At 37.7% G+C, this 72089-nt stretch overlaps 2 protein-coding genes across 2 annotated transcripts; both read left to right on the top strand.

The window, feature by feature from the left end:
• The first annotated feature begins 33134 nt into the window (after positions 1 to 33134).
• Positions 33135 to 33398, top strand: KRTAP7-1 (keratin associated protein 7-1). The gene is given in 1 exon segment (XM_019922366.2): positions 33135 to 33398. A coding segment is annotated over 1 exon segment (264 nt).
• A 14928-nt stretch (positions 33399 to 48326) lies between these two features.
• KRTAP8-1 (keratin associated protein 8-1) lies at positions 48327 to 48590 on the top strand. The gene has a single exon (XM_004330429.2). The coding sequence runs from the start codon at positions 48327 to 48329 to the stop codon at positions 48588 to 48590; it is 264 nt and encodes an 87-aa protein (XP_004330477.2).
• The last annotated feature ends 23499 nt before the right edge of the window (positions 48591 to 72089 follow it).

Genomic DNA, 72089 nt, shown 5'->3' with positions numbered 1-72089 from the left:
GGTGGGTATGAGCACGTGGCAATTGGATCTTCAGGCGTAAGCTGTGCTATTTCAGTATGGCTTTTTCTGTAGGCAGAGGGAGAGGCTTAATTACACTCATTGACATTTATGTGATGACTCTTTCATGACCAAGTTCTGTGTATTTCTACTGATCATTTGCTATATCTAGAAAGAAATCGTTAGAAATGATTTTTCTAACAAATCATTGGTAGGTTTTGGATACTGTGGATAATATAACGTATTAGGTTGACAATGGCTTGGCAATGATACACATCCAAGAAACAAACTAATAAAGTCATATCAACAAAGAGTAGTCCCTTGATAAATGTCAAAGGTGCATGAATTTAATAACTTACTGCTACTCAGTGACTTTGAAAATATATGTTTTATATGACTTGGTTAAAGTGGTTTAATTTCTCTCCAAGTTAAGGTACATTTCTTAATGAACCAGGAAATATTAAGATTAAGAAGAGAGGATTTTTCAAACAATTAGTATGCATGTGGAGAGGGAAGGTTCTGGGAGTGAAGCCACACTTTTTAATGAGGGAAAGGATATAGATGTCCTTAAGCAGAAGGGGACATCAAACTCCAGGAATTTATTTTTCCCTTCATATCTTATCTTTCTCTCCTGACACAGAGAGCCACAGTTCTTTCTCTGGGATTTTGCTCTTGGTGTCCTTAGGGACCCATGAGTCATAAGGAGTGGGCCTTAGAGGTGTACTGCAAAAGAAAACGTGGGCACAGTGTCTTCCATTGGTTTTGAGTTTGAAAGCTCAAATTCCGAGGTCCATGGTTCTGGTTCTGGAGGTTAGGGGTCAGAGACCATGGCTGCCATTGTGTCTACTGGCCATGGCACTTCTGAATTCAATGGCTGTTGAAGAGTTTGCAAGTAGATCCTGAATCTTCACACTCTTCTTTGCCTATACCTTGGAATTCAGATTTCTGCAATATTGTCGTTTATCTTTGTACTTCAGTGAGAAGAATCCAGATGATATTCACCCAGGGTGTAGTTTGTGTAATATTAAAGATAAAATTATTTCCCCAAATATTTTTTAAAAATCAGCATTTTTCTCTTTTCTGCTTTCTTAGTTTCTGTGCATATTTTTATGTTTCTTGTTAAAAGAAATGACTCCAGTTCACTTGACATGGTTGGCACATCTTGTCATTTATTTGGGTTATTTCATTTAATTCACATGATGACTGCCTCTTGCACAAAGAAAAAACGTTTTGTTTTTCCTTGAAGCAAGCTCAAAATAGTTATTCTGCTGAGGGCATGTTGACTTAACATGTTAGAACAGAATTATACAGAGCTCTAGTTCCATGAATTATCAAAAATAAATAACTCTTCTCCCTCAAAAAAATCAATAAATTTGAAAAATACTGGATGAATGAAAGTAAAGCTGGTTTCTTTCCTGTAGATTTTATCTGAGCTTTTAATATTCTAATGTAACTTGGAATGCATCCCAAACACTTTTCCCCCTAGGATATCTTGAAGGACCAGAGTCCCATTAAACACACTCTCTAAAGCAACGGTCTCCAACCTCTTTGGCGCCAGGGACCGCTTTCCTGGAAGACAATTTTCCCACGGACCGGGGGGGGGTGGGGGTGGGGGTGGGGGTGGGGGTGGGTATGGTCCAGGCCGTAATGTGAGCGATGGGGAGATGTGGGAGCCGCAGATGAAGCTTCGCTCACTTGCCCTCCTGCTGTGCAGCCCGGTTGCTAACAGGACCGGCACTGCTCTGTGGCCTGGGGGTTAGGGACCCCTGCTCTAAAGCCATGCATTAAGGTATAGAGACCCAATTGAACATGGATAATTTTTATTAAATTGTGGTTTTCTATGTTAGCTATCTAATTTTTGGAAGTTTCGAGATGTATTCATTTTCAGTATTTTAAATAGTTAAATAGCATAAGAAAGAAAGCTTTTCAGATTTCAAGTTTCAGTCTTAGCCAACCCTCTTTCTCACTCGCCAGAGTGATAACAGTTTCTTATAGCCTCTTTCAATGTATGTGGTACGTGTCATCAAGGTATTTTATCTGAGCTCATACAAGTACGATAGGTTTAGGTAACTGACACAAATTCATGGTTGCATGTGTGCGTGTGTATCTAATCAATTTGAATTCTAGAATCTTTTAATTAGATTTCATATAGGCTAAATCCTACCTGATGCAAAGATGAGATTAGGAGTTGCTAGTCCTTTGGGGGAAAAAAGGTATACCAAATTGCCTAGAAAGTTATGCTAAATGGATAAGCGGGAAGAAGCATAATATATTTCAGTAGACTTGAATGCAATTCATGTTTATATAAATCCCAAATGGGAAAGGATTTAAGACAATATGACAAAATTTGGGCAGTCATGATATACACTGTGTGAAATATGTAGGCTCTATCTCACTATTTCCCTTATGTACCCTTGTGTATCTGAATCGACACCGTCTTTGAGGCAGGAGATAGATGGGCTCCAGGCTAGGCATTTACAACTGATCTCCTGTTTACACCTCCCGGGGTGAGAAGAAGATGAGCTCCAGGCCAGACATTCATTACCAGCTCACTATTTACATTTCCTGAGGTGAGAGACAAACGGGCTCCAGGACTACATATTTATGACGCACTCCTGTCTATATTTTGAGATCTGCACCTTGATATAAGAAGCAGTAACAGGAATAATGTAGATAACTGGACATTGGGCACTATTATGGCAGGGACAGAGAGGGGCTAAACCTGTTAAAGAGGTCATACATTTCCCATCCTTGGAGCAAGGGAGACACTGTACATGCACAAAAGCCTTCATGGGGTCAAAAAGGCAGGGGATGCCAGACCATAGCCAGTCCTGCTATCTTCCTCCCAGAGGCCTTTACGATGAAATCCATCTTGACTGAGGGACGCGTGTGCACCCAGGGGAGGGTCCAGAGGTAAATTAGCCATGGGGGTCAAAACAATACTATTGGCCAAGAAGACAGACATCCGGAAAACTGCCCCCTTAAAAAGAATTTAATCTTCCCAAAGGTGCGATTCTCGTGATTCTCTCACTGAGTTCGCCAGTGCGTCTTTCTTCATGTACTCTGCTTTTCTAATAAACACTTTCTTCTATACCTTCCGTTACCTTGTCAGATTCTTCCTTTCAAAGTAGACAAAGGACTGGGGAGTTGGACTTCAGCTGCTGGCCCCGTGGTCTAGTGAGTAAGATCCTGGTTTCCATCCAGGCAACCTGGGTTTGATTCCTAGTCAGGCAGCTGAGATCTTTCTTCCAGCTACTGCTCACTGCTGCTTGCTGCAAGCTGCTGCCTACTGCTGCCTGCATCCGAAATCATCTTGACCTTGGCCCTTATTATCATATGTCTGACTGTTATAATAGCTGGCTAATGGGTTTTGCTAACTATAACCTCTTATCCAAATTAGTATTCTGACTGCACTATTGTGATCTCATAATCAAACTTCATTAGTTCCTAATCATTTATTAAAATCATCAAGGTGTAATGGGTAGGGCATTGGATTTGGAGTGAACAAAGTCATGTTTTTGAGAACCACTCATGATCTCTGCAACCTTGAGCAGGTCACTTAATATCTAGAGGTGAAACTATTTCCACCTATAAAATTCATATAATAATGGCCTTGCTGCCTGATTCATAAATTTGCTGTGGGTTTTAAAAAATATGTAAAGGGTCTTTGTAAACTTTGAAACAAAACATACATGGAAAGTACTATTTTCGCTCCGCCAAGTCTATATTTCTTAGGCTGGCAATCAATGACTTACTAGGCCAGAAATACCTTCCAGTGTATTGACCACTTGCTTGTGTGAATAAGATACTTCATTTAAAATAGAAAGTTATCTATGAAGGCCTTGGGCTTTTATACCTAAACATCTTTTTTAAGTTCCTTTTCTGGCTGAAATTGTGCTGTCCTTCAAAGAGGCATTGAGCTATTATTTCTTCATGAGGTCTTCTGTATTAGTTTCTTAGGGCTGCTGTAACAAATGACGCTACACTGGGTGGCTTACAGCAACAGGAATTTGTCTCACAGCTGTGGGGTCAGAAGTCTGCAATCAAGGTGTTAGCAGCAGTGTTCCCACTCCCTGCTCTAGGGAAGAATCTTTCCTTGTCTCTTTCAGGTGACCCCTGGTGTTCCTTAGCTTGTGGCAGCATCTCTCTGGTCTCTACCTCCGTCTTCACATGGCTTTCTCCTGTGTTTCTGTGTCTTCTTTTCGGTTTCTGATAAGGATATTTGTCACTGGATTTAGGGCCCGCCCTAAATCCAGGAGGATCTCATCTCAACATCCTTAATTACTTTTGCAAAAACCACAGTTATGTGTCCTGGGCGTCAGGACTTGGACATACATTTGGGGGCTACTATTCAACCCACTGCACCTTCCTAGGCTATTCCAATCTGATTTGTTTGGCTAATATTACATCTAAGGTTATACCTCATATGCAATCTTAGAAGAGCTGAGAACACTGGCAATGGTAAAAAGTACGTTTTACTTAGAAAAGCACATTAAAATGTATAAGAGGAAGTTTTTAATAAAGGTAATTGTGGAACCTGTTTGTACAGAGAGTAGAAAAAACTGAAGATGAAAACAGTATCTCTAGTCTTCCACAACAGTTGCCATTGTGGGTGATGTGCAAGTTCTCCTTCATGTTTCTGGGGGCTGGCTGTTTTCACCAAGGGGACTATCACACTGGCCAAAACTCTGTTGTCAGCTCTTTCTGGTCAATTTCCTTTTCCTGCAGGTGTGTGATATTGTGTGTTCTGCAAGAAAAAGAGAAAAAAAGAAATCTCTCTGCCTCATATGTGATGAATTTAATTTTATAAAAGAAAATTAACCTTTTTATTTCTTTTGAAATCCAAGTTGCCAGGCACAGTTAGTTTTTGATTGTAGTGATTGCTACTTAGGAAAGGGAAGGCATGCCCCTTTCTAGATTTTTAATTTGACTACAGAGTCATAATTTGATATGGTTTATGGTATAAAGTGTGGTTTTTAAAAAATATTCTTTTAATTGAAATATAGTTGATTTACAATATCGTGTAAGTTTCAGGTGTACAGCGCAGTGTGTGTGTGTATATATATATATATATATATATATATTTCTTTTTCAGGTTTTTTTCCCTTATAGGTTATCACATAATATTGAGTATAGTTCCCTATACTATACAGTAAGTCCTTGTTGGTTATCTATTTTATACATGGTAGTGTGTACATATTAATCCCAGACTCCTCCATTTATCCCTCCCCCCACTCCCCTTTCCCCTTTGGTAACCATAAGTTTGTTTTCTGTGTCTGTGAGTCTTTCTGTTTTGCAAATAAGTTCATTTCTGTCTTTTTTTTCTTTTAAATTCCACATGTAAGTGATTTCTGGTAAAGCATTTTTTTTCCCCTTGAATGTTAAACAGTTATCTCAGCACGGCTATTTGACTAATATTCTCCTTTACTAACTGATTCATGATTTCATATTTGTAATATATTAAATTCTTAAATACATGAGAATATATTTGTGTTTTGAGGCTCATAATCTTCAATAATATAATAAGTAATCTTTTCTATGTCTTCCCTTGATCTTTAACTAACACTAAAATATGATAATCAGCATTCTAAAAATCATTAACTTTTTTTTTTTGCGTTACGCGGGCCTCTCACTGCTGTGGACTCTCCCGTTGCGGAGCACAGGCTCCGCACGCGCAGGCTCAGCGGCCATGGCTCACGGGCCCAGCCGTTCCACGGCATGTGGGATCTTCCCGGACCAGGGCACGAACCTGTGTCCCCTGCATTGGCAGGCGGACTCTCAACCACTGCGCCACCAGGGAAGCCCAATTAACATTTTTAATGTAATTAAAACATGCAAATTAAATAGTACAGGGTGACTTTTAACATAAAGTGAAAATTCTATTCTTGACTCCTCCTCAGTCTTGTTCTCCAAAAGAAGACACCTTACTTTATTTTAGATTGTTTCTTTAGTAAATACTTACTGCTATATCGTTAATTAGTATAGTATGCTGCTATACAATTGATGAAGATTTAACTCTCTTACAAAATCCAATCCCTGGTAACTCCCCATCAACATGTTCTTTCTATTTTGTTATCTATTATTTGGCTAATCAATAATCATTTTCATGTTATTAAGACTATACAGTTATTTTGTAGAGCCAAGTAGCACACCATGATTATATTGGCTTTCGTAAATAACTTGATGTTTTTCCTGTACTTTCTAATGATATCATTTTTTTCTTGCACTACTTGCCATTACTCTATCTTGTTTTTAGTGTCACTTTTTCCTAGAAATTTTGGAGATGCATGGGTTTTTTTTTGTTTCCTTCCAGAGATCTTATTTTCTGTCTTCTATATTTCTACTCAAACTAAACTGTTGATTGGCTGTCATTCTAGGTTTCCACTTCTCTATTATTCTGGGTTGGATCTATAGTTTGACTGCCCCCATGTCTCCCACTCTTTGGTTAAATCTTTTGTTTTGTTGGAGCACATTCTCAAGGCAATCTACGAGAGTGCATGGAGGATACATTTCTGAATCATTGGATGTACCTGAAAATGTCTTATTATATTTCATGGTTGAATTATAGTTAGACTAGGTATCAAATACTAGGTTGAAAATAATTTTTCTATCACAGTATAGAGAGTTTTATTTTTCTGTCTTTAGCTCCCTGTGTTTCAGACACAATATCTTTTGTCAGGCTGGTTCTTTTTCCATTGTACTTACAAAGTACAAAGTTATTAAAAAATTTTTTCCTCTGGATGCATTTAGCCTTAGCATTGTGAAATTCCACAGTGATGTATGTAGAGTTCCCATTTTAAAGCATGGCCCCCAATTCTTTGACATCATTCTTATATAGAGATAGGGTCCATGTCCCCTCCTCTTGAATCTGGAGAGCCTTGTGACTGCCTCAATGATTAAAGCCTGCAGGAAGTAACACTAAGTGACTTCTGAGGCTTGGTTATGAAAGACCTTGTTCTTTCACCCTGGGGCTCTTGGAATTCGTGCTTCCCAGAAAGTCTGTCTTGGGATTTCTTCTCTCAGAAACCAGCTGCCTTGTTGTAAAAAGCCAAGACCATGTGGAGAAGTCATATGTAGGTGATCTATTGATAGCCTGAGCTGAGATCAATCTTTAAGTCATCGCAACGCAAGTGCCAGACACATGACTGGAGAAATCTTCAGATGATCCCACTCTCCAGCTGTTTGGATCATTCGCATCTATTCAAGTCTTCCCAGCTGAGGCTCCAGACATTGTGTAGCAGTCAAGCCATCCTTCCTCTACGCTCGGTCTCAATTCTTGACCCACAAAACCATGAGCATAATAAAGTGCCACTGACTTTTAGGTGGTTTGTTACACAGCAGTATATAACTGAAACACTAGGTATGGATCTTTATTCATCATCTGAAAGCTTCTCCATTCACGTGTCTGGTACTTTGGATGTTTTCAGAATATTTCCAATTAAGTGTTCAGCCTTCTTAACATTCTACAAGGCAGAGCAGCCTTTCCTTTGACTTTATTCTCCTCATGAACTTAACATTGCTCCACTCTTCTCTATCAGCTATGCCATCTTCCAGAAATTTGTTGAAACACTTTGTCCTTTGATGGCCCCTAAGAACTTATTCTGCATTATTGAATATCCATTATTGCAATCCATTATTGTGAATCAATGGCTGTTTTATTCCTTTACTAACATTTTAATGGACTCTCAGAAGAGAAAGGACATAAATTAATGTGGTACATAGAGTATCCTGGATCTTTTAAAGACTGCATAACAGACAGTACCATGTTGGTAATAATGGCAGACTTCTAGCTGGTTATCAATATCCATTCTCCATGTTTTCAATATCAATAGAGTTTCAGCTGGCATGTAGTTACTCAGCTGAAGCCTACATTTTCCAGCATCCCCTGCAGCTAAGTGTGGCCATGTGACTAAGTACTGACCAATGGGATACAAGTAGAAGTGATGAACCCTCTAGCTCTAATTCTTAAAAGCATTGGGTGTGTTTTCCTCTGGCAAGTTTCTTGTTTTCTGAGATGTGGCAAAAGTTAGGAGCAGCTGATTTAAACCTCCATGTGGAATCTATCTTTTTAGGATGGAAGAACTGTCTGCCAACTTTGCCTACCTTTGTACTATTATAAGGGAGAAGAATAAACTTCTGCTTTTTGAAGTCATACTTATTTGGACTCGTAGCAGCTGAAAAAATAACTTGCATCATATAAGTGTAAAACTCACCAACACACTGTCTTGTGACCAGAATTTAGTGGCAAATTTTAAGATAATTATTATAATAACATTTATACATTTATTTAGAACTTACCATGAGTCAGCAGTGCTCTAAGAGTTTAATGGATTAACCAACTTACTCCTCACAACAACCCTACCCTATGAAGTAACACTATAATTGTTCCTACCGTGCAGATTTAAAAATCGCAAAGCTGGTTAAAGAACTTTCTCAAACCCACATAGCTAGTGTGGGACAGTTAGGTTCAACAGAGGCAATCTGTCAAATCACACTGATACAGTGTTTATTCTTTGTGCAATTCTTTGTTGTATCTGGATTTCATAGATTGGAAATATATGCAATCAGGAGCCATTTACCATATGTTTCAGTCACATGTCAATTTGAAGCCATTAGTGATAAGGGTAGATTTAAGTGCAGGGAGATATACGCCAACCATATTAAATAAGTGCTAACAGAAGTTAATGAATATGAACTTACTTGATCTACCAAAATTACTCCAGTGGGGAATGAATTGCAAGTTTATACTATCCATTGACTTTTTAAATGCCAATTTTATTGAAATATAACAAAAAAGCAAAAAATATACAGAAGAATGGCAACAAAGTCAATTTTTCACAAAGTGAACACATCCATTTAATCTGTACCCAAACCAAGAAGCAGAACATGACCAGCCCCCAAAGGATCCGCTTGTCTCATTTCAGTCACTACACATGGCTGTTTGATGGGACATTCCCAATTTACTCAGTCAGTAGTTGGAATTCTATCATGTTGTGCATTTGTATAAACCCTTCCTGGGTATGTTTGTTACTTGTCTGTCTGTCTGTCTATCTATCTATCTATCTATCTATCTATCTATCTATCATCTATCTACCTTTTGCCTCTTTAAACAGATAAATGTTCCAAATAAACAGATGTGGATACTGAGAAAGAGTGGTCTCAGGTAAAGTTTCATTTTTTAGTGCCTGAGAGAAGAGCTCTGGCAGTCTCCTGGCTCAACAAACCTCATCTCCTGCTCCTGACACAATGAGCCAAACCTCGTAATTTGGGAATTTCCATTCTAGCTTTTAGAATACAGTCCTTTCTTTGATCTTCCATCTTGGGATTTTTTTATGATGATGCTTATGGGCCTGGCCATGTCAACTTGGCAGGTTTTTGATTGTTCTATATTGTTGGGTTTGGCAGATTTAGTTCCAGTGAGAGTGGCCTTGGATCAGTGAATTATGGTTCCAAAGAAAAAAAGGATTGGTGGCAGTGCTATGTCAAGGGGATCTGGTTCTGGCTGAGGTTGCGACGGTTACTAAAAATTGAAAATTCAGCTGCATTGGGGTGGGCAGTGTCTACCAAGCCACACTTTGGATTCCATGGAATACAAATATATACAGATTTATACTATCATTTTATGTTTTTCAAGCTTCAATAGTCATTTCTTAGCTAATGACAAACTGCTGTCTTCTTTTCTCCAATGCAACAGATACCATCTGTAGCTGTCAGAATTCCAGATTTTATTTATTCATCACCGAGTGCTCCGTATGTTGATTAATGAGTTCACTTTTCTAGAAGGAGATTCTGAACACATCACCTTCTTTATTTCTCCTCTACTCCTTAAATAAATATACTGACTTCATCAAACTCAAAAAGATAATCATATATCTCTATTCAGTTAGCTTCCTGTAGCAGATTTTGTGTTTTCCATGTAGGAATCTGAGATATGTGATGAGCAGCTACTGATTAGAACTTTGGAAGAAGGCTTGCTTTCTTTGTTTTTTTCCGCCAGCTTGAGTTATAATTGACATATAACCTTGTGCAAGTTTAAGGTGTATAGCATTGATTTGACACCTTTAGAAATTTTGAAATGATTAGCACCCTGGTATTAGCCACCAGGGAGAAGGACTTTCTAATTGTGACCATGGCCTCTTGCTCAGGTTCTCTATGGCATTTCAGACATTTCAGAAGGTATGTGCCGTGGGGCTGAATAGGCATGGGATGGGGTTGCAGATATGGTCCTGCCCAAAACTGTCATGGTAAAGAATAGAAATAACTGGGATTTCTACTGGAGGCCTGGGAAAGTCAAAAGGGGCCATGACATCTTTCCTTGGGTGCCCAGTTATTAGTCAAACCTAAGTTTTCATACCAGAATGCTGAGGTTGACGTTTCCTCAAAAGACACCTAAAATTTCAACCAACAACTTAGTTGACTCACATATCCAGATTATTGGGGGTTTTGTTGTAGAAAGTTTCTATTCTGTTCCTGCCAAAAATTTAACTACAAATTTCATGGCATTTGGGTGTAAGAGGTCAGCTAACCACTTATTCCTTTAGGTTTGGGGTCACTGAGCCCTTTCGGCAGTGTCTGTGACATTAGGAACTTCAAGTCCATTTATTTTAAATGGAGCTAGTTTTGAAACCAACATTGTATTCAGTGTTTATCACGTATTAAATTTTTTTTTCTCATGTTTAGGTCTTCAGCCCTTCCTTTTGGTTTCAAGACTTGATTGGATATGACTAATTTGTTTAGAGTCAAATTCTCCCTGAATATTTTTTGTATTCTTCCTTTTGGCCAAATCACAGCTGATAGATTATAAGGTGCCATTGATTGCATTCCACATATCTTTTCAGGCTTTGTCTCTATGATTCCAAAACTAAAGTCCACTTAAAGAGAGGCTGCCAGGAGCTCAATTCTGTGTTATACTGTTATCAATTAACTGGGCTTCAAGATGCTGCCATCACCCTACTGTGTCATATGGTTCTTGCTTTCAAACTGCGTTTTAGGAGCCTTATTATATGCATGTGTATTTTTTGGAATTAATTTATTAACTCACACCATTTTAGAATAGGTGTTGTGTATTTATATGTGTATGTTTATATCTTAGATGTGTATGTGTGTATATGTATATGTGTGTGCCTGAAAAATGCTTTTCTTTCTCTTCTTCAGTGCAGTATTTTCTTTTCATTTATTGCAGTAAAAATAATTTCATTTTGTGGTGATATTTCAGCCTATTTTCTAAGAACAGTTATGTTTCATCCACCTATTTATAGTAAATTCACAATAAACTAAATATATATATGGAGGAGAGAAAGATAAAAGGATTTAAAATAAGAAAAGTTAAGTTTTTTGGCCAGGGGTTATCAACAGGCAGACAGTAGGCCCAATGTGGCTAATATGTATATTTTTTGGCCTGCATATTTGTTTTAAATTTTGATTTTTGAAAGCATTTGGATACAGCATGTTTCTTCCGTTTGCTTCAGTTCCCCCAAGCCTTGATTCTCATTCATCTACCATGATTCAGATATTTACATTTTTGCATAACTGTTATAGGTATTTGAGTTTACCATTCCTACTTTAAACTTTTTAATACAATAAGCAAACACTTCTATTTTTAAAATATTAAAGCCAGGACTTCAGAATTCAGTGTATTTTATTTTATCTCATCTTTATTCTGTTGTGGTCCATTCATCTCCAGGCAGAAATAGGGATCCACTATTACTATTTTATTTTTTTTTTCATTTTTTCTAACTTCTGCATTTCGAGAAGACTTCTTAAGGTTATCCTTCATATTACATACTTTTTAATACAGTTAATTCTGCTCTTTATTCAATGTGATAAAGATATAAATTCTACTACTCCGATTTTGGGATAATATTTTATTATTTTTAGGGAACTTTCACCACAACTTACTTCTCAATAAAGCTCCCCATTCATCTCATTTTGTCATTTTTATCTTATTTTCACCTTTATTTCCTAGTTAATTTAATTTTGTTGAGGTCACAACATATACATTCTTTAAAATGTTCTCTTTCCTACAATCAATTATTTGAAAAATGCTTTGTTTTCTCGAGTGCAGTATTTTCTTTCCATTTATTGCAGAATTCTTTCATAGGCAGTAAAAAAAAAATTCATTTGGTGGTGATATTTCAGCCCAGTTTCTAAGACCAGCTGTGTTTCATCCACCTATTTATAGTAAATTTGCAATAAACTTTTTGCCCTAAATTTAGGCAACAGCTACCACATATAACTTTTCAAAATTCAAATTTTATTTATATAAAGAACAAATTTCACTATATGTTGAATAAGGATTTGTTTTTCTTTTTAATTTAGCATGTGTCTATTTCCTCTTTCCTGCTTTCTTGAGTTTTGTGAATGTTTCTGTTCCCAAATAAACATGCTTACTGCAACAATGCCACCCTGGGTTTGAATATAATGTGTTGTATTTCTATCATTTGGGTAAAACTTGTGCAGGTTTAGGAAGCAAATGATTAATCATATCTCTTTCCCTCACTATAGCATTTAGAGCCAATTTCAAGAAATAAACATAGATTGCCTACAGATGGAGATTCAAACAAAAATAACAGCTTGGTTACTTATAAATCGATTTAGAAAATGCAGCCTGCATCTGGACTCTAATATTTCTCTCCACCTAACCCCAAATAATGCTTCTGGCATCTTTGCAGGTAAGAGCTGTACAACTACAAGGTGCCGCATCAGGGCAGGTGGATGACCACGTGGCAAAGGAGAAGAAAGATGTATGTTTTAGAGCTCAGAAAGAATTGATTCTCCCCTGTGTAGGCTTTTCTTCCAGTCTCATCAATAAGATAATCAAAGAGAATGAATGGGCCTGGAAGTGTTATTCCTATACCTGTCCCTTCCAAGCAGTGAAAGTTTTATTATTTTTCAGGAAGCAGGAGGACTGGGGATAATTGCTCTCCCCTCATTACAGAATCAATCTTTTTTTTTTTTTTTTAATTTATTTATTTATTTATTTTTGGCTGTGTTGGGTCTTCGTTTCTGTGTGAGGGCTCTCTCCAGTTGCGGCAAGTGGGGGCCACTCTCCATCGCAGTGCGCGGGCCGCTCTCTATCGCGGCCCCTCTTGTTGCAGAGCGCAGGCTCCAGACGTGCAGGCTCAGTAGTTGTGGCTCGCGGGCTCTAGAGTGCAGGCTCAGCAGTTGTGGGTCACGGGCCTAGTTGCTCTGCGGCATGTGGGATCCTCCCAAACCAGGGCTCGAACCCGTGTCCCCTGCATTGGCAGGCAGATTCTCAACCACTGCGCCACCAGGGAAGCCCCAATCATTTATTTTTAATTAGTATTGGGGATGTTGAGTGACACTCTGCAGCATGGAATGCCCGCTAGGGTCCTCTGAGTGTATCTCATGAAAGGACATTTAGCATGCAGTGTGTGTGTGTGTGTGTGTGTGTGTGTGTGTGTGTGTGTATAATTATTATTTTATCATATTTTAAGTTTGTGAGAGGACAATTTTTACTTAGTCAATTTTTTTCCTTCTAGTGCCAAAGCACAAGTCCATCTTTAAGTTGTGGAGCTATACTTGTAAAATATGTAAACGAGCATCATGTAAAATTGTTGCCCTATTTCAGCTGAGTATATTGTATTTGATTTACATTGAGCTGTAAAAGAAAGTTAAAAACCACAAAATCTGAGTTGTGAGAGACCTTTGTATGTAATGTAGCTAACTTTTTCCATCCCACCTCCTTTGATATTTAAACCCCTTCCAAAACATTTCAGTCATTGTCTGTCCTTTTAAAGTGTAATTCCAGGAACTCACAATACTGTTACAGCTATTATCTGTCAAGAGCATAGCATAATTTTGTACATTGTGATTTTACTAATAAAACCTGAGAGAATGAAATAACAAAACCTTTAAAGACCCTTTCTATTTTTACTCTCTTCAAATTATAAAATCTATCATTAAAGCCTAGCTCAATAAATACAAATTTCATTTATTTTTTGCCATTGTATGATAAAAATTATATTAATGATTATATTTAATGACAGTATTATTAAAATTTTCCACATTAATCAAACAATGTATTTTATAATTTTAAATGTTTAGAATCCTTAACTTTGGCTAATTTATATCTAAGTTAATATGATGACAATTTATCAGAGAGTGACTGTTTAGGTTATACCGTATCTGATTTTCCTGAACCTTTAATATAAGATTTCAAGGCTCAATTTTTATCCTTGGGGTTTCAATACATAATGCAAATGGAATTTCATCCAGCAGATTATAGACGTCACTCTTAGTTGTAGGAGTATTTGCATTAATTATGAGTAGGTGACAACAACAAATTATGCTTTACTGTTTATAAAACATATTTCATCCTCATCATCTCATTTAACTGCCGAACTGTCCTTTTAGAATAACAGCTTTATTTTCATAATAGAGATGAGCAAACAGTAGCTAGTGTCTGAGTTAGGAAGACTTTGACCCCTGCTCATTCAATCCAGATCCTATACTTTTCCTTCTGCCACTGGGACCTCTTTGGACCATGGATTTGAATTTGTCAATCCATTAGTAATGTCTTCAGTGGGACATCCATGGTGTTAGCCGCGGGTCATGGGGCCCTAGTTCTTCCTGGACTACAATGTGTTCTTATGACCTTGAGTCCCGGGTCATGGACAAGGAGCTTCTTGGATGAGCTAGTGTGCTTTGGCTATGAGTGCTTTGCAACAGCGTTTTCCAAACCGGCTAAGTTTCAAGCTCAATTTGTATGAGCTTGGAATGGTTGCTATCAGTACATTAGCTGCATGAACAGTTCTTAGGCATCCAGCTTGTCTTTATCCAGAAATTATCTCCTTAAATATTGAATGCCCAAGCACAAGTTTTTCTAAATTTTCAGAGGTGCCTGGTTATTTATTTTCTCTATTTGCTCTGTTTAAGGGAGGTAAAGATTTTTTTGTTTTTATTTTCTAATAAATAGTCACAGTTGGTAAAGCAACTGTGGCATTCACATCTTTTCACTTACTTAAATTGTTTCAGGTGGTGTACCTTGGGCAGGCCAATTGCAGGCAGCTCAAGGAATCACTTCATATCTATTTTCTTCAAAACATTTACTCTTAGATGACAGCAATGAGCAGTGTGTTGAATGTATGTACTTTATGTAAGTGATCAAACCTTTGCTAAAATATGATGGTGCATATTAATTTTCAACTCCAGTCAGTGAGATCTTGGATTTATTGTCTTAGACTGTTTCAGTCTCGAGATTTTTAATCATCAAAGAAGGAGGCATGCTGTTTTAAATGTCATGGATAAGGCTAATTCTTCATTAGCCAAGTTTTTGACCAGGCTAATTCAGTTTCTTCTCAAGTGGGGTATGGGAGAGAATAGAGGGTATTGCAGATTTCTCTCCCACAAGGAGCTTCCACTTTACTGTGGGTGGAATAGTACCCAGTCAAATTCTTCCCTTCTTCTGTGACTGAAATTTCACCAATTAAAGATTGATGGTCTTAGAAATTAATTTCATACAACTGATTTATTCAGATTCTTCCACCTATTCCCCAATCCCCACATCCTGCTCTTTGGGATTGTTTGGCCCTGAGAGAATGGAAATTTTGTGAGGAAAGAGAGGTGCAATTTTATAGTTTTAAGTATTAAAAAGAAGGGGACTCAGAGTGCCTTGAAATTTTCTTGGCAGACAAAATATAAATTTATTAGTACAGTAATAAAAAAACTCACTGACAAACTTCTGTTAAGTTCTGATTCTGTTAAGTTCTCTATTCTGATTCTTACTAGAGATGGAGGCATTTACTTTATTTTTTATTTTTTCCTCAGCAAGTCAAAAAGTGATGCTCTTTGCTAATGTAAAGTACAGCCCACCTAAATAAAACCAAATTTTGTCCAGGCCCAATTCTGCAAAAGGATTCTGCTTCTACAATTCTCAATATTAGATGGAACATTGGCTGTGAATGTTAATTTGTTCCTGCTGCTAAGGTACTGTCTTTCTTTAATAATACCTGAAGGGCTTCATTTTATATGGGAATCTTATAAAGATAATGAAATTAATAGTACAGAATGAGTGAACCAAACCTTCATCAAATCTAGCTTTAGCAGAGCCTATATGTATACCCAAACCAATAAATGATTCTGTGATGTGGTGTGATTCTGGAATTAACTGTAACACACTGGAACTGGACTCCCTTGCATCAGCTGCTCTTACCCAAGGCTGACCTTGTGCCAATCTTGCAAGCAGTCATATCACTACTAATTTCAATGTCAAGGTAGTGATGAGAATGAAGAGGAAGGGATTATATCACATCCTTTGCAATTAAAGTTCCTGAAATTCCTCTTTTTATTGCTTTCTCCTTCTCTGAAGTACCATTCCCCTTGGATTTTTCCACTGGATTTCTTTTCTTTTGCCAGCGTTTTTGCCTTTTCACTTCCTACTTTCCATCCTTCTCCTCTGCTTCCTTTTTGTGTTTCTCTCCAGCTATACTTGTTCCAACCTCCTTCTTCCCTTCTGGGCTCTTTCCTCTACAATATGTCCAGTTATCTCTGTTGTTACAGGCAAGTTAATTTATAATTCTCTCAGTTTCCCAAAGTTTTACCTACATGTCTCACCCACCTCAGCAAAGCAGCAATCACTCAGAGGTATCTATTGATACTTTTAGAGAGTTTAGCTGGAAGGGGTTGATGGCTGTTGTATAATCCTCCTTCAGTGGAACTTTGGCAAACCCACAGCTAGGTGGGTTTAAGAAATATGTCTTCAATCCTTCCTTTTAAGGACCTCGTGGCCTAATTTAGGTACTTCAAGTTTCTAGGTAAAAATATAAAAGGAGTTCATTTGTTCTGATAGTGGGTCAAAGAGCTAGGCAAAATAACTTCTGATAGGTTGATCAAGTTATTTTCTTAGAAGAAGTGGTATTTAATTGAATCATGATTTAAATGGGGGTATCTCAAAGGCGCAGATGATTTCAGAGAAAGGGCCATTCCAATCAACAGAGTAAACAGGAGCTAAAATTTTATAGTAAAGGGCTTCCCTGGTGGTGCAGTGATTGAGAGTCCGCCTGCCGATGCAGGGCACACGGGTTCGTGCCCCGGTCCGGGAGGATCCCACATGCTGCGGAGCGGCTGGGCCCGTGAGCCATGGCCGCTGAGCCTGCGCGTCCGGAGCCTGTGCTCTGCAACGGGAGAGACCACAACAGTGAGAGGCCCGCGTACCGCAAAAAAAAAAAAAAATTATAGTAGGAATCAGCAGTGCACATACGGAAATGGTGATAATTCTAGTTGCCTGGTGCACAGAAAGGAAGAGGAATAGTGGAAGCTATGCTTGGGGACAAATTGTGGAGGAGCTTAGGAGCTAATGAGAGGTTTGACTTTCTTGGCACTGGGGAGCCAATGATAGCTGTTGAACCTGCAAATAACAAAATGGTGCTGGACTTTGTGAACACACATTTGAAGAATTGCAAAATGGGTAGGAAGAAGAAAGAGTCTGGAAGCAGAGATATTAGAAGCCATTGTGATACTGCTGGAAAGACGTATGGTTTTTAATCATTTCTGACCATGGTATTTGATATTTTTTCCCCAAAATGAAGATTTTCTTTCTTTCTTTCTTACAAACTGATTTAGAGCTCACATATTTTGGCTTCCTCTTTGAACAGATGTGATGGTTCATTCATTAATATCTCCCTGAAGTTCAAGCATTTACGTGGAAAGATGTTTTAGAAGTTTCATAGTCCCTTGAAAGGAAATAAAAGGGTAAGACTGCAGTATTCCTTGGAATAGTACTTTGAAAGAAAATGAAAGTTGTCAACTGCTGAATTAGTTTTTCTATTAGGAGATGACATCCAGAAGAGCATTTCTGAGAATATTAGAAAATTAAATGAAAACTCTCTCCCCTTTATTTAAATGTTACAACATACCACATCACATGATTATGCCTACAGAAGTTCCTGTTGAACTTTTCACTAGGGTAGTGAAAATTCTATGGTGCAAGGCAGGTTTCTGCAGCTCAGGGGCTATGATAACTCTAGGGGCTGTTCATTAGACTAACTTTTATTCATTTATTTGTGAAATAAAGCCACTGTAAAGTGAATTTGTTAAACTTAAAAAGGGTTCATTATTCATTGTTAGAAGTGAATATATTTTAAGAAAATGTAGTCTTCCCTTTAACAGTAAACTTCTGATTTGAATTTCTCACACTCAGTACAAGATATCCCACAGAACAGATTCCTGTTCTTTGGCCGATGGGTTTAACTGTTCTCTCTTACAGTGTTAGGACTGCCATTTTGTCTCAATCTTTCAAAGAGAAGTTATGGATATTAAATTTTTTGAATGAATTACAGAGTTCTCCTTTTGGTGTCTAATTATCCTAAGTTTCCTTCTGAAATGTTTTCTTACTTTCTTCTCTTAAGTTGTTAATATAAATGCATCTCTCTCTCTCTCTCTCTGTCTTTTTTTTTTGAGTATACTTTCTTCATCTACATTTGTCTTAGCCTAAATATTTTAATAGGAGCTACATATTTAAGTTGAGTCAGAATAAAAGTATTTATTTAAATCAGATTCAAATCCTGTGCATAGAATTTTGTAATTTTCATCTGTTACTTTATTGATGGTGAGGTCAATAAGCTAATGGATTTTTGCAGTCTCAATACTTAAGGCAAATGAAAGAGAAGAGATGGAACTCTCAGAAGTCAATGGGTTCTTGTAATAATAAATACAATATGATGACAGGTAGTGCTATTATTTTTATTAAGTTTTATTATGAAATATTTCAACTTACACAAGGCTAGAGAGACAAATCATATAAACACTCTTGCTCCCATCACAGCTTCAACAACGATCAATCCTTGCCTATATTGTTTAGCCTAGCTTCATTCACTTTTTTCTTTTGCTTAAGTATTTTATAATGAATCTCAAGTGCTCTTTTACTTTAAATACCAGACGTTTCCATATCTCTCTACAGCATGTTGCCAACCACCAGTATCTGTAATCTCTGTGCCTGAGCGCTTTCCCCTGAAACTGTGGAGAACTCTTGCATGGAGCAGCCTGGAAGTGTCAAGGAACTAACGTGGCAGGCATAGTCCACAATCAGCGATGTGAGGAAGTTGGTGCATAACAACCCCAGCTTTCTCAGCGTTCTGATAGTTAATTCTTAGGTTTCAGTTTTGCACTGTCTCCCAGACACCTTGATAGTGTTTTATTTTTTGCCTTCCTTCTTTTCTCTGTGTCCCTTCCCTGCTTCCATATCAATATTATCTGCACTTCCCAAATGAACTACTTGTACTCAAACTTTATCTCATTTACTGCTTCTGGAGTAACACTAATATATTTGGGACAGGAAATAGTCCTAGGAAACATATCCTCAAATTGGGATGCTGGATCCCTAACTAGTCAGATGGCAAAAGAGCTCTATTGTTGATGAGAAGTGGAATGAGATTAACTCATTCTGGATTTGGCTGATTGCTTCCCTGTGTTTCATTTAACTTGTTTCTGGAGATCTAAAGTTGTGGTTTTACACGGGGATGATTTTGACCCTTCTGGAGAGAGTTTTGGTCATCACAACTTGGAGAAGGTTGTGCTACTGGAGTCTAGTAGGTAGGGGCCTGGATGCTGCTAAATAAACATCGTACAACGCATATGGCAGCCCCCAACCAAAGAATGATTGGGTCCCAAATGTCCATAGTACCAAGGCTGAGAAACCCTGATCTAGAGGCTTGGTTAGACTTAGGCTGTTCCTTTTTTTTTTTTCCCCTCTCCTGCCCTCTCCTCCCCTTCTCTTCCTTCCCTTCCCTTCATCTCCTGTCCTCTTCCCCTGTCACATAGATGTCCTAAGTTTACTTTGTACATTTCCTGCCAGACTTGGAATCAGTCATTTCCCTAAAGAGTTCTTTTCTTTAGATCCGAAATGGTGCTAAGAGTACACAGTCTGAATGCTATTTGTCCTCATTGCTACTGAGCTGCCATTGTAGACAATTTTAGTAGAAAGAACCAGGAAATCCATAATTTTTTAAGGAGAAAATTATGTAATGAATTTTTTCCTGATATTTCTAATTCAGATTTAAAGAGTTTTACTTAACTACTTTGACTTTAAGCCTTTCTGTCCCCGTCTGAAGCTGAAAATCTTTGTTTTTTATTTACTTTATCTGATACTTGTAATAGTTTCAGAATAACAAGACAAATATTATTACTAACAATAAGATTACTGAACACACTTAAGGTTTTAAAAATATTTCTTTTCATTTTAGAATTGTTTTACCTCCAGGGAGGCATAGCCCAAATTCTGTGTGTTAGAATCACTTGAAATAATTCTTTGAGTTGTTATGCCACCAACATGAGATGTGGTTAGATTCATTTGCTTCACACTGCTTTCAATTTTCAGATTCCTTCTTTCTTTCAGTTTAATTTTTAAAATTTATTAAAATAGTTACATGATTTCAAAGTCAAAAATATAAAATGAGGTGTATCTTATGCCCTTCATTCTGCTCTCCTTGCTTCTATTGGTAACTATTTTTACAAGTTTTTGATTCATTTTTCCACTCTTTCTTTTAAACATTGTAAGCAAATATGGATAAATACTTGTATATCTCTATTTCTTACCCCATATGTAGCATGATGCAAATACTCTGCATGTGCCATTTTTGCTTAGAAATTCTAAGTTAACTCCCTGTGGGTACATAGAGATCTTCCCCCATTCACTTTAGAGTTGCTTACTACCAAATTGTATGGATGTAGCATAGTTTATTCAACCAGTCTATTATTGGTGGGTTGTTTTCAAATGTTTACCTTTACAAAAAGTGATGCAACAAATAGCTTGTGCATATGTCATTTCTAATTTTTGTCATTGAATCATTGAGATAGAAACTTAAAAAGAGATCTCTGAGTCAAAAAGTAAATGCATGTCAAATTTTGCTAGATAGTGCCACATTGCCCTTTAAGGGAGTTGTGCCATTTTTCTTTTCTGATGGTGACATCATTAATAAATCACAATATAAAACAAGCACTTCTATGAAAGCTGCACAATAAAAGGCTATTCTCTTCCCTATGTGCATGCCCATCAATTCAGTTTTATCTAGGTACCATTGTTACCCAATTTAATTTGGCTTTTCTGAGGTAGTTCAGCATCTCTTGCCATTCTTAACTCCTTTCTTTGCACTAGAACCCAACCTTAGGGAATGCAACAACCCTTATAGTCTACTCCTTCTTTCTGAACCACTATTTACTGCTAAAAAGTGCAATAAAATCATAATACAAAATACAGATTCGTGTGCCTTGAGTCAAGCTTTAACCTTGATTTTGTCCTAAGATATTGTTTTATTAGACTCTTGCTTATTCTATCATTTACTCATCATTTTACTTATATTCCTTGGGTTCAACTTCCAGCTCTGACACTTAAGAGCCATGTGACCCTGGGTAAATTACTTCACTTCTCTTTTCCTCTGTGTCCTCAACTGTAATGTGGGAATAATAATAGAAGGTGATCCCTCATTGGGATTTTGTTAAGTTTACAAGAAATAATACACGTAAAATACTTAGAAGAGTGCCAGATATATTAAGTATTAAACAAATAATAATTTTTCTGTTATTTTTATTGGTGCTAGTTATAATATTAATAATATCCAGTCTGTCAGAACAGTCCTTCTTGGGTCTATGGGAACTTTACCGATGGTCCAAATGCGGTGAAAGGTATTTGTGTCCACAAGGAAAAGTATAAATTTTAGAGGTCACAAAATCCAGGTCTTAATCATGACTAGCAGTCATAATTTTAGTGTTTTTTAAAAAAACTGCTCTCTACTTCTTTTTTCATACCCAATGAAATAGTGATATTAAGTGATATATCACTTCCTTGCTTAACAGAATAGTTTGAATTTTATAGGCTTTTAGAAGATGCCTCAAAGGGTTTTAAAATATTAATCCAATGCTCAGACTCTTTGTGTAGGAATAGTTCTATTTTCTCTCTCTGCCATAAGAGAGTGTTCAGAAAAGAAAAGATGAAAATAGCCTATATATAAAAAACTCTGGGCAACTTGCCTGGGACTAGTTAAAAATAAGTATGGTTTTATTGGTGAGAAGATGTCTCAGTCCTCTGTTAGACCTGGGAAGGCAGCTTGGTTCTCTAGGCTTAATATGAATCCTTTGTTTCTCTGTGGGTTCATTAATCCAACTATTTGTGTTATTTCAAAGATAAAGTTCTTCAGTGCTCCTGACTGGACTTGCTATTTGTGCTTCTCTACTTTTAGAAGTGATAGTTTATTTTATTTTAATTTTTATTTCTATCATGGTTATTATCATGGCATACTTCCCACAGCTTCTCCCAACTATTTTCATGAACCTCAGGTCTCCAGTCTGACTCCCATCCACCCCACTCTCAACCCAGACTAGTGAATTCACTGTCTGATGGCTCTTGGTATTCCTAGGTATCAGCATAATTTATACCCATCTCCTTTATTCCCGCTCCCCCAACAAATTTCTGAAAGTCTGTGACTGTATCTTTTTTTTATCTCTATAATAGTATTTATTATTTTACATGATCCCATTCTCTTAGAATAGGGCTAGTCAATCGAGTGAGAAATCATGGCCCATTACTAACACTATCTTCATTCTTCTGACAAAAATTCAATGACTTCCATAATTTATCTATTCTAACACGATTCTTGTTTTTACCACAGTCCCTATCAGCATAACTAAATCAGTTATTTCCTCTTTTTTTAAAAATCAAACCAATCAGCATAGAGATCTCTCTCTGATTTTAATTGTAGAGTTGTTTTTATTTTCACTATAGCCCCAGTCAGATTGTCCATTTCAGTAGTAGACAGCCTCCTATAGTTCCTCAAATGGCATCAAATGATAAACGATTAAGAGCTTTTTAAAGGATAAACAAAAATTTCCTCTACAAGTTGTACACAACTTAAAATACATCTTTAAAAGGGTATGTGTGACTATTTTTTAATGTTTATATTTTCAACAGTGACTAGGAAAGTCACTTTCCAGTGACTTTCCAATACTTTCTACATAAAATATACTTAATAGATATTTGTTGACTGTCTGAATAAATACATTTAATGATGATGTTTTTCTTGAATCATAGGACAAAATCTTTAAAAAATATATTTTTCATGATACTGTAGATAAGAGCTTTCCTTGTTCACTGCTGGTTTTGAACTTATCTCCAAATTTTCTGACTTTCAAACTTCAATTTTATAGAGGACATTAAGTCCAGTATAGTAAAAATTCTTCTTATGTTTTGATACAACTTTTGTGCACTGACAAAGAAGTGTTCTACTGAGTCATATATAAAATAATGCATAGAATCATGAGACCAATCACTACGAGGTGATCAAAGGCCCACCGTTTTATGACATTTAGGAGCCCTGATAATGTTTTTTAATTATTTATTTATGATTTATTTTAAATTGGTTTGTTTCTCTGCTTGGGAGACCAAGGAAACAGATATTCTTGGACTAACTGTGCCAACAGCCATCTCTCCGTTCTTACCTAAAGCCGTGTTATGTTCTTTGCTGATAAAACTGAAGAATGGAAAAATTCAGGAGGAAAATAGCCAAAGGCCACGTAAGAATAATTGTTCTAGGACAATTGTTCTAAGTCGATCTGGTGCTCTGAAAGGTAGACTAGTAACTCAGAAACACAGCTAAGTTAGATTAAAGGTATTTAGTAAGAATCGATGGGTTGCTTTTTGGGAGTTAATATTTCCTGGTCCCTCTCTGTTGGCCCCAGTCTGTATTATCCCTGTGAAGATACTGGAACAAAATGAGCGGGGGTGATTCAAAGTGAGATGACTCACGCATGTGAGGGAGGAACTGGAGGCCGCCCAAGGCCCGGCTCCTTTGAGGAGTGCCGGTGATGATGACAGTCTGCAGAGGGCAGCAAGTTTTAGGACATGGCTCCCAAGACTGTTCAAGGTTGACATTGCCTGTTTGGCACCATAAAAAGGCTACAATATTGATTTCATTCAGAACATTTTTTTACTTTATTAATTAGTCAGTTAGCACCAGTTAATTAATATATTTAAAAAATGCTCATTATTAAAAATTGCACACTTTTGTGTGCCAGCCTCTGTGAAAGGATATGTCTCAAAGTCTAAAATTTACAATGCTTTTCTGATCCCCTTCCTTTCCCTCCATTGACCCTTTGATCCTGTTATTCCTTTGCTCACTTGTCTTGGTTCCCTTCTACTCACCTTTAAGATTAAGCTTGTGTCCTATCCCAGGAAGCCTTCCAGGACTTCCATAGTCTTATTTAGTGCCTCTCTCTCTCTCTCTCTCTCTCTCTCTCTCTCTATATATATATATATATATATATATATATATATATACATATATATATATATCTGTGACTTTCTCTCTTTCTACTTCTCTGCCTCTTGGGGCTTTCCCAAGGTCCATTTCCAGCCCCCTTTTCTATTTTTCTTGTGAATATCATTCAATAATATGGCTTAAAATTTCACCTCAGGGGAGATGAAGATTCATACAGTTTTTATCCCGACTTATTACTTACATTATAGTGTGAGAATTTGGCAATGCCATCAAATATTCTTCATAAATATAATTTGCAGTGGCTGCATAGTACTTACAAGAGCCATTATAAAAAGTCCCTGCCAGAATTTAGTTCCAGGAAAAATGTCTATAAATGGATTTGGGGGGAAGCAGCATAATATAGCGAAAGTTACTCTGGAAAGGGTATTGTATCAAAATGACAGACTAAACACAGGCACCTACCTCCTACTCTTTCTCCATATCCCTAGAAATGATAGAAAGGATAATCTCTTTTTTACAAAAAGAACAAATCATAACAATCCTGGAAAAATAAAAAGACTGCTGTCAGATGAGAGCAGAAATAAGGCATCTCTTAAAGATGGAAAGCAGAGAGGATTGGTCATATGCAGGACTGTTGAAACAGGTGGAAGCAATTATTTTTTAATTAATTAATTATTTTATTTTTGCTGTTTTGGGTCTTCGTTTCTGTGCGAGGGCTTTCTCCAGTTGCGGCGAGCGGGGTCCACTCTTCATCGCGGTGCGCGGGCCTCTCACTATCGCGGCGTCTCTTGTTGCAGAGCACAGGATCCAGACAGGCAGGCTCAGTAATTTTGGCTCACGGGCCCAGTTGCTCCGCGGCATGTGGGATATTCCCAGACCAGGGCTTGAACCCGTGTCCCCTGCATTGGCAGGCAGATTCTCAACCAGTGCGCTACCAGGGAAGCCCCGATGGTGGGAGCAATTTTGATAGCCTGGTGCAATGGTGAAGAGGGCAGTTATTTAGGAGCAACTGTATCAGCTGGTATATACCCCTTCTTCCTTGTACCATGCAGGGGACAGAAGACTAATTCACCTAAAATTTGAAGCAGTGAGTACAGAGCAAAGAGATAATGGCTTTTGGTGGCTGGTGACATTGGTGATGGAGAAATATGAGAGGATTTGAGATACATTTTGGAGCCTTTTGGATGAGTGACAAATTGCATCTGTGCTTGTGTGAGTGTGTGTGTGTGCATTTGTGTGTAGGTTGTACTAGTTTTCTCTTGCTGCATAACAATATCACCACAGACTTAGTGGTTTAAAACAGCACACTTACATTATCCCAGTTTCTGTGGGTCAGGATTCTGGGCACAGTTTTGCTGGGTTCTGTGTCTTAGTGTCTCATTTGAAAGCTGCAACCAGAGTGCCTGCTGGGGCTGCAGCTTCATCTCAAGGCTCGAATGGAGAAGGGTCCACTTCCAAGTTCACATCATTGTTGGTGGAATTCAATTCTTGTAGCTTATTGGATTGAGGGCCTCAGTTTCTTTGGTTGGCTACTGGCTGGAGTTCCCTGCCATGTGGGTCTCTGAAACGTGGTACTTGTTTTATCAAAACCAGCAAGGGAGAGAGCCTCTCAGCAAGACAGATGTTACAATGCTGTGTAATATAATTACAGAAGTGACATGCTGTCACTCTAGTCATGTTCAATTCATTATAAGCAAGTCACAGGTCCTGCACACTCAGAAGTATTTCTCAAGGGTGTGAATACCAAGAGGCAGGAGTCATGGGAGCCAGCTTAGGTTTGCCCACCAGAGGAGGTAAGGTGCAAAAAAGGAATCAGTTTTTTTCCCCTGAGAAACTGGTTGGATTCAAGTCTGTAATAGACAAGGACTCAAAACTTCTTGATTTTGTATGTATAAATGAGTCACTTTGCTGTACAGCGGAGATTGGCATGACATTGTAAATCAACTATACTTCAATAAAAGAAATAAAAAAATTTTAAAAACCCTTGATTTTAGGCTCAAATCAACACTGATAGTGTGACATGGGATATTTCACTTTCTTCCCTGAATCTCACTTTCCTCATATATAAAATGAAGAGAGAGCTGGACCAATGTTTCCTCTAGCTTTAACATTGAGGAAAATTTCAGTGAAAGAAAGGGGAGAATCTTCACTGCAAGTGATTAAGAATTGCCCCAATGGAGCTACTCAAACTGTATGTGATATATGTGGGTTTATGTGTGTGTGTGTGTGTGTGTATATATATATATATATATATATATATATGTGTGTGTGTGTATACATATCTATCACATATAAAACATATTACATATATGAAACATATGTATAACATATATATCACCCATAGCGGAAACTAATGCTTGATCCTTCTACCCTTCGAGCTCTTTTCTCGTCATTTTTCTTTCCTTCCTTAATCATCATCTGTAAAGGATAGTCTATGTTTATTCATTTTTAAGAATCATCGGTGCAATTCTGACTTCCCCACTATACTCTGACCTTCATTTACTGACACCTCTGACTGCTGTTGTTCCTTATCCCCCTAAAAATCCCAGTGTCTCCAGTGTTCTGTTCTCAGTCTTTTTCTTCTACCCAGTGGATCTTATTTACCAACATTGCTTAAAGTATTACTTTAAGAAAGATGAAAGCCTGATCATTGTATTTAGCTTTTTTTCTTCTAAGCTGTTTTTCGTTATTTCCAAATGTTTATAATCTCTTTGGCACAAGTGACCCCTTTAAAATTAAAATCCTTCTCCTGATGTCTCTATTGCCATTACTAGAAGCACCTTTTACCCGGGTACCAGAGGTGATTTTTTGGGTTCCTTTCTTTCCTTCATAGATGACATCTTATTCATTGCTAAATAAGTCCCATACAATTTCCCTCCATAATGTCACTCAAATCTGTCTTCTTATTACCATTTTTATTGCCAAGCTTCACTCAGATGCTTGATTATTTTTTTGAATTGACAATTCTAATAGAATATTAATAGGTGTCTCTCCATAGCTCTCTCCTACAATCCATTATTCAAACTAAGCCAGTTCTAATCACATCATTTCCTCATTAAATCCTTTGGTAGCAGCTCTTTATCTCTTCCCACACCTGCCCTGCATGTAAGACCATCCTTTCTCTAACTATGGCACTGATTTGCTGGAAATTTCAACTTAACTTCCCTCCATATGTACATTCCTCCATCTAAATGGATCAGCTCACCAATCCCTAAACCAACACAGACAATTCTGCTCTTTCCTTGCTCATGGTGTTCCTTCATCCTGAATATCTTTTTATCTTCACCTGTCCAAATCATACTCATCTTTCATCACACACTCCAACAACTATTTCATTCATTAATACATTTAAGAGGTTAAGAGATATTTATTGAGTTTCAGCTATGTATTAGTTAGGCACAAATAAGACAGACAAGGTGCCTACTGCCAGGGGTGACAGACAGTGAGGGGGTGACTATTGTGGCTGGATCATAGGAAGGGAGAAAGAGTACGATGAAGTAGATTCGAAGGTTAGACAGGAACCAGGCCATGTCAGAAGTTTGAAATTTTATTTTTCTAAGAACAACAGGAAGTCACTGAAGACTTTCTAAGTAGGGTATAGCACACTTTATTTTGAAAAGTTCATATTAACTTAGCTGATGTGGAGGGAGACTAAAAGAGGGAAAAAGGAAACCAGAGAGGATGCTATGGCAATAGTCCTAGGTAGAGATGGTGGTGGTTTGACTATATCACAGCAATGAGAATGGAAAAACGTATGTAGATTTGAGATGTATTTTGGAGGCAATGCTGATTGGACCTGGTGACAGATTGGATAAAGGAATTATATGAAAAAAAGAATTAAGTTTTTGTTTTGGGCAAGTATATAGCAGTGTTATTTACTAAGATGGGAAAGGCTAGGGGAGGAATAGGTATGTAGGAGAAAATTAGGAACTCAAGTTTTGACATATTAAAAATCATTTTTACACAAATGTTCATGGCAACATTAATCATAATAGCCAAATATTGGAAACACCCAGAAGTCCATCTATTGATGAATGGATTAAAAAAACTATGGTGTATCCATAAAATGAAATGCTATTTGGCAATAAAAAAGAATGATTCATGATTCAGCATGAATACTGATTCATGCTACAACGTGGATGAACCTTAAAGACATTATACTAAGAGAAAGAAGCCAGACACAAAAGGCTGCATGTAGTAGGATTAAATGTATGTGAAATGTCCAAAAGAGGCAAAATCATAGAGACAGAACTTAGATTGGTGGTTGTGAATGGGGAGAGACTTTAATGATGTAGTTTCTTTCTTTTTTTTTTTTTTTTTTTTTTGCGGTACGCGGGCCTCTTACTGTTGTGGCCTCTCCCGTTGCGAAGCACAGGCTCCGGACGCACAGGCTCAGCGGCCATGGCTCATGGGCGCAGCTGCTCCGCAGCATGTGGGATCTTCCCGGACCGGGACACGAACCTGTGTCCCCTGCATCGGCAGGCGGACTCTCAACCACTGTGCCACCAGGGAAGTCCCTGTAGTTTCTTTTTAAGATGATGAAATTGTTCTGAAATTGAATAGTGGTGATGGTTGTACAGCTCTGAGGCTATAAAAATCACTGAACTGTGCACTTTAAAAGAGTGAAATTTATCATATATGAGTTGCATCTCAGCAAAGGTATATTTAAAGGAATTTTTTTGAGGTGTTGTTTTGGTCTAGTTTCTTCAGAAATCAAAGTTTCTGGTGAAGGGCTTATGTATATTTTCTTTCTTAGGGAGCAGGGAAGTGAAACAGGGAAGGGTGGACACCTCAGATTAAGATGCTTTATTAAGTTGACTACAGCTAAATACAACTAAGTGCTTGATTCTATAGGACCATTTCCCAAGAAATTGCCTAACTATCCAGGACAGTCCATTGACTCCCATCTCTCTTGTACAAAGGTTCACCCCTTAGAGCATTAACTCCCCACACTTCCAGACTATACATACATGGGTACCACATAGGCTTGTCAATGTCTTTTTTAGATGTTAAAGGTGAAACCTTTGGGTGTGAGGTAAGAGATATCTTATGAGGGAATGGGCAAGCACCATCATTTTATATCTACTTGACACTGGTTAGAGCCTACACAAAGATGATTCTTGTAGGAGCTGAAGGGCTAAACTGTAGAGCCTAATTATTGTCTGATAAAGATACCCATTAAATACTCAGGTATGTTGAGCATCTTTTCATGTGCCTGTTGACCATCTGTATGTATTCACTGGAGCAATGTCTATTTAGGTCTTCTGCCCATTTTTTTGATTGGGTAGTTTACTTTTTTGATATTGAGTTGTATGAACTATTTGCACATTTTGGATATTAACCCCTTGTCAGTTGCATAGTTTGCAAATATTTTCTCCCATTCCATGTAAAACTAATTTTTATGGCAACATTTCCCTCAATTAGATTACATAGTGACTAGGCAGATGTGGAGGAAAGAAGAGAAAGAAAAAAAATGAAAACTATCAAGTAATCCATAAATGTGTACAGATTGATAGTGAATGAACTGCATAGAAAAATATGTTTTACAACATAAAATATCAGAACTATTTTAAATTATATTATGTAAAGTCTTAAAAAACCCTTTTTATTTGTTTTTATCTAAATTTTGGAAAGTGTGTTTAGAAACATTGCTAAACTATGTTTTAGAAATTATTGTAGTCTGTGTAATGAATATAAAGTCTCCATGGGAGTCATTAATGCTGCTGGGCAACATCGTGGACTTCCTCCTCTGGGCACACAGCATTGCTGGTATGGCCAGTGAAGTTAGGTAGGGCTGTGCAGTGGGAAGAGTGTGGCAGTGATGCACAACATTGGGTGGAAGTTTTTGGAAGCTAGTGTATGATTTGCCACATGCCGTTCCCCTATTAGTAATATTTTAGGTGACAACTGTCAGCTTAAGCCTTTGAATGAGAATGTCATCCATCTAAGACACCCACCAACCTGAGGGGATATGTAGTGTGAGCAGGAAATAAACCTCTGATTCTTCCAAGCATCTAGACTTCGGGTTGTTTGTCATGGCAGAAAAAACTAGCCTTTCCTTGATCTGTTCAAGAACATAAAGTGATCTGAGGCACTTTATAAGCTGAAACCCTTTAAAGTATCACTAACATCAAAGGCAGTAGAGAAAAACTGGGAAAAACATGGCTTTGGAGCTATATGGGTTAGATTTGGAGTTTGATTCTGCTGATTATTAACTGTGTGACTTAAACTTTCTGGCCTCAGTTTTCTTATTAGAAAAATTGTAATACCCATATTATAAGATCATTGCAAACATTAAATGAATTAACATTTGTTAAGTACTTAGAGAAGTGCATAGCAGGACTTCCCTGGTGGTCCAGTGGTTAAGATTCCACACTTCCACTGCAGGGCGTGCATGTTCGATCCCTGTTTTGGGGAACTAAGACTCTGCATGCTGTGTGGTGCAACCAAAAAAACAAAAATGTGCATAGTATGTCCTCTTAATATATATATATATGTATAAATATATATATATGTATAAATATGCATATATACACAATGTATATGGTAAGATATATAAACAAGTAGTATACATAAAGTGTTTAGAACAGAACCTAGCACAGAGTGAGCCCTTCATGTATATTTATTATTACTAATATTTAAAATAAAAAATATTGAATCAAATACTTGGCTAAGGAGTTTCTCTGGGAAAGTCTAAGAGGATATAGGAAAATAAAAAACAAGCAAAATAGTTTTTTTTTTTTTTTTAATTGGGTGTAAGTGATTCATAGGCCAGCTCAGGTGGGTTTTACCTCCTGGTAAAATATGCCTGGACACACTGTAGTTACTTCCCTTTCTATTCAGGTGTGACCTGAGAAAAGAAACAGAGCACAAGGGAATGGAAAAGGCAAACTAAGGTTTTTTTCTTTAATTATCTCTATCACCCAGAGAATAGGTCACCTGTGACTGACACTGAACATGCCTGTCAAAGAGAAATAAGCAGCTCAGGGCAATTTCACACAGCCAAGCAAAGACAGAGTCCTTGAAATCTCATGAAAGACTGTCCAGAATTTATCAGGATGATTTATTCATCAGAATCACCTGAGATACTCATTAGAAATACAGATTTCCAGGATCTCATGGTGGTAGAGAGAGAGGATAGCTCTGGAAATTTGAATTTCAAACAAGTTCTTTAGGGCGTTCTTCTGCCTGTTTACATTTGATAACCCTCCAATTCCAGTCCTGTAGTTCAGACTAACTGAAATAAATACCACTGCCACCTGGTGGCAGTAGATCCAAATTACAGGTTCAGAAGTCATTGGATGGTAGAATCAGCAGTAAAACTTTTCAAGTAACCACTGAACAGTCACAATTAAATGAGAGCAGTCCCCTCTGCCCTCTCTGACTCCCACACATATTTTTGAGTTTTCTGGATTAGCTTATGTAGAGTTTATATAATTTGGACTCTTGAGGATACAGCCTCTTATTTTAATTCATTCCTTTTGTTAAAAATTGAATTTGAAAATAGACCTTATCTTTTTGATTCTAACTATAAACTCTCATAACGTAATCAGTTTTTAGAATTAAAAAAAAAAAGCATGTCCAAACTTAAATAATATGACCTGTAGGAAGTTCTTGTGTCAGGGAACCTCAGAGAGGAGGAATTTTAACAGAGAAATGTCTGGAATATTTTGCCCTTTGGGCTCTATGGTTATCCATTAAGGGAGGAATATACAAAGGAGTTGGTATCCAGGAAATTTTCTTTATCTATTTTCAGAGAAATTAGGCTGTATAAAAATGATTCTTTCCTAAACATTTGAATTGGAATAGACTTAGCTTTGCTGAGCTCAAATTCTTTCTGGTTTACTTTTGTCATGAAAAGTGGACATACTTCTGCAAAATGGGAGCAGAAGTAAGTGCTGCACTTTTAAATATAACTGGTATTTCATAATGGATCATGGTATCCAAGCTTGTTTTACTAGGAGTCAATAAGAACCAAGCATGGTATAACATGACTTTAAATTGGGCACCATTCCACTCAACCCTAGTGTGGCAACTCCACAACAAGACAGCTTGGCAATGTTCAAGATGATTTACAACCAAAGATTGTATGTTCTCCATGGAAAAAAAAAGACATGTTAACAAGGATAATGCTCATAAATGAAATACATGAAAATTACTACTATGTTATCCATAGCTATCCTATTATTTAGTGTTCTTACAGCCTCTGTAAAAAAGACTTGCTCTGCTGGATTTCTGTAGCAATGCTTTAAAAATTAAAAATAATTGAGATGAAATTCACATAACATAAAATGAGCCAGTTTTTTTTTTTAAATGAGCCAGTTTTAAAGTGAACAATTCAGTGGTATTTAGTACATCACAATGTTTTGCAACTACCATCTCTAGTTCCAAATATTGTTCTTTACTCCAAAAAAACCTCCATACCCATTAAACAGTTGGTATACCAATGCTTTTGAATGACATATGGAGAGAATTTCAAGAAGCTGTAGAAGTGTTTACATGGTTGCCAAAGCTTTTTTTAGTTTAGCTATATCAATTGGGAGGAGTTTATAATCAGAGGATTTAAAGAGTCTCACATGATGCAATCAGAACATGGGTTAAACCATGGAACACCGATGAAAAGAATTCAATTGTGTGTCAAGGATGGCCGCTGGCTTTGAAGATATGACACATTCCTTTGCAGATAGAAAAGCCAACAAAAATGTGAGCAGTGAGTCTGTGGGTTCCTTTATATGCATTTTATTAACAATAATAGAATTATCTATGCAAATTTATCATAAGATGTCTAGGCAAGCATGTCATGCCCACCAGCTTGAGGTATAAAAGGCCCTGTGCAGGACAAGAACTTCATTCATTCTTGGGTAACTTGCTCTTTGCAATCTATCCAAATCCTTCTCAACTCCTGCCACCATGACTCATTACTTCTGCTGTGGAAGCTACTTCCCAGGTAATCCTTGCTAAGCAACCGATTTCCACAGGACCTTCAGAGCCACACTCCTGAACTGCGTCATGCCCCTGGGCTCTCCCCTGAACTACGGTTATGGATGAAATGGCTACAGCTCCCTGGGCTACTGCTTTGGTGGTAGCAACATTAGCAACCTAGGCTATGGTTATGGTGGCAGCTTTTGCCGGCCATGGGACTCTGGCTCTGGCTTTGGCTACAGCACTTACTGATGGACCATGGCTGCAGATGACTACAGGACTCTTCGATCATTACTCTGCACAGAACAACCTGAAAAACAAAGTCTGTCTTCCTGCTTCCAGCTATGCTTGAGAGATACATCTTCCATCTTCCCGCTGACTTCTTGCTGAAATCCTGGTCTTTGATGATGCTGAACAAGTCACCCAGGCATAAAATGCTGAACTGGTACTCATCTACAGCTAAAGCAAGATATATTTTTCCAATATACCTGAATTTTTACTAGTGAAGCAGGCAGTTTGTCTCTTATGATTGCTCTGCCCATGTATCATTAATCTCTACATCAACATCAATGCATTACAATTAGGTGTGAGTAGGAAGGGGTTTTGCTGTTCATCTCAATAAATCAAATTCATTTAGCACAAATATTTTTGTTCTGGTTGTTTATTTTATGATTTTTTTTGTTTGTTTTGTTTTTTGTACTCATCAACCACTTTCAACCTGTAATGGTGAACTTCAATCAAATCTTATTCTGATTTCAGACTGTACAGCAAGATAGGGTGATGCCTAATAATTTTGTCCCTTTATGTTGAGATTTCAATTTTTAAAAATTCCCTAAAAAAGTTCTAAATTTAATCCAAATACAGATGACCCTTGAACAATGCGGGGGTTAATCCATGTATAGTTTATGTTCAGCCCTCTGTAGCTGAGGTTCCCTCTGACTCTGTGGATTCAACCAACTGTGGATTGTGTAGTACTATAGTATTTACTATTAAAAAATATCCACATATAAGTGGACCTTTGAAGTTCAAACCCACTCTGTTCAAGAGTCAACTGTATAGTCTGTATACCGCAGTTGTCAGTGTTTCTCTATGCTGATTATAAACAGGAATATTTCTTAGTTGTTGAATGTTAAAAAACATTTCTTTCCTCCTTTCATTAGTGACACAATTCCATTTTGTTTTATCCCCTTTTCCTGCTGTTTATAGAACTCAGTCCTAGAGAGATTTGAACCCCATAAACTGTTGGAAAAAGTTCACTAAATGGACTGAGTTATGGCATTCTGTTTTTAAGACATTCTAAGATTTGGTCAGTAAAGGGAAGCTGACAGCTAAAATCACATAGTATTTTTTTCCCTTTTTGATTGATGGGTTTTATTTTTCCTACCTTCTTCACCTCTGATTATATGTATAGCTGTATTTAAAATGAAGCATTTGTTCTTTGGAGTGATAGTTGCCATCAGAAGCACTTGAAATGATATGTGGTCTGCACTTAGAAAATGCTTCTTATCTTCTTTCCTGAGAAACCTCTGCTCTGTTTGAATGAAAGCTCATGCATTCATGTATCAAGTATTTATTGCACCCCTGTCTGTGTCAGAGAAGATGCTCAATAACTGTTCATTGATTTGTTGAATCTCTGCTTTATGGGTGCAAAATATTGTAGAGTCCAATATAAACTTCATTTATGTATGAAGTTATTGGGCTCTGGTCACTGTGTTAAAACTTGAGGTGCTGTAAAAACCTGCAGCAGTCTCTGGCCTGAGACACTGAGTATCTTCAAGAGATACTCATTCAAAAGACACTCACCAAGTAGATACAACACCAAGCATTGTCCTAAAATTTGGGGACAGAGAGATAAATAAAACACAATTCTGACCCTTAAGAGTTAAATATACTTTATTCAATATTTATGGGAAATTTAATAGTCTCCTATTTTATGCCAATTAACGTGTTATAAATGATTATCCACTCATTTCCTTCCAAGGACCCAAAATATGAGACAGCCTATAAGATATATATATATATAGCTTGATTTGGGTTTATCCAACTTTCCTCATGATTAGATTCATGTTTAGCATTTTTTGGTAGAAATGCCATAGAAGTGACACTGTATCCTTTTCATTGCATTGTATCAAGAGACACTTTATGTTGGTTCATGTAAATTTGGTTGGTGGTTACCTTGATCACTTGATGAAAGTAGTGTCCTTCACGTTTCTTCACTGCACATTTGCTATTTCTCCCTTTGTAATTAATAATTAATTTGTGTCGATACTTTGACACTATGTAAATATTTATTCTATTCCTTATCAAGCTTTCACCCACTATTTAAGGATCCATTCACAATTTTCTAATTCCTTCTATATTTATTATTTGGCATTCTATGTAAGAAATTTCTCTTCTCCCCACTTATTGTTTGTGTGCTTATTTAATAGTATCAATATCTATATCAATATGGGCTTGAGGATTCTTATTTTACTCAATGTGTTACCATCCATATCATTATTATTAATTTTGATGCTCAAATTGTCCCAGATTTGGAGAGTGGGGACATCTTCATGCTGGCTCCTTTGTCCTTCAGAAATGGCTCCCAGTGCTATTTGATCAATGTCTTCCTTTCTGGCTCAACAAGATATTCCAGGATTATCTTGAACTTTTCTCCTTCAGTCATGGAAGCACTAGATCCCTTAGGTGAAGACCGGTATTTAGAAACTATGATATAGGTGTTAAGTGTACTTATTGCTATGGTATCATTGCTACATATGCTAATTTCTATCCTCTCATATGTTATAACAGTCATTGCTATGATTGTCAGTCATTCTTTCAGATTTAATAATGACACACTGATGAGCTGCACTGGATCTCTGGGTATGGGGGAAAAGTTCACTGACAGGCAGAATTCACTTTAGGGTTAAGAGAGGGGTGGCTGACCTTTAGGCTGGATGAGGTCCTCAAATGCCAGTGTGTAAAGATCTAAAGTTTTGCTCTAAAGTTCAAGTGACAACACAAGTTGCCCTAGTACCCCACCCTGTTCTTCAATGAGATTTTCATTTAACCACATTATCTCTGTTTCAGCCCCAATCCTGGTATTTTTCTTAGTGTTCTGAGGCCCAGTCCTCCCTGGGAATTTGAAGGGAAGATCAGCTTACTGTTGCTTGTAGTCCCCTCCTCTCATAGTTTCTCCTTCTTTCTGTTTTCCCTTCATCTCCTTTCCATCATCCAGACCTTTAGTTAATCTCCCCTCAACTGATGTTGTCCCTACAATTCTCTCTGTCATTGTTGGCTTCCAGCCTTTGCTATAATTTAATGGGTCCTAGGGAAGGGGAAGGAAAAAAATCTGTATGGTTGGTCCACCTGTCATCTTGAACCTAACATAAATACCTTAATGAGGGACAAGAAGGGATTAAGTACAACAAAAACTTATCTCTTTTTCTCCTGTAGTAATTACGTAACAGATACAAAAATAGATAATTTTAATAAAACAATAACAGGCTTTTTGAGGCAGATTTCATTATCTACTATATTACTGAAGAGGAAACCAGTGTCGAAAAGTTTAATTTGTTTGAGGCTGCATCACTCATTTGTAAAGAAAATGTCAAGCTATAGCTAGCCAAGGGGATTGAATCTGCACCCCCTGCACTGGAAGGCGAAGTCCCAACCACTGGACTGCCAGTGAAGTCCCTAATGCACTTCTTATGCCATAAATAACTGTACCTAAATGTACATATTGATTAACAGTTTACAGAATACATCCATAGAATTTTATTTAATTCTGACAATTGTCTTGGGAAATAGGTATCATTAGTAATTTGATGGAAATTAAGTAATTTTCCCAAGTGAGTAAATATTTACCAACTGGGAAAGCTGAGCCTTGAGCCAGGGTATCAAGCTGAGGTCTTCTGATTCCTTCCAAGCACATTATCCTACCACTGATAACAGAGGCAAAACATTCATTATGTGCTTACTGATTTGACCCTAAATGAGGTTATGAAGGTCCTCTAGTATTTCATAAGCTTGCCAAATAATCTTAATAATTATTAGGCTTCATTTTTTACTTTGGTACCAAGTCCTTAGGTTTTCCCATCTCACTATCTCTACAAAATGGTGGCAGATCTTCACTCCTAATTTCTGTCTCCATTCATACCGTTATCGTTTCTTGCCTGGATTAATACACCTGCTGCCTATCCGGTCTGCCAGGCAATCTCCAAACCATCTTCCATACCACAGATGAAATCATCTCTCAAAATGCCAATCTAATAACATGACTTTCTTTCACAAACTCTGGTTATTTTGTGGTTACTTACTGATTTCAGGATAAAGATCAGTTTCAGGATAAAGATCAATTAGTGGCTCATAAGAACACCGATTTCTCTAGTCTCATTTCCTACTTTGTTATAACATGCTTCCCTTTCTCCTGCAATGGTTCTTTGCTGTCTTCTAACCTCTTCTTCATCCAGTGAACTCCTATGGAGCTTTCAGAAGGCCTTCCTCTACCCCAGGGGTCCTCCCTTGTTCCAACTGAAAAGCTCCACCTCTGTTTAATATGGCAGTGCTCACACTACTCTCTGCCCACCAACCAAGACCACCTGGAACACATCGTAGTCAAACAAAGTTGGGCTTATTACTTACTGTGATGATGGAGATCATGCACATGAGAAACTCTAGGATGTCTCAATAAGAGGGTTAGGAGGGACTTGTCCTAGGATTTGGGCTTGAAGGAGTTGACTTTGGAGAGGATTAAAGGAGGCAGTGGTCTCTTCTGGATTGGGTACCGTCTGTAAAAACTTTCCACAAAGTTAGTGGTTTAAAACAACACAAATTTACTCTTACAATTTTGGAGGTCAGAAGTTCAAAAGTCAAGGTATTGGTAGGGCTGTATTCATTATGGATGATTTCACTTCCTTGACTTTTCCAGATTCAAGATGCTGCCCCACTTCCTTGGTTTGTGTCTCCTTCCTTCACCTTCAAAGACAGTAGCATAGCATCTTCAAATCTCTCTCCCTGATCTGACTCTGACCCTCCTACCTTCCTCTTTCACTTTAAGGATCATTTTGATTACATTGGGCCCACCCCAATAATCCAGAATAATCTCTCTACCTCTAGGCTTGTGGATTAGCAACCTCAAAGCCCTTTTGCCATGTAATATAACATATTAACAGGCTCTGGAATTAGGATGGCGACATCTTTGGGGGACCATTAGTCCACTTCCCAGAGGTAACATCAGGAAACAGACCTAATTTCTATGATTGAGTATTTTAACAACTTTTACTGAGGAAGTGGAACAAAACTAAAGTTGTCATTGGTAAAAAAGCAGTAGGCACTGAAGGTGAGGTTTAGTCATTTTTGTGGTTTGTACAGTGTTCTTGTTTTCATCTGTTCTCTGGTATGGCTACAGAGTGGCCTTGTTTTTGTCTCTCTCCATCATTGTCACAGAGTGATGACCTTGTCTGATTTGATGTTCTGAAGATTCTGTGCGTGGGAATCAGGGAACGCTCTGGTTTACCATTTGTGTTCTCAGGGCTGCTGTTTATCTTTCTCACCATCATTAATTGGCAGGTCTGATTCCCTCACTGTAGCCTACATGCTGTAAGGTTTTTGAGGACAAGCACCATGCTTTATTCAATGTTCCATCACCAGTGCTGTATCTCAGACACTTGATAACTATTTGTTGAATTAATATAATTATTTAAAGCCATAGAGGAAAAAGCCTACTCCCTTGTTACTTAAAATATGGTCTGCAGACAAGAAATATGGGCATCACCTGGGAGCTTGTTCAAATTGCACAATCTCAGGCCTTCCTCTTCCAAATTATACTCTGCACATTGACAAGATCCTCAGGTGATTTGTGTGCACATACAATTAGAGTACTGGCCCAAGTCCTGTTGATTCTTATCCCAAAATAAGTAGAGAAGGAGACATATCTCATTGTTGATGTTTAAAGTGTTGATGAAATGGTGTTAACATTTTCAGCAAAAAAGGAAAGGATAAAAAATTATTTTCCTATACTTTTGTTCAATTATTTATTGCTATTTACAGAAAAACTAGTTCATGTTTTTTCATTTCTATTGAGAATAGAAAAAAAAAACACTTAAAATTATAGCAGGAGAGCTTTCTATTAGATAAATGGAAATATTTCTTGCTTCTAAGGCCTGCCAGGCAGAGACCACTTAGAATGTTCTATGACTCCTGAGTATGTTGATTACGGTTGTCTCTAAAAATACCGTTATTCCTCAGACACCAATTCCTTTTCAATTCCTTGACTTGCCTCTGAGGCTCCTGACATTATCTTTGACAATGATATTTGCATTGCAGTGTTCTGTTCCATTTTCTTCCCTTTCCAATCATCCTCCTCTTTAATAATCTGCTTTATGCCTCAAATTATTTCCATTTTGACGCTTCAATGTCCTACGCAGTTGGTTGCAATGACAGAATTTTCAACACTTTCCTAATGAACAGTCTTAATTTTTTTTTTTTTTTTTGCAGTATGCGGGCCTCTCACTGTTGTGGTCTTTCCCGTTGTGGAGCACAGGCTCTGGATGCGCAGGCTCAGCGACCATGGCTCACGGGCCCAGCCGCTCCGCGGCACGTGGGATCCTCCTGGACTGGGGCATGAACCCGCGTCCCCCGCATTGGCAGGCAGACTCTCAACCACTGCGCCACCCGGGAAGCCCTTTAAATTTTAAGATAAAGAAATCTTTGGGACACAGGTCCTAATTTTTTAAATTTAAATTTATTTGTTTTTATATTTAGTTTTTGGTCAGCAAAGACTTTGAAGAAATGATGCTTTTAGTAGATTGAACTTGCCATCATGTTTTGTTTGGCTGCGATAGGAAACACTATTTTCAAGGTCATCAGAAGAACAGCATCTCAGGCCTTCCAAAGGGTAGCTAACAAGCAAGTTGAAATGTCATGCTTCTACTCATCAGCAAGTCTGTCTTAGCACCAAGGTAGCACAAAAGACCATAATTTCTCATACTTGATCCTTTTCACTAACTCAGCTTGCTGGTTGGTTCTGTGCTTTAATTTTATACACATTTCCAGTTTCTGGCTCTAACTCTCTCTTTGTGTCACAAGTAGTAGACCTCAGCTCCTCCATTTTGCATCAGCAGGAGTAGAGGGTAGATGCTAAACAGGACCTTCAGATCCCACTAGTGACTAAAAGCTTGCAGCAAAAAATGTACTTTCCTTGGAATTTCTTTTTCATATTGATTCTGAAACACATGTGAAATGCTTCTGACTAGAGTCAGTGGGCCTATTATGCATCCAGGCATTGTTGTGATGTCACATTATTTTTTAAGAAAACCACATAGGTTCTACATCAAATAGCAAGCTTTGTTAATTAGTTGCTTGCTCTGATAATTAACTAAGTAGCCTCACAATGTGGCTTAGCTCCAAAAGTGCTGAGATAGCAAGGCATTGAAATTGTGTCTCAAGTTAGTCCCAAGTCTTGGTAAGCAAGTTCTGGCCCATGTCATGTGACACTTTTGGGGTATGTTGCATGGCAATCATATTTAACTGCATGTGATCTTGACTTTAGACCCGGGTTTTTGACTTCGGCTTTGTTGACATTTTGGCTGGATAGTTTTTTGTTGCTGGGGGGAGGGGAGCGTTCAGTGCATTGCAGAATGTTTGGTAGCATCCCTGGCAAAGCAGCATCTCACCAGTCATGACAAGGAAAATTGTCTCTAGTCATTGCCAAGTCCCCTGGGGAGCAAAGTTGTCCATGATAATAAGTTACATAAACTCTGTTTATTAATCCTGGCTAAGAAGGTGTCTCCTTTTTCTCCTTCACCATTTTACACTCATCCCATTTTAAGTTATGTGTTTTGTTAAAGAGGACACATTTTCAGATGGCTAACCATTGAACAGTACAAATTTCTCAAGGAGTGACCAAAGCACTTTATTTATTTATTTTTTGGCTGTGCCACATGGCTTGTGGGATCTTGGTTCCCTGACCAATTATCTAACCCAGCCTATGGCAGTGAAAGCACTGAGTCCTAACCACTGGACTGCCAGGGAATTCCTTCAAAGCATGTTATTGGAATCACTTGGGCTGCTTATTTAAAATACAGATTTCTCGGCCCCAGCACAGACCCAGGCAATCAGAATCTACAGGAACAGAGCTCAGAAAATATGTATATTAAACAAGTATCCAAGGAGATTCTTGCACAGACTAAACTTTGAAACTATTGTGGTGGGATGTCTTGTAGAGGTTTCAACATTTCTCTTCTGCAATTCTGTCACTGCATTTTGTATTTTAAAATGATGGCAGCTGGGAGCTCGTGAGTGTGTCTCAGCAGGAGTGTGTAACACAGTGAACAAAAGTACTCTATATAGTTGCATGCTTAATTGACCAAATACAATGGGAGAGGGTTGAATTGTAATCTTAGCTTATCAGTAATTTTGATGTTAGGATCATTCAATGGCTAAGATGGTGAGTCCCAGGGTGTCAACTTACCTCCTGTTTCAGTTGAAAGACTTGGGACCCAGGCAAGTGATATGCATAAATTCTTACAGCAAGTCAGTGGCCAAATTTGACTTGGAATATTCATTCACTCACTCATTTATTTAACTGATATTCATTGAAAACCTACATCATGCCCAGTAGTGAGCTAGGCACTGAGGAATCAGGGCTGATTAAAGACGTCAGTTTTGCTCTCCTTGAAACAAGCATGTTGCTGAGGCAGGTATCAATCACACAAATAAAGGTTAAAGAACTACAAGTAGGAGGGAGATGGTGGCCACTATGATAGTGTAGGTGGACTTTGGCTACTCAGGGACGTCAGAAAGGCCTCCCAAGGGAAGTGATTGAACTAGTATCTGAAGGTTGATGGGATTTGAGGAGGACAGAGGAGGGAAGATAATTCCATGTAGAACAAACAGAAAGTGGCAAAACACATGATATATTTGAAGATCTAAGATAGTCAATGATGTCTAATCAGAGTGAGTTGGGGGCTTTTAGGTCAGATTAAAGATTTAAAAAAATCTAAAAAGCAATGGGATGCTATCGAATTTTTTTTAATTATTATTATTTTTTGGCTGTGTTGGGTCTTTGTTGCTGTGCACAGGCTTTTCTCTAGTTGCTGAGAGCAGGGGCTACTCTTTGTGGTGGTGCGTGGGCTTCTCATTGTGGTGGCTTCTTGTTGTAGATCATGCGCTCCAGGCACGTGAGCTTCAGCAGCTGCGGCACTCGGGCTCAGTACTGTGGCACGCAGGCCCTAGAGCATGGGGTCTTCAGTAGTTACAGCGCGTGGGCTCAGTAGTTGCGGCATGCAGTCTCTAGGGCACATGGTCCTCCGTAGTTGTGGTGTGTGGGCTCAGTAGTCGTGGCTCGCAGGCTTGGTTGCTACACAGCATATGGGATCTTCCCAGACAAGGGATTGAACCCTTGTTCTCTGCGTTGGCAGGTGGATTCTTAACCACTGAGCCACCAGGGAAGTCCTGAAATATTTTTAATGTTTGTTTTGTGTGTGTGTGTGTGTTTGTATTGTAACCAGATCTACATTTTGTAAACACTTTGGCAATGGGAAGCAGTGTGTAAGGAGGGAAACTGTGAACTTGATTAGTTTTTCAGTCACCATAGCAGTGTTGGTACATAAAGCTTGAAGTAGGTAGTGTGCCCGGCTGAATAAGTTGTCCACTCTGAATTTCTGCAACCCATGAAAATGTTACCTTACATGGTAAACGAGACTTGGCAGAAGTGATTAAGTTAAAGATTTTCATATGGGGAGAGTATTTTGTATTATCCAGGTGGCCCAATGTAATCACAAGGGTTCTTATAAGAGGTGGGCAGGAGGGTCAGAGTCAGTAGTAAGAGACGAGACCATAGAAGTGAGAGATTGGAGTGATGAAAGGAAGTGGTCACTGGCCAAAGAATGCAGGCCACCTACAGAAGCTGAAAAAGGCCAGAAAACAGGTTCTCCCCTCAGAGCTTTCAGACGGAACTGGCCATGCCAACACTTTAATTTCAGACTTCTGACTCTTGGAACTTGTGATAATAAATTTGTGTCTTTTTTAGTCACCAAGTTTGTGGTAATTTGTAGCATTAGGAAACAATAAGAAATAGAGTAGTGAAGTGGACATTGATAGAAATTAATGGATCTAAGAGAGTGTTAGAAGGTAAAAGTGACAGCACTTTGTGACAGATTGTATTTGCAAATGCAGGGGAGGGGGTGTCAAGGGTGACTCCTAGGTGTCGAGATTCTTATTATTCAGATGGTATCACCTCACTGCGTGGGTGTAAATCTTAATTTCATACCCAAAACCAGATGCAATTTCTGAATATGAGGCCCTAGACAACAATAATTAAATTTTGTATGCAAGTTAGTAAATTACCTGAAAGGAAGTCATATTTTGAGGGTCTCAGTATCTGATTACCAGATAATAGTAACCCAAAGGCATTAGGAGGATTTTAAATCAAGGGTCTAAGCAAGCATCCTCCTTGGGATAACTTTACATTCTGGAAGCGTGAATATTTTCTTTATTTTCTTCTTGCAGCAATGATTAGATGTCTCTACTGGCTATTTTATTATCTCTAATTGTCCCAAATATCTTACAGAGCCTTCCAATTGGAGGACCTCAACACTGAATTACAGGTGTGCCAGAATGTTGCTAATCTTAATCCCCCAGCTGATCTGGACAGGACCTGGGGTTCCAGAGCTCCCAGGATGGCTGTCTCTTCCCAGTGAGTCTTGTCAGATTATCCCACTGTATCCTAAAGATGTGTATGTACTTTGATGCCATAAGGGGAGAATGATTGAGAAGCACTGCCCTTTGGTATTCCTTCTCACAGTGTCTTCCACGGATGTCTTGCGTCAGAATTCCTGGTAGAGATATGATCCTGATAGATGGTTGTTAACCCACTTGTTAAATCTACCTCCCTAACAATTCTTAAATTCATCCCCTTGCTAATACTGTCACCTAGTTAGTGAAGTGGCTTTTGTGTAACTGATTATCAATCTCAGTGACTATTCCTCCTCCTTCTTCTAGGTTGCCAGAACCTGCTTCACATGATACAGGCAGAAAGTGCCCAATACACACTTTTCTAGCTTCCCTTGTAGTTCAACCCTGGGATATGATTCAATTCTGGACAATGGGACATAAAAGAAATCCATTGGAAGACAAATATGAAATGAATTCCTGCTCATTGCACAATGAAAAGGAGCTTTGAGAGAAGTCCTTTTTTTTTACTCCTCTATTTTTAGATGTTGATGTGAACGAATCTGAAGCATTGACCTGCTGCAGTGATTCTGCAGCCATGAGTAGATAGAGAATCACACCTCTGAACCCTGACGTTGTCAAGTCCTGGAGCAACCTGGAATTTCTTATGTTCTCATTTTCCATTATTTGTGAAAAATAAACTCTTTTCATTTAGCAACTTTCAGCTCATTTTGTTTTTTGTTTTTGTTTTGTTTTTTTTGGTTACTTGTAGCCAAAATAATCCCTAAAGTATACAATTTTAAACCTGGTTTTCATACCTCCAGGGTTTCCCACTTCTAATTCATCCTCCACCCTGTCAGGGTAGTGATCTCTCTAAAATGCAGAACTGATTATGCCAACCCTAGCTTAGTGTACGAGTGGCTCCCTTTTCCTCCACAAAACGCACAGTCTCATATGTCCCCTGACTGTCTCTCCAGCTCCAACTTCCACTAATTCTTCTGTCACATGCAAGGCTACGGCCCCATTGAATTATCAATGTCTCTTGGAAGGCATTGTACTATATAACACTGTTAAGACTTTGCTTCAAACACTTCTTTCTGGAATATCCTCTAAATCCACTATCTTCCTAACTGATGTCCATTTTCAAGACCCAGTTCAAATATATACCCCTTTCATAATGAAGCTTTCCATGGACATTACCCCCTACATCACGTAGAGTTGTCCACTCTCTGTTTCACCCCCTGAAGTCTACAAGAGGGCAGTGTGGACTTCCAGGGTAGAACATATAACATTGCATTTTCATTTATTTATCTTTTTCCATTTAATTACCATTTCCAATTTGTCTTTAGATTTCTAGCACCTAACAACATGCCTGGAATATAGGAGATGCTCAATAAATATTTGTAAGAATAAATGAAAAGAATGAAATATAATTTTTATATTATAGAGTAACACTGATGTATATTCTAAAATTCATTTAAAACATTCCCTTGTAATTTCTCTCTCATTTTTAATGAATTATAATATCTTGAAGCTGGAAACTTTATATCTGAAGCTGAAAAGACAAGAACTGTTTTATTGTGCACACTGGAATTGACTCTATTTCTATGATCTGTACACAACACATTCTTGCTCCATTGTAGAAAATCAAATTTTCCCTATCTTTATCCATGTCACATTTTATTTGAAATCAAAGAAATATGAAAGAAGAAATCAGATTATTTATTAAATAACATCTTAACATTGTTATTAAAAGATAAAGGGTCATGAACTTTATCTAAACCAATAAATACCCAACAATGATTAGTTCAATACCATGTCATTTCATATGTGAGAATATAATATTTTTCTGTTTTTCAAACCTCCATGTCACATGACCCTAGTTTCTTGAGAAACTCACAAAAGTAAGACATTTTAACAGCAATTGGTTTAGCCCGCTGTTGCTTTCCACCTGGGGTTCCCTACAATCACACTTCCCCTCAGGTTGGAAGGCATTAGAGAGACCACGGACCTTTCTGGGATCTAGCTAAGGAGAAGTTGAATTTGGATATGGGAGATAGATTTATGTGGTTTGCAGTTACTTCTGTGTCTAATTAGGCTAGCCATCCATGTATGGTGATGGCTTCCAAGAATTCTCTCCCATCTACTCTACCAATTCACCCAGAATTTGTGACATGAATGTGCAGGACCAGAATCACATCTCAGTATGTATTAGCCCCATGGCATCCAGTGTAGAATGAGTAGTGGAGGAAAAAATTCAAAATGGTGGAGCCCAAAGCTTGTCTATGGAAAAATATTATAGAAGCGTGTCAGGCAGTTATGTAGTAAGAACATTTTTTCAAAAGTTTATAATATTTGTGACTTTTATTAGTGTTTAAATTTGTGATTTATCATTTTAACAAATGTTTATTTTTGTACTGAATTTTATACTTTTATGTTTACTGTTTTTCATCAAGAGGCTTCTCAACATTGTATAAACTTCAGGCTCTACAACACCTGCATCTAGATAAACCTATACTATAATAAAGCTTTCATAGACCCAGTGTAAAATTAAGCTAGCTACCTATTTTGTTTTTAAATAACTTGATAAATCATGTATTTCCCTAAAATTTTCTTGTGTTATGATTTTCTGCAGAATTTCTAGAGAAAATTAAGAATGTTCTTTGTAAATACGACTTAAGTTTTTAAAAAGACAACATATTTTAATTTTTATTCACCATTACTACTCAGATACAGAGTTGGGTATTGTGCCCTGCAGGGCAAAGCTAGCATATTGTTTGATTGGGTAGGCAAGTGAGAGGGGGAATTTATTTAAACAGAGCATCATAACTGAATTTTAACATTAACTCAATCTTTTTTCTTTCCATTGTATGATGCTATTTTTTTTCAATTTTTCTTTTTTCAAATATTACCAGTTTTTTTCTTTATGGAGCAGGGCAATGTGATGACGGCAGAAATAAGACATAAATTATTCTATGATTTTTAGAGAAGGATCTGCTGTTGAATGCCTTTATATTTTGTGAGTGAAGCTAATTGTAATTTCCTGGTCTTATTTAGCTATAAGTCACATGAAGTGTTTGAATTTTAAATGCTGAATCACCCTAGGTGGCCATACAGCTTTGTTCATGAGCAAGGATGCCGCAAGAACACAGTGTATTTTCAAAAATACCTCTGTTATAATTAACCAATTAGTGGTTGAAACACTGTCACAGCTGTGCATTTTTCCAAGTGTCTCACCTTGTCCTTGGAGTCAGCCTGTGACCTCTATATGCCTCCAGAAATTTAGGTCTTAGCTGCTAGTAACAGGAAGGAAATTTACGTCTGAAATCTAAAGTAAAAATTTGGGGGCTAGTATGTCATATGTATCTGTTCTGTGCCTTTCTAAGAATGATTCCTTGCAGTTCTGTGTCTTTTTATTTCTGTGCCATATGTCCTCTTTTGCTGTATTTTCTGTAAATTTTCTCTTAAGTGCCATTCCAAGGAATATTAATGCAGGTATCTGAGAATAATTTTTTAAGTCTTGCATGACCCAAGATGGGTTTGATCAATCTTATTCCTCCTTTAATTCATATTTGAGGACTAAATTTCCATTTAGAGAGAGGAATGATTTTTTTTCCCAATCCTGGGGTGCATAATCATTCTAAAAATGAAATAACTTTGATTTAATATTGTCATCTGGCTCTTTACAAGATCATCACATTTGTTAGATAATCTGGTCTTATTAGATCTAATGGAAAAAAATAGTTTACATTTTAAGGTAAAATTTCCCATTAATATTTCTGTTTTTATCCTGTTATTATTTTCAACATTTACTTTGAAAAGCATATTAGACCAACAGATGATATTTGACAATTTATTTCTAGGATCAATCCACAAGCTCCATTTTTTTTTAATAATTACAAGATAATTAGTTCAGGCAGTGGTTTAGAAATGTGATGTTAAATATAGTTCAGGCAGGTACTATAATTAAAATTAAAATTTTATCCAGTTTTGTAAACAGGGTAGCTATAGATAAAGGCGAAAAAAGGAGTCTTTCCAATGAACTCTTTGGCATTTATCTTGCATACTGCAAAAAATTCTTTAATCAGGTGAATACTAAGAAATATCTCCATTTTGAGGCAGTCTTATTATGTATTTGTTATTTCATTTATTAATTTATTCAACACATATTTTTTGAATTCCAGCTGTGTGGTATGGACGTTCAAAGAGCAAGAGGACTGAATGACAGTTAACAACCTCAGAAAATTTCTTGGTATTGTAATGCCTGCTCGCAGACGCTTGTATCTAGGACCTACAAGACCCAGTGCTTTGAAGTCTCTGCAATGCGTATTTTAAATGAAGGGACACAATTTATTTGAAGGAATCCTGCCCCTGTGTTCTATCACATGAGAAATTTCTTAAGCAAGTGTAAAGATGTCTTAAGCAAGCAAAACAAACTAATGAGCTATTTGTGAAGCAAACAGGTGTCAATGAAAATGACCCCTTGTGTTTTTCACCACACCCCACAGCCAGGGTATATAAAGAAGGATGGAGAGAAGGGAATCCATCATACTGAGGAAACGCATTCTACTGCTATCTAGGCCCCCAACTCCAGACACCATGTGCTATAACAACTTCTCCAGCACTGTCTTCCCAGGATGCTACTGGGGCAGCTACAGCTACCCCCTGGGGTATAGTGTTGGCTGTGGCTACGTCAGCACCCACTCCCCAGTGGGCTATGGTTTTGGCTATGGCTACAATGGGTGTGGGGCTTTCGACTACAGAAGATTCTGGCCATCTGCTCTCTATTGATTTTCTGAAATACCTGAAGCATGGAACCTTCTCTCCCAAGGCTGAGAGGAATAATTCCAGGTCCTCATGTGCTCATCAACCTCCCAGTCACTGCTTTTCAGACCTAGCACCAGAGTCTCAAGGGAAGAAAATGAGAAGCCACTTGATGCCTCCAGCTGCCTTCCCTGGATGATGTTTGTGGGGACATTTGCAGACACTTGACACCCAAACATGTATTACTTTTGAATTTTTCACCAAGCTCATGATGTTTGTCATCATCAAGTTGTGGAAGTGTCTGTCAAATTCTCAATAAACTTGTCTTAACCATCATAATATTCCTACCTGAGAGGAGTTTTCTTTTTTGGTGGGTACATTCCTTTTTTGGTGGGTACATTTGGTGAGCATATTTTTTGGTACATTGAGTGGGGAGGGAAGTGGATTTATTTTTCTCATGTGCGTGTTAGAAGCAGTGAGAAAGCAAATAATCCTTGATCTTTTGTGATAAGCAGGCAAGAGGGGTTTGCTTATGATTAAAAAAAATTCTATCTTAACCTTCCTTTAACTCTGTGACATCCACCTCCAATTCTGGTGCCAATGGCACACCATTCAGTGCTTGCTGTACCGTCTCACCACTTCTGCTCCTCTGCAAGAGAACGGAACATTGGTGGACGATTTCACTTATTTCTATATTAGTGCAAAGGAAACCCACTATGTTTCTTCTCCCAGGGACTAAGGATTGTAGAATAAAATGCTATGTCCCCTATTTAAGGATTCTGGGACATCTAGAATAGCTAGAGATATATTTTAGGAGTCTTGAGAGTCTTTTAGGGGAAGGATAAATCCCTTATCTCAAACCACCTACAGTATCTACTTTACAGCTTAGAAGCACCAGTTTAGAAACAACGAGGTAAAGCTTCTTAATCTTTGTAGAATCAATACCAGGTAGTGAATTTTACTCTTAAAAGAGCCCCTTTTCATAGACCTGAAGATATCTCAGCCTTTCTCTGTGTTCTTTTAGAGAGAAGAGTATTCTTTTTATAAGCCAAGTCAATAATGTCTCAATCCTCTTGTTGAAAACATTTTATGTAGGGTACAAATATTCATGGTGACAGCAGGATTTGGCTTAACTCTGCTCTTCTATTGAGTGTCTGCATGTGGCATGCTGCACAGTTTTCGCCTTAGTTATAAATGTAAAGGCTATTTGGAGAAATCATTTTAGAAAACAGTATTTTCTGCACCATATTTCATCCAACAAATATCTGTTTAAAAAAAATTCAAAAGGCAACTTGTTTAAGAATTGACTTAGTAGATTGTTTTCCAGTAGACTATCGTTATAACCAGTAAAATATCCAGTTTGAAACTTTCTAGCAGCCGCAGGTTGATGCATGCTGAGAACTGTAACTTAACCAAACATGCAGGTTTGAATAGCATAAGAAAAGGGTTTTTTTTTTTTTTTTCACGAATTAGAGGGTCATATTGAGGTTAGAAACTGTATGACTGTTCTAGAATGATGACTGAGTTATAAAAAATTTGTGCTTGAAGAGACCACAGAAAACATCTAAGTCAGTGTTTCTGAAGTTATGGTATGCAGGAACATCACCTGGGCAGGTGGCTTAAAATGTAAATTCTTGGGCCTCACGCCAAAGAATTCTACTTGGTATATCTGAGGTATGATTCAGAAATAAATTTTTTTCCCCAGTTTAATTGAGGTATAATTGACAAAAAAATTTTTATATATTTAAGGTGTACAACAGGATGTTTGATATGTACATACATTGTGAAATGATTACCAAAATCAAGTGAATTAACATAGCATTCACCCCAGGTAATTACCGACTTTTTAAAAAATTTATTTTATTTTAAAAGCATACTTTATTTAAGGTGTAGTTTATTATATTAGAGCTTTTATAGTTACTTGAGAGACACATCTGGATGGCCCTGGGGTCCTTCCCCACCTTTTTTTTTGTTTTTTTACATCTTTATTGGCGTATAATTGCTTTACAATGGTGTGTTAGTTTCTGCTTTATAACAAAGTGAATCAGTTATACATATATCCCCATATCTCTTCCCTCTTGCATCTCCCTCTCTCCCACCCGCCCTATCCCATCGATCTAGGTGGTCACAAAGCACCGAGCTGATCTCCCTGTGCTATGTGGCTGCTTCCCACTAGCTATCTATTTTACGTTTGGTAGTGTATATATGTCCATGCCACTCTCCCGCTTTGTCACAGCTTACGCTTTCCCCTCCCCATATCCTCAAGTCCATTCTCTAGTAGATCTGTGTCTTTATTCCTGTATTACCCCTAGGCTCTTCATGACATTTTTTTTTCTTAAATTCCATATATATGTGTTAACATATGGTATTTGTCTTTCTCTTTCTGACTTACTTCACTCTGCATGACAGACTTTAGGTCCATCCACTACATTACAAATAGCTCAATTTCATTTCTTTATATGGCTGAGTAATATTCCATTGTATATATGTGCCACATCTTCTTTATCCATTCATCTGATGACGGACACTTAGGCTGTTTCTATCTCCTGGCTATTGTAAATAGAGCTGCAATGAACATTTTGGTACATGACTCTTTTTGAATTATGGTTTACTCAGGGTATGTGCCCAGTAGTGGGATTGCTGGGTCATATGGTAGTTCTATTTGTAGTTTTTTAAGGAACCTCCATACTGTTCTCCATAGTGGCTGTACCAATTCACATACCCACCAGCAGTGCAAGAGTGTTCCCTTTTCTCCACACCCTCTCCAGCATTTATTGTTTCTAGATTTTTTGATGATGGCCATTCTGACTGGTGTGAGATGATATCTCACTGTAGTTTTGATTTGCATTTCTCTAATGATTAATGATGTTGAGCATTTTTTCATGTGTTTGTTGGCAGTCTGTATATCTTCTTTGGAGAAATGTCTATTTAGGTCTTCTGTCCATTTTTGGATTGGGTTGTTTGCTTTTTTGTTATTGAGCTGCATGAGCTGCTTGTAAATTATGAAGATTAATCTTTTGTCAGTTGCTTCATTTGTAAATATTTTCTCCCATTCTGAGGGTTGCTTTTGGTCTTGTTTATGGCTTCCTTTGCTGTGCAAAAGATTTGAAGTTTCATTAGGTCCCATTTGTTTATTTTTGTTTTTATTTTGATTTCTCTAGGAGGTGGGTCAAAAAGGATCTTGCTGTGATTTGTGTCATAGAGTGTTCTGCCTATGTTTTCCTCTAAGATTTTGATAGTTTTTGGCCTTAAATTTAGGTCTTTAATCCATTTTGAGCGTATTTTTGTGTATGGTGTTAGGGAGTTATCTAATTTCATACTTTTACATGTACCTGTCCAGTTTTCCCAGCACCACTTATTGAAGAGGCTGTCCTTTCTCCACTGTACCTTCCTGCCTCCTTTATCAAAGATAAGGTGACCATATGTGCATGGGTTTATCTCTGGGCTTTCTATCCTGTTCCATTGATCTATATATCTGGTTTTGTGCTAGTACTTTACTGTCTTGATTACTGTAGCTTTGTAGTATAGTCTGAAGTCAGGGAGCCTGATTCCTCCAGCTCCGTTTTTCATTCTCAAGATTGCTTTGGCTATTTGGGGTCTTCTGTGTTTCCATACAAATTGTGAAATTTTTTGTTCTACTTCTGTGAAAAATGCCCGTGGTAGTTTGATAGGGATCGCATTGAATCTGTAGATTCCTTTGGGTAGTAGAGTCATTTTCACAATGTTGATTCTTCCAATCCAAGAACATGGTATATCCCTCCATCTATTCATATCATCTTTAATTTCTTTCATCAGTGTCTTGTAATTTTCTCCATACAGGTTTTTGTCTCCTTAGGTATGTTTATTCCTAGATATTTTATTCTTTTTGTTGCAATGGTAAATGGGACTCTTTTCTTAATTTCACTTTCAGATTTTTCATCATTAGTGTATAGGAATGCCAGAGATTTCTGTGCATTAATTTTGTATCTTGGTACTTTATCAAATTCATTGATTAGCTCTAGTAGTTTTCTGGTAGCATCTTTAGGATTCTCTATGTATAGTATCAATATAAGCTGCAAGCAGTGACAGCTTTACTTCTTCTTTTCCCATTTGGATACCTTTTGTTTCCCTTTCTTCTCTGATTGCTGTGGCTAAAACTTCCATAACTATGTTGAATAAGAGTGGTGAGAGTGGGCCACCTTGGCTTGTTCTTGATCTTAGTGGAAACGGTTTCAGGTTTTCAACATTGAGGACAATGTTGGCTGTTGGTTTGTCATCTATGGCCTTTATTATGTTGAGGAAAGTTCCCTCTATGCCTACTTTCTGCAGGGTTTTTATCATAAATGGGTGTTGAATTTTGTTGAAAGCTTTCTCTGCATCTATTGAGATAACCATAAGGTTTTTCTCCTTCAGTTTGTTAAAATGGTGTATCGCATTTATTAATTTGCATATATTGGAGAATCCTTGCATTCCTGGAATAAACCCCACTTGATCTTGTTGTATGATCCTTTTAATGTGTTGTTGGGTTCTGTTTGCTAGTATTTTATTGAGGACTTTTGCATCTATGTTCATCAGTGATATTAGCTTGTAGTTTTCTTTCTTTGTAACATCTTTGTCTGATTTGGGTATCAGGGTGATGGTGGCCTCATAGAATGAGTTTGGGAGTGTTCCTCTTCCTGCTATATTTTGGAAGAGTTTGAGAAGGATAGGTGTTAGCTCTTCTCTAAATGTTTGATAGAATTTACCTGTGAAGCCATATGGTCCTGGGCTTTTGTTTGTTGGAAGATTTTTAATCACAGTTTCAATTTCAGTGCTTGTGATTGGTCTTCATATTTTTATTTCTTCCTGATTCAGTTTTGGCAGGTTGTGCTTTTCTAAGAATTTGTCCATTTCTTCCAGGTGGTCCATTTTATTGGCATAGAGTTGCTTGTATTAATCTCTCATGATCTTTTGTATTTCTGCAGTGTCAGTTGTTACTTCTCCTTTGTCATTTCTATTTCTATTGATTTGAGTCTTCTACCTATTTTTCTTGATGAGTCTGGCTAATGGTTTATCAATTTTGTTTATCTTCTCAAAGAACCAGCTTTTAGTTTTATTGATCTTTGCTATCATTTCCTTCATTTCTTTTTCATTTATATCTGATCTGATCTTTATGATTTCTTTCCTTCTGCTAACTTTGTGGTTTTTTTGTTCTTCTTTCTCTAATTGCTTTAGGTGCAAGTTTAGGTTGTTTTTTCGAGATGTTTCCTGTTTCTTAAGGTAGGATTGTATTGCTATAAATTCCCTCTTAGAACTGCTTTTGCTGCATCACATAAGTTTTGGGTTGTCATGTCTCCATTGTCATTTGTTTCTAGGTATTTTTTGATTTCCTCTTTGATTTCTTCAGTGATCACTTCGTTATAAAGTAGTGTATTGTTTAGCCTCCATGTGTTTATATTTTTTACAGATCTTTTCCTGTAATTGATATCTAGTCTCAGCACTGTGGTCGGAAAAGATACTTGATACGATTTCAATTCCCTTAAATTTACCAAGGCTTGATTTGTGACCCAAGATATGATCTATCCTGGAGAATATTCCATGAGCACTTGAGCAAAATGTGTATTCTGTTGTTTTTGGATGGAATATCCTATAAATATCACTTAAGTCCATCTTGTTTAATGTATCATTTAAAGCTTGTTTTCCCTTATTTATTTTCATTTTGGATGATCTGTCCATTTGTGAAAGTGGGGTGTTAAAGTCCCTTACTATGAATGTGTTACTGTCGATTTCCCCATTTATGGCTGTTAGTATTTGCCTTATGTATTGAGGTGCTCCTATGTTGGGTGCGTAAATATTTACAATTGTTTTATCTTCTTGGATAGATCCCTTGATCATTATGTAGTGTCCTTCTTTGTCTCTTCTAATAGTCCTTATTTTAAAATCTGTTTTGTCTGATGAAAATTTCTACTCCAGCTTTCCTTTTCTTTCCATTTGCATGGAATATTTTTTCTATCCCCTCACTTTCAGTCTGTATGTGTCTCTAGGTCTGAAGTGGGTCTCTTGTAGACAGCAATATATATGGGTCTTGTTTTTGTATCCATTCAGCCAGTCTGTGTCTTTTGGTGGGAGCATTTAGTCCATTTACATTTAAGTTAATTATTGATATGTATGTTCCTATTCCCATTTTCTTAATTGATTTGGGTTTGTTATTGTAGGTCATTTCCTTCTCTTGTGTTTCTTGCCTAGAGAAGTTCCTTTAGCATTTGTTGTAAAGCTGGTTTGGTGGTGCTGAACTCTCTCAGCTTTTGCTTCCCTGTAAAGGTTTTAATTTCTCCATCCAATCTGAATGAGGTCCTTGCAGGGTAGAGTAATCTTGGTTGCAGGTTTTTCTCCTTCATCACTTTAAATATGCCCTGCCAGTCCCTTCTGGCTTGCAGAGTTTCTGCTGAAAGATCAGCTGTTAACCTTATGGGGATTCCCTTTTGTGTTATTTGCTGTTTTTCCCTTGCTGATTTTAATATGTGTTCTTTGTATTTAATTTTTGACAGTTTCATTAATATGTGTCTTGGCGTGTTTCTCCTTGGATTTATCCTGTATGGGACTCTCTGTGCTTCCTGCACTTGATTAACTATTTCATTTCCCATATTAGGAAAGTTTTCAACTATAATCTCTTCAAATATTTTCTCAGTACCTTTCTTTTTCTCTTCTTCTTCTGGAATCCCTATAATTCGAATGTTGGTGTATTTAATGTTGTCCCAGAGGTTTCTGAGAGTGTCTTCAGTTCTTTTCATTCTTTTTTCTTTATTCTGCTCTGCAGTAGTTATTTCCACTATTTTATCTTCCAGGTCACTTATCCGTTCTTCTGCCTCAATTATTCTGGTATTGATCTCTTCTAGAGTATTTTTAATTTCATTTATTGTGTTATTCATCATTGCTTGTTTCTTTTTTAGTTCTTGTAGGTCCTTGTTAAATGTTTCTTGCAATTTGTCTATTCTATTTCCAAGATTTTGGATCATCTTTACTATCATTATTCTGAATTCTTTTTCAGGTAGACTGCCTATTTCCTCTTCATTTGTTAGGTCTGGTGGGTTTTTATCTTGCTCCTTCATCTGCTGTGTGTTTTTCTGTCTTCTCAGTTTGCTTATCTTACTGTGTTTGGGTTCTCCTTTTTGCAGGCTGCAGGTTCGTAGTTCCCGTTGTTTTTGGTGTCTGTCCCTAGTGGCTAAATTTGGTTCAGTGGATTGTGTAGGCTTTGTGGTGGAGGGGACTAGTGCCTGTGTTCTGGTGGATAAGGCTGGATCTTGTCTTTCTGTTGGGCAGGTCCACGTCTGGTGGTGTATTTTGGGGTGTCTGTGGGCGTATTATGATTTTAGGCAGCCTCTCTGCTAATGGGTGGGGTTGTGTTCCTGTCTTGCTAGTTGTTTGTCATAGGGTGTCCAGCTCTGTAGCTTGCTGGTCGTTGAGTGAAGCTGGGTGTTGGTGTTGAATTGGAGATCTCTGGGAGAGTTTTGCTGTTTGATATTACATGGAGCTGGGAGGTCTCTTGTCGACCAATGTCCATAAGTTGGCTCTCCCATCTCAGAGACACAGCACTGACTGCTGGCTGCAGCACCAAGAGCCTTTCATCCACACAGCTCAGAATAAAAGGGAGAAAAAGTAGAAAGAAAGAAAGAAAGAAAGAGGATAAAATAAAATAAAATAAAGTAAGGTAAAATAAAATAAAGTTGCTAAAATAATTATTAAGAAAAAAAATTTTAAAGTAAAAGAAAAACAAACAACAACAATTAAAAACAAAAGAAAAAAAACGGACTGATAGAACGCTAGGACAAATGGTGAAAGCAAAGCTATACAGACAAAATCTCACACAGCAGCATTCACATACACACTCACAAAAAGAGGAAAAGGGGAAAAAATAATACATCTTGCTTTCAAAGTCCACCTCCTCAGTTTGGGATGATTCGTTGTCTATTCATGTATTCCACAGATGCAGGGTACAAGTTGATTGTGGAGCTTTAATCCGCTGCTTCTGAGGCTGTTGGGAGAGATTTTCCTTTCTCTTCTTTGGTCGCACAGCTCCCGGGTTTCAGCTTTGGATTTGGTCCCGCCTCTGCGTGTAGGTCGCCGAAGGGCATCTGTTCTTCCCTCAGACAGGACGGGGTTAAAGGAGCCTCTGATTCGGGGGCTCTAGCTCACTCAGGCCAGGATGAGGGAGGGGTATGGAGTGCGGGGCGAGCCTGTGGCGGCAGAGGCCGGCGTGATGTTGCACCAGCCTGAGGCGCACCGTGCGTTCTCCTGGGGAAATTGTCCCTGGATCACGGGACCCTGGCAGTGGCGGGCTCCACAGGCTCCTGGGAGCGGAGGTGTGGAGAGTGACCTGTGCTTGCACACAGGCTTCTTGGTGGCGGCAGCAGCAGCCTTAGCGTCTCATGCCCGTCTCTGGGGTCCATGCTGTTAGCCGCAGCTCGTGCCTGTCTCTGGCGCTCCTTTAAGCAGGGCTCTTAATCCCCTCTCCTCGCGCACCAGGAAACAAAGAGGGAAGAGAAAGTCTCTTGCCTCTTCGGCAGTTTCAGACTTTTCCCCGGACTCCCTCCCGGCTAGCCGTGGTGCATTAACCGCTTCAGGCTGTGTTCACGCCACCAACCCAGGTCGTCTCACTGCCCTCCGACTGAAGCCTGAGCCTCAGCTCCCAGCCCCGCCCACCCCGGCGTGTGAGCAGACAAGCCTCACTGGTGAGTACCGGTTGGCACTGGTCCTCTGTGTGGGAATCTCTCCGCTTTGCCCTCTGCACCCCTGTGGCTGCGCTCTCCTCCATGGCTCCGAATCTTTACCCCTCCGCCACCCACCGTCTCTGTGCACGAAGGGGCTCCTAGTGTGTGGAAACCTTTCCTCCTTCCCGGCTCCCTCCGACTGGTGCAGGTCTCATCCCTATTCTTTTGTCTCTGTTTATTCTTTTTTCTTTTGCCCTACCCATGTACGTGGGGGAGTTTCTTGCCTTTTGGGAGGTCTGAGGTCTTCTGCCAGCATTCAGTAGGTGTTCTGTAGGAGTTGTTCCACGTGTAGATGTATTTCTGATGTATCTGTGGGGAGGAAGGTGATCTTCGCATCTTACTCTTCCGCCATCTTCCCCCTCTCCCTTCTACCGTTTTTTTTTTTCAGGTATATGATGTTGACATCTCTAATCTTCACGGAAATAGAACAAAACCACAATGAGTTATCATTCCTATTGGAATGGCTTTCATCAAAAAGATAAGAGATAACAAGGGTTGTTATCTCTTATAGGATGTTGGAGAAAACGGAACCCTTATGCACTGTTGATGGGAACTTAAATTGATTCAGCCACTATGGAAAACAATATGGAGGTTGTCCAAAAATTAAAAATAGATTTACCAAATGATTCAGCAATCTCTCTTCTGGGTGTACACCAAATGGAAGTGAAGTCATTATCTTGAAGAGATAACCACATTCCCATGTTCATTGAAATATTATTCATAGAGGCTAAGAAATGGAAACCACCTAAGTGTCCATGGAGGGATGAATGGATAAAGAAAGTGTGGTATAAATATAATAGAAAATTATATTTCTTATTTTATATTGTATTCAGCCTTAAAAAAGAAAGAAATCTTGTCATTGGAAACAACAAGGATGAACCAGAAATCTAAAGTTTATAGAATTACCCCAGGGATTCTACATCAGGTGGTCTGACCCCCATGTTTTAAGAAGCACTGCTTCAGGCCATTACACACACACATGCACACGCACACACACACATTTATTTATTTATTTATGCTCAGGTAACTGAATCTTGTTAAAGGAAAATCATCTACATCTCAACAGGTTAAGGGCAGAAGAAGGAGCCCTTTATATCCCCAAGGACATACAAGAAGTACACTGAAGTACAATGTCTGTGCTTGGCACCCTTCAAGCACAGACATGGTACTGGGACTGAAGTTTCTGATGACATGCTCTTCTTAGAAGAAAAATATGTATTTTTGGTTGATTTGTTAATTTCATACTTTCCTATGTAATAAGAAAAAGTTCTACATTACTTTATGTCAGGTATTTTTAACTGTAATTCACTCCTATTACATATGTTTTTTTAAAAAATGCTTGTACTCAGATTCCACCCTTGGAAATTCTCACAGGATGATCTTCTATGCGTTCTGGAAATTTGTATTTAAAAAGTTCTCTATAAGTAATTTACCTTTGGGCTACCAATTTGGGACAGTTACAAGGTCCTTTTTCATTGCTTTTTATTTCCCATACTTTTCAGCCTCCTCCACTTATCTTGAATCTAGGAATGAAGAGGTTTCATCTATATTTATATAGGATTCATAAAAATGAGAACAGAATAAATACCATTTTACGGATAAAGTGAAAAGAAAGAGTAGGAAGAACATCTGATGTTGCATTCAGGCTCAGCTGTGGTCTGTAGGGAGTATGGCTAGCTATTTGTTTCTAATTGTACATGAGTTTTGGTATTGAGCTGGGCCAGTTAAGTGTTTTGCACATAGTATAAACTCCATAAATATGGCTGGGTTATCTGACAAATTTCCCCAACGAACATGAAAAAGATATCAAACATCCATTTGCTAACATCTCATAACCATTCTTTAATTCATAGCCATTTGCAGGTTGGAAGTCTGATGTCTGCACATTTTATAAGTTGGATTCATTGCAGAAGGTCACACATGAAGAAAAATGTTGTTTTTATTTCCGAATTTCCCATTAATTGCTTACTTCTCCGAATTACCTGAAAAACTAATCTACATATATTTAAGATTTCCATACTGAATAAAGCCTGCAGCTGAGAAAGGTGACTTGAATACTTAAAGACACCTTATTTACAGAAGAACGTTTGAGAGAAAAAGAGAGAGAAAAAAATATTTTCCTCCTATATTTTAGGATGTTTCAGAGTAATTCTTCCTGGAAGAAAGGCATGGCTAGAGAATATTCTGGAGTACTTTCTTGAATTATGAGTCTGTGACTAATTGTTGCACTTAGAATCATACTGCATAACCCTTGCTTGAATCCAGAGTGCAGTGTTATTTCTACTCTGCTTACTATTTTCCTAATGACTTATTTCCATAACCAACTTGTCTCCACAAAGGAGGGGTTTCAAATGCTGCAAGTTTCTTTAGAAATTTGTTTTTCACATTTTCACATTCTATGTATCAATTATGTACTCATGTCTCTCACAAACATCTACCACCTGGATTCCGGATTTCTGTCCTTTTACCTAAACCCTCTACTCGAATTGTTAGGTTTCCCAATTCCTTGATTACTCAGAAGTAGTGATTCATTAGCCAAAGCTGAATATATGAATGCTTATTTGTACTTACCCATGTGGTTCAGAGGAGTGGTTTAGAGCCCCAAAAAGTTTTCCAAGACTAACTTTGATAGTAAATCTATTAGTGATACCCTGTTAAACATTTCCCAAGTTTTCTCTTAAGGCTACTTTGAAGGCATCTAATATCTGCCTTCTGTCACAAGTTGGTAGAGAAATGTTCTCCAAGTGTGACTCTTTTTGTGACTAGAGTATTTGATTACACTAACCAATAAAGTTGTTGGCCATAAAATTACTACAGTGGAGAATGTGAAGATGGCAGATTCATAGCGAGCTTGGTGCTGGTAGGAAATTTAATACCGTATTTACATTGTTCTTGCAAATAAGAAATGACCAAATGATTTTCCCTCCCTCCCTCATATTTTTTTCCTTTGTCTGCAGTTTCTTCTCTTTCTCTTCTATATCTTTGTCCTCAAGTTTTTACTTCTTAGAGGACCACAAGATTCACCTCTATTCCCATAGATCATTTGAAGGCAGGGTCAATTTCTAACTAGATTTATGAGCAGTTTCTCAGCAAGAAGAGATCAAGAGAAGCCCCTTCCCAGCACAGAGAAATCTCATAGTTGCAAAAGTCATCATTTTCAAAGATTCACAATGGCTTTGCCTTGTAGACTCAAAGCAAAGCTTTCAGCTACAATAGATACCTAAGGAAGATTACCAAGTACCTTACAAGTCAAGAGTTCTTCTTCACCTGTTGAAGATACTAAATGAACATAAACATAAAACACTGAAGAATCAATAGATGACACTGACATTTGATAAAATTATTCAAAGTGAATCTTTTTCTTATCCAAAGAAGGTTTTGCTTGCTCTTTTGCCCCAAACTTCAGACACAGGAAGCAAAGCTGAAACTGGAAATGCTTCATAGTTACATGGCTCTGATTTTTGATTTTCCATAATTCTTCTTCAGCCAAAGGAGCCGTCCCAAATGTGATAGCTGCTGCCCAGTGGATATGTTCAAACCATGGCTTTATGGTGGCAAATGTGTAAATAAATTTTTCTTAAAACCAACCAACCAACCAACCAATCAAACAACCAAACAACTGCCCACCTAACTACCCACCCAACCTTGTGTACAACCTAGAATAGCATAATAACTTTGGAGCTAAATATTTGGTAAGCATGTTTTCATCCCATTGCTCTCTTATGACACTGAAAACCTTCTGAACTGGGTTTATTTGAGGTTTTAGGTGAGGTCATCATCTTGAGCATATTCTAGTATAATTTTTCAGTTATTTCAATGATAAAAATAATTAGGCAAAAGAACTAATACCTTATATATTCCTGGGTTTGTAGTACACTACTCTTCTTCACAACCCCATGAGTTTGGTTTTATTCAAGGTTCTGTTATCCTCACTTTACACAAGAGGAAACTGGAATTCAGAAAGTTCAATGACGTGTTCATGGTCTCAAAACTGGAGAGTGGCAGAACTGGATTTGCTATCTGCCTCCCACTAACCAGAGTCAACTCAAATTGCATTATATAGAACTGTGTGCTCCATGAAGGGCTATTATCTATCTTGATCACCACTGTGTCCCCAAAATAAAGCACAGCATTGGGCTCATATTAAGTCCTGGATAAATGTCACATGAATGAAAAGACAAGATGTTATTTTCAAATTAAAATAAAGAATCTTTAATCATGGCAATGAGATCCTTAGAAAATTTTTTGTTCAAATCTGAAAACATCGCTATTTGCTTTGTTTTTTTTTGTTTTTGTTTGTTTGTTTTTTTTTTTTTTTTTGCAGTACGCGGGCCTCTCACTGTTGTGGCCTCTCCTGTTGTGGAGCACAAGCTCCGGACGCGCAGGCTCAGAGGCCATGGCTCACGGGCCCAGCCACTCCGCAGCATGTGGGATCCTCCCGGACCGGGGCACGAACCCCTGTCCCCTGCATCAACAGGTGGGCTTTCAACCACTGTGCCATCAGGGAAGCCCGCTTTGTTTGTTTTTTTGAGACTCAAGAGAGATTTTATGAATGTGTTGATTATGAGCCCAGAAACAATTTCCTGAGATTGAGGAGTGGGCTGCGGATGACGTTTGGTTAGGATCTACTGATAGGATGAAGCAATGACATCATGCAGCAATTTCATGTCCCCCAGCTCTCTCGGTGTCATTCATTCAACTGTGTCTCTTAGAATTTTAGAGATATCAATTATAGAGTATTTTTCAGTACCATTCTTCATAAATGTCAAAAATGATTTGATGTTCTGCCTTAAAGGAAGAGATGAGTAATCTACACAAAATTGCGCAGTCCAGAGGTAGAAGGCCAGTGAAGAAGGAAGTAAAGGGAAGGGAAAGAGACTTGCTCATCTGGCAAAGATTTCCTCCTTGATCAAACTCTAATCAGGCCCCACTGAACCCTCTTCTCAACTAGGCTCTGACTTTTGGTTTCCCGTGTTTGTCTCTGCATTGCCCAATTTTAGCAAGAAACCTGCTAATTCAGTTAAACCAGAACCACTCTACCCCCCTCCCCACCCCTCAACCTCAATGTCTGATCACCTTTAATACCTGATCTGGTTCCTCATCTTCAACCACTTCCCAGTCTGATTTTTCTGGACTGCCTTCAGCAAGAAACCTGTTAGGTTGGTTTAGCCTGAAACCAACCCCCTCTCCCCTTACCCTTGATATTTCTTCTTAGTAATTTTCCATCCACAGATTCCCTCCTGCTCCTTGGCTAAAAATTCCCACTTTTCCTTGTATTCGAAGTTGAGCCCAATCTCTCTACACTATTACAAAACCCGTACTACGACATTGTGGTAGCTCCCCTTGAATAAAGTTGGCCTTACCATCTTTAACAAGTGTCATGAATAATTTTTAAAACACATCTCAGTTCTCAGTTTTCCTTGTCTGTTTTCAAATTTTGTTTTCATAATTTAAAATATCAAGAGAAACTTTCCTTTGTTATCTGAGTGCTATGCTACACACTCGTTGGTCCTAACATCAATCTTAAAGTTTAATTCATCTTTACAATTTTATAGCTACACAAACTCCTACTAGAATCTCTGTTCCACTAGGTCCACACAACATTTTATAATTATGGGATTTAGCTGCATATATATATATATATATATATGTTGATTGTAGGCTTGTTTGTTTTGTCTTTGCTTCCAGTTTGAAAGGTTTGCTAGATCTACGAGCTCTTTGAAATCTATATCTCAAATCCTGGTGTAGAGCTTTATGAAGCATGAGGACATTCAGTAAATTCCTGTGGACTAAAAACATGGTTTGGTGTTGCAACCAGCAGAGTTTTTGTTGTTGGGAAGTCTGATAATTGGAGGATTGAATTTGGAGTCTGGTTTAACCCCAGATTTTGAAGACATGGCAGTAACTTCTCATTTACAGAGACAAAACCCATAAAGAAGAATCCTTGAGAAGTTAATCAAGCTCAAACTTCTTTCAAGAATAATGAGGATCTCTTCTTTTTTCAATGAGATCTAAGAGTTTAATAAGAATTTTAATTCCCTTGATTTAAAGAATGAAGGAGGTACATTTCTTCATCACAGCTATATGGATCACTGAGGAAGAAGGATCCCATTATGTGCTGTAGCCATCAAACTTGCTGACTGATCAAATCCTTGCCTCCTGGACAATGTATTATGATTTCTTCCCTGACAATTTCAACCCCAATGGCTACTGGGGAAATTACATGTATTCCCTGGGCCACTGTACTGACTGTGGATATGGTAACATCCTCTTACTTGTGGGCTGTGGCCTGGACTATGGCTATAGAAGTTACCAACCACTTGGCTGTAAAAGATATTGGGCAACAAGAGCCTATTGATTAATCTGCATATCTGAGACCTTGGCACTTCTGGGACATTTTGCTCTTTTGTTTCCTGTCTGATTCCACCTTTCTTTGAGCCCAAAGATGATGCTTGACCAAATCCAGTTTCTCTATACACTGGATCAGTTTCACTTCAAGATGTATCATGTTTAGATGATAAGTCTTTGAACTTTTCCACAAGTTCATCATTTAGGCTGTGATTCTTATTTGAAATATGTTCTGCTCTAATACATTTGAAAGTGGTTTTTCATCTTGAGAGCACTTCTGTTTTCGCCTCAAAAATTTATCTGAGTTGACAAAGAACCTGTGGTCTGAATATCTCTTTTTTGGTTTAAATATGTTTATGGTGGTCATATTTTCAGTTATGTTGTACAATAAAGATAACATTTTAAATCCAATAAAATGAAGATTGATTTTTGTAGATTACCAAATGGTGTTAGCTCTAATATCTGGGCTAATTCAAATGGGATTGGTGATGTCCAGGTTAATTTGATTTGATTATTAATATGTAAAGTTCAGTAATGAAGTCAAACCAATTTACTTTGCATCCTAAATAATACAGAATGACTGTTTATGTTGAAGTATACATTATGTATGACTATGAACATACATTTCTCTATCCTACTATATTCTCTTTAATTTTACCTCCTCTCTAGAACCATGTTCCTCAATGTGTGGTTTCTGGACCAGTAACATCAGTACCAACTAGGAACATTTTAAAACAGCAAATTCTCAAGCCTTTTATCTCCTCCCCCCAAGACTTACAGAGTCGGCAGTGTGTATTTTAACAAGTCATCCAGGAGATTCTGATGTATGTTATATCTGTGAAATACTGCTGTAGAACATTTAGTGTATTTGTTCATCAAATTAATATAGAATAGTTTTAGTTAACTGTTTGTAAGAGTAATTAGATTTGGAACAACAAAAGAAAATAATGATTTTAACATACATTTATACTGTACCTTATGATTTCACTGTACATTTATCTACATTATCTTATTAGAGCTTCACAAAACCTCACAAATTAGGAATAGTAGTGCCTCTTCTTTACAACTTTACAACTGAGGCAGAGAATGTGGTGTTATTATCAAAGGTCAGGCAAACAATATATAAATTTAGACCAGAATTTATATTTGCTACTATTGTGGTCCTTTCATTATATTACATGTTAACCAAATCATACTCTAATAAGTGATAAAAACAGAAATATAAGCAAGTCCATGTGAGGCTTAAATACATTCTTGGATATTTCATGTACTTTTTGGAATAATAAAGAAATGCATTAGTTCATTTTGGCCTTTATACCTTAAAGGCCAACACTTTGTTCTTCTACCTAATATTAAATATAGCTCCAATAGGATCCTTTATACCATTTGAACCCTGATAGATTCAACTTGATCAATCCAGAGTTAGATAGAAATTCAAATATATTCTTTTCATTAACCTTTCCAAAATATACATCAAGCTCCATGCCATATTCTGTTACACTTTTCTAAACAATGAGGTATTTTAAAGAACTAAGTAAACATTGGAAAAATTATTATTGTTTTATTAAATTCATACTTTGATACAATAATCTAGCTTTTTCTTATTTAAATCATCTCAGTGGGCATTTTTCTGGCAATATTGATCATATCTTAAGGAACAGTTAAGTGAAAGCCAGTTGGTTTAATAATTTAAATATACGTAAGATGTAAAGTATTTTCACAAATGCTTTAAGTTTTGTTGAAAGGCTAATGTTACATTTCTGATGTGTTCTTCTCAGTCTCAGTGCAAGCGAGCAGTTAATCATGCAAAGTCATGTTTCTTGAGGGTAGGTTATTGAGAAAAACATGAGGGAAACTACATTTGTAATTTATCTCACGTGGTTGACCCTGTAGAATGCTGCATTCTTCTAATTACTTATTTTCTCATGTCTGGTAGATCTTGGTTAGCATCGAGGCTATTTAATAAACTTAGAGCCTAAACGTGGTTCATTATTTCATGACAAAGGAAAAACAGTGAAAACATTGAAACTTCATTAAAAAGTTAGTTGAAGATAGTGGCCATACTCAAAAACTGATTACTCATAAACATAAAAATATATTTCCTCATCATTGATAAATATCAAGTGATCACTGAACACAAAGTAATTGCAATTAAATTGTGGACTAGATTCTCAATGAAAATAAAGGTTTCTAGATCTCATGAGATATGATTAACAGAAGATTTGCCTTAGTTTTTGAAAACATCTATAATGGGTTCAATCATGTATCAAAAAATTCTTGGGAGAACAATCTTTGGTATCTTTAGCCACACAGTTTAGACAACATTAATAATCACTTTTGTGTGACCAGAAGATGTCTGCAATCTCACAGGCAATATTAGGTTATACAGTAAGAATATTCCTCATTGTTTGGAAGCCTGTGTTTTGAAGGTTAAATTGGGAACCTGCTTTTACCAAAAACGTTGATGACTCTTCAGTAGCTTCCCCATTATAGGGGCTAAACTAATTCAAGGAACACTGGGCAGTCAGTCATCCTCAAACAATTTTAAAGAGTAATGAAAATGCCTAAGAACAGGTGGGTATTTTTTGCTATACTCTTTAGTGGGGGTGTATAAGAGGCTTGGACAGATAGAGCAAGTCATTCCCAGGAAACGTTATCTTTGCCACTCAACACTCAACTCTTAACAAAATGTCCTGTGGCTTCTTCAGTGAGGACATCTACCCAACTTCCTACTGGGGCAGTTGTGGCTACCCCCTGGGCTGCAGTATTGACTGTGGATATGGCAGCAACTACTCCCCAGTGGGCTATGGCTTTGGATGTAGATATGACACCTCCCAGCCACTTGACTACAGAAGATATTGGACATTTGACTTCTATTAATCAACTTCTAACCACAAGAACTGTACAATGTGTCCTCAGGAACCAAACTTGAAGCAATGTTGTACTAACAGCTTTCCAGAGGATAAAACATGGTCTTCAGATTCTCTATGTGTTAAACTGTGCAAAGTAGAGTGAACATAAACTTTGTGGATTGAACTTTATTTGAACTCTTAATTTTTCTTGATAGATTACTGTACCTTAAGATTTTAAATTCCCAGTATGTTTGATTTTCATGTTTCCCCCTAAATTCTAGTTCAGTTTTTTTTCCATTAATTTCCCAATTCTAATAAATATACTTAGCCTATAAACGTGATTTTCAATTTCATTGTGTTCTCTTGATTCATTCTTTGTGGATATCTTTTCCTCCTGCATTTTGCAGTGAGGGTAATACTTTGCTATTCTAAGCATTCTATCTATTAAAGGGATATTGATTTAAGAAAAAAGTAGACAGTGGGTGGTGAATGTTCATGGATTCTTCTTTCATTCCCTTATTCATATTATAATCTTGAATAAGAAATCTGGAGATTAAATTTAGCCCTAACCTCTCTAATCTCCATTGTGTTAAGTGTCACTATAAAAGGTTTTCAGCTTTTTAAGAATACTTTCCAGTTTCCTGTTGTCTTCATTCTGGCTCAGTGCTGACAATGCCAACTAGAAGAAACAGTGTACAATCTTAAATTTGTACACAGTGTGAAATCTTAAAATTTATATCCCTTATATGTCCATCATTTTCTGTTTTCTGTTTGATTTTTGTTTATATGGCTAATTTCTTGAATCTGTGGTATGAGTTTAATGGTTAAAAAAAGAACAAACATGTGAATTAAAATAAATCCCAATGATGTTGCAGTGGTATTTGCCTCACACAGCAAGCTACAGAAAGGTTATTCTTTTGAGTATTCTCAGTGGACTGCATGAAGGAAGATGAGAAATACATTTTAAATTCCTTTAAATATAAAAGGTCAAGAAAGGTGAATTTTGTTACAGTGAGTTTTATTTCACATTCTGGTTTATTCCTGAACTACCGAACTTGACATAAAAATGGACACGTAAGAGAAATGGCAGAAGATTCACTGCATTAGATCAAACTTGACCAAAATTACAGTTCCCTGAATAATATTCACATCCCCCTGGGTCCATAACTTTGTGCATTCATGGTCTTACATTGAATTAGCTGTCAATGCTAAATAATTTTTTTAAGTGTTACTATTATTATTAAATATCACTTTAAGAACACTTCCATAATTAACATTATAATGAGTTTCTAATGTCTATTTCTTTTTTTTTTCCGTGCAGGCTCAGCGGCCATGGCTCACGGGCCCAGCCGCTCAGCGGCATGTGGGATCTTCCCGGACCAGGGCACGAACCCGTGTCCCCTGCATCGGCAGGCGGACTCTCAACCACTGCGCCACCAGGGAAGCCCTGAAAGTATGTTTATTACACTGACAGTTAATTTATATATGGACTGGTTTTCTAAGCTAGAAATATATACTTTTTCATCTTACTAAAAAAACATTGCTTCATTTTCTTCTGGCTTACAATTTTGCTTTTGAGATATCTAATATCATTCTGATCTCTAGTCCTTTGTATGAATGCTTTTTTCTCCCCTCTGTGAAATCTTTTAGGATTCTCTTCATAGGTACTGGCTTGGAAATACTTTTTAAGTTAAATTTTACTACCAGGTTAGGTCATGCAGAACAGATTCCTGTGACTTTTCTTCTAGAATATCACATTTATTAATATACTTGTGTTCTCTTTTAAATACTGTGCATGTGATACTCTATCTTTTTTTAAAAAATTCTATTTCTTTGTTAGAAGATTCTTGCCACTACTTATGACCCATAGCACAACCCAACTAAAGGAGAAAAACAAAAAGCAAAAAACAGTACAGTGTGAGAAGAGCAGGTAATAAAATGGCAGCGACCTCTCCTGTAAACTGACTGGTTGGTTGATCTAAACATTGTTTTGTCAGTCAATAAAATGGTGAAGCCAGCACTCAGGGCAACATGACACAGAAGTTAAACACTACTCCATAGGAAGAGAGCAGCAATATTTTTCACTGACTGTTGACAAGAGGCAGGATTGGGCAAGAGAGCAAAGAAATGTTAGTGGTAGCTTGGAGGAAAATCACATTCAGACACTTGCCAAAATGTTGTTTCTTGTAATCCTACTAATCCTGACTTTAAGACTTCTCTAATCCCTGCAATCCTTTATATAGCTTTAACCTTCCTTTAACTGTCCATACTCAAATGTGCCTGTGTTTCTACCATTACTATATCATTGTTTTAGTGAACATTATGTTAAGCAGTACCATTGCCTCTAATTTTGCCTTGAAAGGAAAATGGCTTTCCTTTTTACTGAATTTATTGATATATGTATAGTTATTTCTATTTACTTTCTAAACTTGTACTTGTGATAGCACACCTGTTTACTTTGTGTTTGCACAGTAATTCACAGTATTTTATTGATTGTACCAGCAATTTGGTGACTCTCTATGAATGTATCAGAACATTGTACTTCTCACCATAATATAAGAAAAATAGAAAAGTAGAATTCTGGATCTAGAATGGAATTTCTGTAGGTTTCAAGGTCCAGTCTAGAAACCTACTGAGTAGATAAGATTTGTTTATGTTGCTTTACTGTTAACTGTGACAAATCAAAGTGTAGAATAGGTTTCATTTTCAAAAACTCTTTTTGAGCAGGGCCTTGGGATTTCTACTTGAGCTGTTCATCAAATCAGGGACCAGCAACTGTTAAGTTTAATATGATTCCTATTGAGCAGAGGTATTCACTGAAACACCTGTACATCCGGAAAAGTAAGTGAAGCCATTTATTATTGTTACAGAGTCCAAGTTCATACTGCTCACTATATGACAGGCCAATAAATCCAGAGACTAGTTGTAGGGGAAAGGAATAGACACTTTATTCAGAAAGCCAGCAGACTGTGAAGATGGTGGACTAGTGTCCCAAAGAACCATTTTAACCGAGTTAGAATTCAGATTTCTTTTATACTAAAAGGGGAGGAGGTATGGTTGTTGCAGACTTCTTGGTGTCAGAATCCTTTGTTCTTGCATCTGTCCACATAGGTCAGGTCATGATGTTCCTGTAAATCTCCAACAAGACAAATGTTATTCTCTGTTCTGCAACTTTTTATCTCTATATGAATGGAAAAGTGTTATACCTTTAAAGGTCACAGCCTTGAGAATGGGCTATCCTGTAAATTTCAGGCTATAGGCAACATTCTTAACTTGTAGCAAAAGCAATAGAATACAAAGGTTAAAGTAAAAGAAACAGATCCAATATGGGGTCAGAATAGTTCTTCCCTATTACATTATCTGGATGCTTTTTGAGAGAAATAGCCATGGCTTCAGGTCAACAGTGTTGGTTAACTCTGGCAGTTATCTTGGCTGGAGTCTGTCAATATCTCTAACAGTTGTGGGCAATTGCTACATTTGGCCACATCCTGTTGGTCATTTAGCTTACTGGTGGGAGTGCAGGGTGTGTCAGTGTCCAGAAACCCTGTGTTGGGAAGGCAGCATTCTAAACAAGGGAATTTGTTCAGAAACTCCCAGTTTCTGGGAAGGTTCATCGAGTCAAAAGTTTTGAGAGGGGATATGAGATCTTATTAGAGGGCAAGGAAATTTCAGTATGCTGTATGTGAACAGAATCAAACAGTCTAGTTTCAGAGCTTTACCTCTGGGGTCAAAAAATTAAAGATGTTCTCTTCCTAGTATAGTTTACAGACTGAGATGGGTACAGCAAAGTTGCAACTTGACTTCAAAGAATATTGTGTCTTTAAATGTGTAACAAGTTTGTCCTCATGTAAAAAGAAAACTGGTTAATGAGGTTTATTATTATTTTTTTTTGCGGTACACGGGCCTCTCACTGTTGCGGCCTCTCCCGTTGCGGAGCACGGGCTCCGGACCCGTAGGCTCAGTAGCCATGGCTCATGGGCCCAGCCACTCCGCCACATGTGGGATCCTCCCAGACAGGGGCATGAACCCGTGTCCCCTGCATCGGTAGGTGGACTCTCAACCACTGCGCCACCAGGGAAGCCCTATTATTATTTTTTAAATACATTTTTAGAATAATGAGTTAGGGGATTTACTTGTAGTATCCCACCCACCGCTAAGTAGATGTATTAATAAACAGACTTACAGACCATGGAAACCGTGATGGTCTAACTTTGATTACTTGCTCCGGGATATCAGAGGGCACACTTAGTTTCAATATGACTTATTACAACAATTGCTCTTCTGACTGGTTATCCCCCTGCCCCCAGGTTTTTCTGGACTTTGTGACTCTAGATATGGTGTCTTTGAGACCTGAGTTATTGCTGGGGCTCTGGGGCTCTGGTTATGGCTGCAAAGTTTCCAATGACTTGGATATAACTGTGGATGTGTCTTTGCTGTTGGTTAGGCCTATACCCAAGCCCCAGTTTACTGTGGAAGATAATGGTCATCTGGACTCTGCCACGTTTTAACTGGGGACTTCTACACCTTGATCACCATGACCCGTCATCTTATCTGCCTGCTCACTTCACACCTAGCTGCCAGTTCCTATATTATTTTTTGGTAACTAATTTTCCTGTTCTTTCTTGTACTTGGGAATCCAAATGCGAGTGTTGAACTGACATTTTAATTCAAAGTGGATTGACTGCAATGAATTTTACCTGAAGTTCCTCAGATACTCTCTATTTAAAAGTCCATTTTCCTCTTAATGGAATGCTATGCTTGAGTGATGGAGCTTAGAGTTCACTGTCGTTCAAGCTGGGGGCCACTTTGCTATGCGGATTATTCTAAGTATTCTTTTCCTGGAGTAGCCATTGTTGGCCCCTCTCTGATTTTTTGTGTCTATTTTGTTGTATTGTTGCTATGCATTTTTTTCATTCTGTATTCAATTTGGATTCTGGATTTATGTCTGTACCCTGGATCCCAGAATAATTTATCTTCCAGTTTTGCCTCCTTCTTTCCTGAATTTGCCCTCTGTTTCACTTGTTCATGATTTTGAATTTTCAGAGGTTCACATTTGGGCAGATGTTTCTGCTATTCTGAAAAGCTTATCAGATCTATGTCTAGATTTCGGCCTGTATTTTTAGGATTGTGATTCTCTGAGGGTCCTTTCCATTTGATCACTGTTGAATCACTAAGGTATTTTGACCTGTATGGACCCCAAAAGAGGAGCATTCCTGTGTCCTGAAATAATGTAACACACCTCCTTTGGATCCAGGGCTCAAATATTACCTAGGAAATTCTCCAGAGGATGGAACACTTTTGTTGTTTATACTAGAATATTTCTAATATTCAGTTAATATCAATGATAAAAAATTGAAGTCCTTAATTATTAGACTTCTGTTTTTTTAAAAAATCATTTTATGTGTTGAGTACCTAGAGAAATGAATGAATAACACATACGTACTCCTCCTAAAATGTAGCACCAAGTGGGCTATGGTTAGCAGCCTGATAATTGATCATTTCAGATTGTTTTTTTCTGATTTGGTCCTGAATGTTTATAGATTATATAATTGATTAAGGGAAGAACCTTACTCTTCCCTGTGTGCATTTAGAAGGCATGA

This window comes from Tursiops truncatus, chromosome 4 (genome assembly GCF_011762595.2).
Source record: "Tursiops truncatus isolate mTurTru1 chromosome 4, mTurTru1.mat.Y, whole genome shotgun sequence".
Taxonomy (NCBI): domain Eukaryota; kingdom Metazoa; phylum Chordata; class Mammalia; order Artiodactyla; family Delphinidae; genus Tursiops; species Tursiops truncatus.
Note: the sequence above shows the minus strand (reverse complement) of the source record. Positions and strands in the feature narration are given on the sequence as shown.

Bases quoted from the DNA above. Each gene is read 5' to 3' on its own strand.
- KRTAP8-1 (XM_004330429.2), top strand. From the start codon at position 48,327: ATGGAGAGAAGGGAATCCATCATACTGAGGAAACGCATTCTACTGCTA.